At 41.5% G+C, this 65,060-nt stretch overlaps 4 protein-coding genes across 6 annotated transcripts; 3 read left to right on the top strand and 1 right to left on the bottom strand.

The window, feature by feature from the left end:
- Positions 1 to 6,316: 6,316 nt before the first annotated feature.
- On the top strand, positions 6,317 to 14,401 carry rgmb (repulsive guidance molecule BMP co-receptor b). Its single transcript, XM_061071152.1, has 3 exons — positions 6,317 to 6,434; positions 10,506 to 11,047; positions 13,640 to 14,401. Exons 1-3 carry the CDS (start codon positions 6,317 to 6,319, stop codon positions 14,399 to 14,401), a joined length of 1,422 nt encoding a protein of 473 aa, XP_060927135.1.
- Positions 14,402 to 19,127: 4,726 nt separating this feature from the next.
- On the top strand, positions 19,128 to 26,323 carry erap2 (endoplasmic reticulum aminopeptidase 2). 3 transcript variants are annotated; one of them, XM_061071493.1, is made up of 21 exons: positions 19,128 to 19,261; positions 20,246 to 20,426; positions 20,521 to 20,707; positions 20,801 to 20,970; positions 21,080 to 21,218; positions 21,485 to 21,619; positions 21,713 to 21,833; positions 21,962 to 22,116; positions 22,234 to 22,347; positions 22,439 to 22,570; positions 22,879 to 23,010; positions 23,404 to 23,472; positions 23,565 to 23,740; positions 23,855 to 23,934; positions 24,031 to 24,214; positions 24,379 to 24,535; positions 24,637 to 24,821; positions 24,945 to 25,106; positions 25,234 to 25,374; positions 25,529 to 25,610; positions 25,820 to 26,323. In XM_061071493.1, the coding sequence occupies exons 2-21, from the start codon at positions 20,257 to 20,259 to the stop codon at positions 25,964 to 25,966; spliced, it is 2,838 nt and encodes a 945-aa protein (XP_060927476.1). In that variant the 5' UTR covers positions 19,128 to 19,261; positions 20,246 to 20,256; the 3' UTR covers positions 25,967 to 26,323. The 3 variants fall into 3 exon arrangements, with proteins under 3 accessions (XP_060927476.1, XP_060927474.1, XP_060927475.1); XM_061071491.1 differs by having other exon boundaries at positions 20,246 to 20,430; positions 20,525 to 20,707; XM_061071492.1 differs by having other exon boundaries at positions 20,227 to 20,430; positions 20,525 to 20,707.
- A 1,614-nt stretch (positions 26,324 to 27,937) lies between these two features.
- lnpep (leucyl/cystinyl aminopeptidase) lies at positions 27,938 to 41,165 on the top strand. Its single transcript, XM_061071282.1, has 22 exons — positions 27,938 to 28,324; positions 30,446 to 30,540; positions 30,940 to 31,142; positions 31,959 to 32,070; positions 32,239 to 32,496; positions 32,586 to 32,776; positions 32,939 to 33,077; positions 33,624 to 33,758; positions 33,870 to 33,990; positions 34,123 to 34,274; positions 34,362 to 34,475; positions 34,914 to 35,045; positions 35,160 to 35,291; positions 36,113 to 36,273; positions 36,355 to 36,443; positions 36,534 to 36,717; positions 36,839 to 36,995; positions 37,244 to 37,422; positions 37,599 to 37,760; positions 38,282 to 38,422; positions 38,539 to 38,620; positions 38,788 to 41,165. The coding sequence occupies exons 1-22, from the start codon at positions 28,297 to 28,299 to the stop codon at positions 38,917 to 38,919; spliced, it is 3,099 nt and encodes a 1,032-aa protein (XP_060927265.1). The 5' UTR covers positions 27,938 to 28,296; the 3' UTR covers positions 38,920 to 41,165.
- An 8,691-nt stretch (positions 41,166 to 49,856) lies between these two features.
- Positions 49,857 to 52,214, bottom strand: slc14a2 (solute carrier family 14 member 2). The gene is made up of 8 exons (XM_061072246.1): positions 52,187 to 52,214; positions 51,844 to 52,033; positions 51,620 to 51,748; positions 51,169 to 51,361; positions 50,877 to 51,024; positions 50,492 to 50,626; positions 50,262 to 50,311; positions 49,857 to 50,174 (listed from the first exon to the last, which is right to left on the bottom strand). The coding sequence occupies exons 1-8, from the start codon at positions 52,212 to 52,214 to the stop codon at positions 49,857 to 49,859; spliced, it is 1,191 nt and encodes a 396-aa protein (XP_060928229.1).
- Positions 52,215 to 65,060: the final 12,846 nt, after the last annotated feature.

Genomic DNA, 65,060 nt, shown 5'->3' with positions numbered 1-65,060 from the left:
TTTCTTTAGAATGATACTTTGTCAAGCTAAAACTGGAAAGTGTCCCTGTAGAAAGTGTCCCTGCACTTAAGTATTTTTACCTAAATATGTTTGCAGAGTACTCTAGATGTCACAGTGTTAAGTAATTATTTTCAAAGCACATTAACATGCAAGAATCATCCATCAAGGAGATCAGGTTTTCTCTTGTGTTTGTTTGTCAGTCAGCAGGACTACGCAAAAACTACCTCATGGATTTTCACGAAACTTACCACGGGTGGGAAGAACCCATTGAATTAGACCTGGGGGCATCGCCAGGTATTTTTATAAAATCAATAGAAAAAAACTTCATCAAGTTGATCATAGACAAACAACATCTTTATTGCTGATAAACCAGGTAGGGTGGACAGAACATTTTCTAACATCATATCATAGCAGTCCTTCTTGAAACGATGAAACACATGTATTATTCACAACAGTTTCAGAAAGAAAGCTGCAACCAGCATCACCACAGGCCAACCAAACATTCATGTTAAGAACGTGCATTGCACTAGAAAACTAAAATGGCAATCTGTTGAGTGCAAACCTCCGCCAAGGCTCGACAGCCCCCTCATGAAACCACATATAAATTCACCCCCCACTAATTGTGCCTGATTTTTTTCATCAAGATCCTTGAAGGAAAATATTCAAAAACGTTCTATCTTACAGTTCTAAAGAAAGGGAAAACAATACCTTGATCAGTGATTCGGATCCACACCTAAATTGAATGGTGTCTTCTTTGGGTCATGTCCCACCCCTCTACAAAATTTCATGGAAATTGGTTCAGTAGTTTTTGTGTAATCCTGCTAATTAAAAAGTAAACAAATGTAATCAATTACATTACTTCCTAGGCAAAGGTAAACAACTCTGCAAAGCGAAAGGAAAGAAAAGCAGAGTTTCAGAAAGGACTGTTGAAGCAGAATAGAGAGCGTTATCATGAGTCATGATATTATTTTGGTTTTGCGTCAGCACCAGTCAATCAATGCACATCAACGGGCCGGTCTGGGAAAAACAGACTGGGAGCTGAGAGCGTAAGAAGAGAAGGATCTGTGTGATAACCTCCCACTCTGGCCTGTATTAAAGAAACCCTCTCCCACTGATCTGAGGTCTCCGGTGACGCTACATTTCTCTCGAGTGTTTTAAAAGATAAACTGACCCCAAAGATAAGGGCTTTTCGCTTTTCCCACTCTGACACTTTTTGCATGGAGGCACCTGAAACCAGCCCTGGCCTCGCTCTCTGTCTCTCTGTTACAGTGGAGTGAATGTGCAGACAAAAGATGGTCTGATAAGACCAAGTCAGGTGAAACACAACATGAGTTTGGCTGGGAAGGGACACAGCTATCAAACGCGTTATTATGGGATTGGGTTTCCACTTGCATTATGAGAGGCTACCTTGATTTTATCTCTTATGTTCTCGTCTCACATCAGGTATATAAACATACACCGCCACCCACCCGACAACCCCCACCTTTACCACCTATGTGAGTCAGAGATTGGATGTGAGGGATTTTTGTGCGTCTGCTGTGGTGACTAACTGAGAATAAGTGAACATGTAGTGTGAGTGGTGGAATGTTATTAAATACATTCACTCAATACTTCCATGGAATTTTCACGCTTTTTTTGTACCTTTAATCCTCGGCCTTTCGAAATAAAGTTAAACGTTAACTTAGTTGTTCACTTTACTAGTCAAGATTTTTTTATACAAAACACATAATCCTTTTATATTATGATGCATTTGTTTCATGTCCTTCTTATCAAGTTAGTTTATAATTGGCTTCTTTGATTTGCTTTTATTAAAATGTGAAAACAACAAATACAAATGAGTGCTATTGTCAAACCAATGCAACTTGTTTTGTTGCTTCTGTTTGGCATTTGTTTGTTTGTTTATTTGTTGTTAGCAGAATTACTCCAAAAATATAAGGACGAATTACCATGAAATTTGGGGGAGGGATGCGGTATATGTCAGAGAAGATCCTGGTATATTTTTGTAAATCAGCGGGCAGATCCAGGAAATCTTTTTTCACTTTCTTTAACATTGTGAGGTATTAGAACATTTTGGAACCTTTTCGTGAAATTGAACCAAGAATATTTCATAGTCCTTGATGAAAATCAACCCTTGTTGGATATGTTTAGTGGAGTGGCATTTATGAGTGCGTGCAATTTGGTGCACATCAAAAGTCCAGGTATAGTGAAGGGGACTGTTGGGCCTTGGTAGAGGTATGAATTCTAGTAAGTCTATTTACTATTTATAAAACAAAACATAAAATCACGATTGAATTATAATGCATTTGTTCCATGCAGAATTTCTCTTCTCATCAAGTCATCTGAGATTTGAATTGGCTCCTTGCACATTTTTTTGTAGGCCCGAAAACAACAAAACTAAATGAGTGGAAACGCACAAATGTTTTCTTATGAATATTTCCTGAAGTTAAACTTGAATTTTTAACTCTGAAGTACTGAAATGCAGTAAAACATAATAACAAGTTAATTTGAATGAAAATAACTTTTTGTTATTACGAGCCTGTAGCCTGCAGCCAGATTTATAGCTTTAGAATATTGTTCCTTGACCTGCTAAAACACTAAAATGCTGCATACACATAAATAAACCAGTTACAATAATGCAGTAATAATAACAATCAACAAATAATCCGAACATGTCTCTTTATTTTTTACTTAAGTGGGATTATGAATGCAGAACTAATTATGAACTTGCACTCTTGTTTTTGCTGGAAGGATCTGTTTACATCCCCCAATACTGTATGTGTAATCATATGTGTGTGTCTATGTGTGACACACATGTCTTATCTTCCCCTGCACAGCCTTTGACATGCTGGCAACAATGCAAACTCTCGGTATTTACACACTCTGACACATGCACTCATGCGTGCACATGCAGGTGTTCTGTGGAGTTGCGAGAGCCATTTGTTGAGTGACGGCCCGGGGTGAGGGGAAGTTGGTGAGAGGTATAAAGTGGAGGAGGGAGGCAGAGGTGTGGAGGTGAAGACAAGCTGGACGTTCAGAGACAGACTGTCTTTGTGCCTGCGTTGCTGTGTATGAATGCACGTGTAACTAGGCCGAGAAGCTCTGCTGTGTGCGTGTGGGGAGGGGGGGGATGGATTAGTTTCAGGGGTCCTCCTCTGCTGTGTCTCAGCTGTGGTGTAATTGATTAAATTAATTAGTATGAGATATGGAATTAAACTCCATTGAATAGGGTCATTATGTTATCTGGGTTTCTAGGCTCCCCCCGCTCTCTCTCTCTCTCTCTCTCTCTCTCTCTCTCTCTGTAAGTGTGTGAGTGTGTGTGCAGGCTGATGTGTGATTCAAATGAAATATGAAATTAGTCATGATCAATAGCGCCATGTGCACCCATGTAATTGAATTAACCACCCTGTGTTCGGAGTGTACAAGCATCGATGAAATGTTCACTGAGGGCCCTTCATCCTGCAGAGATGTACTTAACTAAATGTACTTAATTACTTTTAACTGCTGCTACGTCTACTCTCTAGCGTTTTTATTTAATTTGTCTCCTGTCCGTATGTTTACCTCTCCAGGCACAAACTAGTATCCAAAACTAGTATCCACAATGGTACAAATCCACAGGTTTATACAACAATGCAACATTTAGGCGAGATTTCCTCACACTCACATCTGTACGTGTCCTCATCTGTGAGATCAGAGGCCTCTGGCAGAAACAGGAAGTGGATGTAATCTAATATCAGAGCCATATGCGTTGCACACATCATCTCGGCTGGCCACACTTACTGTCAAATCCTCGTGAGCCGCATAATGACGGTGTGTGTTTATTTTCCCTACACAATCAGCAGAGAATAAGTGGCCATAACCAAACTTTTGGAGGGCAGCTCTGTGAGTGTTCATAGTGATGGTAGCTGAGTCATGTTAAGAGTGAAACTTCCAGGCTATGACACAAGGCTTATAAAATATCGGTCACAGTGAAGCTCTGTTTGCTAAACAGCAGGGAGGGTTAGACACTCATGCACACAAAGCTACACACACTGTGGCAGAATGTTGTCGACGTAAAAGGATTGTAGCAAACACTTTCTCTCATACCACTTTCTTTCTCAATAGAAAGAAGAGAAAGAAAGATACATTCACAATCTGACTATATTTACATAAACAAACACATACACACACACACACACACACACACATAACACACACACACACACAAAAACACGCACACAAACACAAGCACACAAAGTTAAAAAAAATAGCGTTTAAAGGAGATACTTCTGTGCTTTCTTTGAAACTTATACAACTCAGCAACTTTTCCAAAAGGGAGATTTTGGCTTAGGCTGAAATTTAAACAATTTTTTAAACAATCTCCAGAATCTGGGTGTGAAGGTATACAAGTCGTAAATAGCTTTAGGTGAAGGGAACAATAGCGACAGCGCAGTTCAGGCTCATTTGCATATAGCTGTGTACGTTCAGCCTCTGTCATTATTCTTGGGAGGTGTTCACATTGTCTCCTCACCTTGTACCTTCTGAAGTTTTCTGCTACTGATTGTACAGGTTTACTGTGCAGTGTGGTGTGTCTCTCTTTGTTATTGTGTCTAGTTTAGTGCGACAGAGGTGTTTCACTCACACTATAAGTTCTGATCTGTTTCTCTCCTTCCTTTTGTGTTTTTTTGCAAATGAAGTTAGCAGAGTTGCACACTTATCCAAAGAAATCCACACAAAGGAAGGCTGGTGCACAGCTCCCTCCAACTATAACATCATTATTTGGCACAAAGTTAAATTGTTTGAATAGAAGATATAAATCAAGGAACCAAACATGGAATCAGGCACTTGTTTGTGAATACCCACTAATTAATATACTTCCTCCTAAGAAATATCCGGCTGCTAGTGGCTCTTGATTCTGCAGAAAACACTGGCACTCACTCAGTAGAGTGTTTACCAAGGCCCGACAGTCCCCTTTTGAAACCACATTTTAAATTCACTCGATTTTAGTCTGATCTGCACCAAATTGCGCACTCATGAATATGACTCTATTATTTTCATCAAAAAACCATGAACTAATCTCTGAGAAATTTAAGAAATGGTTGAAAATAACATCTCGCAATGTTAGAGTCATTGTGTTTAAAGTTTCTTTATCCACCTCCTGATCTGCGTTGGCACCAAAGTTCCTTGGGTTCTTTCTTGACCTATCCTTCCACCAAGTAGTTCTTGCGTAATTTTGCATGAAACCAACCAACCAACAAACAGACGTGTGGAAAACATAATAAAGCAATAAACAAATAACAAGTACTTTACATTTACTTCTGCAACATGCAGCTGTTGTTGTTGTTGCAGTTGCTTTTGTTATTCTTGTTGTTGTCGTCTTACGAAAATAACAGAAACCAAGGATGCACATATTCTAATAAATATGGTGATTCCCTTAAAGCATTTCACTTTGCAATATAAAATCTGTTGGCAGCACAGCATAATGGAAACCCATTATTGTCTTCTTTGTACCCAGTGATTTAATGGGATCTTAGCAACGTTTTACAAGTTTTAACTGCAGCCTCTCCAATCTCTCTCTCTCTCACCCTCTCTCTCTCTCTCTCTCTCTCTCTCTCTCTCTCTCTCTCTCTCTCTCTCTCTCACTCTCTCTCTCTCTCACTCTCTCTCTCTCCCCTCTCTCTGTGCATGTGTTTGCGTGTGCGTGTGCGTGTGCGTGTGCGTACTTGAGTCTTTGTAGGCGGGTTTTCCGCCAACAGGGTATGGTTGATTCAGTATTGATTTGTCGGTGAGGCGGAGGAGGAGGAGGAGAAGAAAGTGAAGTGGGAGGAGTGGAGGAGAAAACCCCGGCCTGAGAGAGACAGAGAGAGAGGGGGGAGAGAGAGAGAGAGAAATAGAGACACAGAGAGAAAGAGAGGAGAAAGAGGGGAGAGAGAGGGAGAGAGCGAGCGAGAGAGAGAGAGAGAGAGAGAGAGAGAGAGAGAGAGAGAGAGAGAGAGAGAGAGAGAGAGAGAGAGAGAGAGAGAGAGAGAGAGATCGAGATCATCACAAGGTAAAGTCAGACCGTGGAGGGAGCGCACTGACGGGATTTACGCAGGGAGGGAAAAGTCAAAGTGACTTCTTCAGCTCGGACTTTCTGCTCCTTCCTCTCCAGCCGCTCCGCCCTGCATTCCGCGGAGCAGCTGTGCTTTAATGCGAACCCGAGGAGCAGAGGAAGGAGAGAAGAGTGACGAAGAAGAGACAGAAGAAGGGGAAGAAGTGAGCAGAAGGCCTGGACACCAGCCCTCCTCGCCCTCCTCTGGATCTGTGTGCCCTCTCCCCTCCTGGCCCTGCATGGACGGGGATGGGGAGAGCCGGATGCTGTTGCCGCGGGGCTGAGCGCCTCGCCTCCCCGTCTCTGGTGCGCCGTTTCCGGCCACTGCTGCTGCTGGTCCTCGCTCTGTGCTGCGGGGCTCAGATCGGTAACTAGACCCGCACTTTCCACACGCCTCTCGGCCATGAGCCGCAGCACATCTGGGCTTTTACGCACTCTTTCACGCTGTTACGCACTCATTTCCGTGCGCTCCTGCAGCTACAAACCTCTGCAATCTATCCTCTTAGTCTCCTGCATTATTAGCCTTTAGTCATCGGATACTTTATTAGTTATTAAGTAGTCATTGTGCTGCCGATCCTTGTGTTAGGCCCTGACAATGGCTCTCTCTCCAGCGGCAGTGCTGCAGTCTGAGCCCGGATCGAGTTTCCCCTCTCTCCTGGGCCGTCATTCTCCTGTCTGCCCCTAATGGCTCATGGAGGAGGGGGAGAGAAGGGGAGAGAGTGTGACTACCTCTCCTCATATTCATATAGAACAGATTATAGCTTCACACAGAGCGATATACAAGGAGTCAAGAAAGAAACAACTTAATGTATCCGCGGGTGTTAATGAGAAAAGTTTAGATTGGAGCTGTGCTGTGTTTTAAATCAGAGTAAATCTGTGTGAGATACAGTTTGTTTAGTTGCTTTGTGCAAATTAATTAAAACGTATCATAATATAAAAAAGATGTTGCATGATGTAATGGTAATATATATATTGTCATGTGTGCTTATTTTATAATCTGTTCACTCAACCTACTTTAATAAGCATGAATGACAATATGTAAATTCGCATAACATGCAGGCTGGAATCTTGAAAACAAAAAAGGTGAATTAATTTAAACTAAATGTCCTGGTATTCATTATTGTTTTTCTTCTGATAATCAGAAAAGGGTAGAGCTCACATATGCCAGTTTACAAGTCAAATCCTAGGTAGATAAGAAATAATGAAACAAGGGAAGAGTGTGTTGACCTAAAGCCGAAAGTGTTTGTAAGGATTATTGACATTAAAACATAATGTGACTCATATTTGTAACTAGACAAAGTCATGATTCGGGCTTTAACTGCCTTATCACATTGTTCGTTCGGTTCAAATTATTTTTGCTTCAGTTCAGACACACATGCATTTCTCATTTGGTGCGAAAAAGCAACACAATGGCCCCTCTCACCCCAGCATGTTATTGTGTGTCGGTCGAGTGTGTGTTGCTGCGTGTGTGTGCAGGGGGTCGGCTGTTGTTGGTGGCTGTCTGTTGAGCAGTCACACCTCCGGTAATTAGTTTAACACGGCTCAGGCAGTGGGACACAAAGCGCCTCTGCACACAGCCGGGTGGGAACACAGACCCACTTTACTGTAAAGACCCTCGTGGCACTTTCTCCTGCATGTAGCCTCACTTGGAAAGAATGTGCATTATTTGGTCTTTCTCAGCAAAACAGTTTTATTTGTTAAAATTTCAATGCAACACGTTTCATTGTCGGTCCAGCTGTCAGGCCCATGTGTTGGGTTAGACTGGAAAGCAGGAATGTCTGAACTGTTGACTATTGTCTGCAGTGTCCAGGCGAGAGAGAGAGTGTACGCTTTAGTGAGCTCCTGTCAAGCTTTGAACCACCAAAAGCTTGGAGGGCTGTTTGTGTGTGAGAGTGCACACAACAAGGTGATCAATAAGCACTTCACAAGCCATTCTCCCGGCCGAGAGATGATCCCAGTAGATCCCTCTCTGATCCCCGGAGATCAGAGAAGTTGCGGGCATCTGGACAGGGAGACAAAGAATCGGTTAAAACCGTGGGAGATTCAGCCGCGGGATCTTTTGACCTCTGTGTGATGTTGGCGAGGGTGCCTAAGGATGCAGGGAGGAGAGGCTGAGAAACGGCGAGGAGACTTGGGTCGAGAGGGCTTAGGGCTGAAAACCGAGTAGTGCTGATGGAGGCAAATGATTCAAACTGGAGGAAAGAATCGGATCTGAGCAGGTCCGAGCAGATGATGCTTGGGAGAGGAGGCCCATGAGACGATAGGGTCAGCTGAGAGAGGGGGATGGAGTGAAAAGGAGAGTTTGATATAGGACATGGTGTGATGGTGTGACTATATTAGATATTTACCCCTAGGGATGAAACAGGCATGTATTGAAAGGGCTTCACACGTGGAGTTCTTTATTCTCTCCTCAACAATACCGTCAAGTCAATTCAGCTCTCAACCTCGGCTCCATTTACCACATATTTTCCTCTGCTCGAGCACAGATGGGATTTTCTTTTGACAGAGCAGCTCTGTGTAGTCAGAGAGGACACTCAGGAGGACGGCTCCACAAAAGGGCGATCTTGAGGAAGCCTTGAAGTATGAAAAATTACGCTTTAATATTGATTTAGAACATCATATAACAAATCCTTGTGCATTCACAATAAGGAGAGAGTGCAGGGCGAGCTATAAAAGCAGAAGCACAATGGGAGCTGGTGTGAAACTTCAGCAGATACTTGTCGTCACAGAGTTTTTAACCTTTGTATAAGTCAGTGGTTTGAACTCCTTCAGTTACAGGGCCAACTCCCTTCTTTTTTCTTTTTTTTTTTGCTATGTCACCCTGCTGGGACAATGTGAGTGAATGAGCGCTTTTGTGTGTGTTTTCAGAGCGCCTCCAGATTCGGATATCCTCTGAGAGCGAATATAAACCCACTCTGATTAGATTGGAAGCGGCATTTAGGTTCTACAGGGGCAGATAGGAGGGAGAGAAGGAAGCTGCTGCTGCGCCAGTCCAACACACAATGTGTCCTCAGTGCTCAGACCGTCTGAGCAGCGGTGGTTGGCCTGGACGGCAGCCTGTGTGTGTCTGTGTGTGTGTGTGGTGTCAGTATTTAACAGGCTGGGGAGAGATTCTGAAGCACAGTGTGAGTGAGTGGGGGTCCGTACCTGCACCCTGATTTGTAAAACTCAGAGCACTACTGCCCCCAAATGGTGTCATCCAAGTCCTTCATGCCAGTGAAATCAAATAAATGTACAAAGAGCTGGAATGTGCTGTTTGCGTATGTTTGTGTGTGTTCATGTGTCAGTGGGAACTCGTGGTTTGTTAAGCGATGCTGTGACATTAAAGGAATCTGTTGATTTCAGTGAAAAACCGAATACTTTCTGCTTATGTGTGGCCATTACGCAAATCACAGACAGTGCGTATTTAACACAAGCACGTCCAGCATTTTTTCTATAGCTATTTCTATGTGTGTATGTGTATATGTTTGTGTGTGTGTTTGTGTGTGTGTGTGTTTGTGTATGGCAGCCCATACACTGCAGAGCTTCTCTCTCTCCCTCTCTCTCTCTGGTCTAATTTAATAGGAGCACACTGTGACTGATGCATTAGGTCTGGTCTCTAATCTATTCTCTCTCTCTCTCTCTCTCTCTCTCTCGCTCAGACTCCCTCTCTCTCTGATGATCTATGATATAAAAGGCCGGTCTGACCCTCGTTACATTCAGAAACGTAGCAATAGATAAAACGTCACGGACGATTTTCAGACCAAGAAATTTGTTCTTGATGGTTTCACAAGGGCAGAATAATCGGTCTTCTCTAGGACACACGGACGTACTCTGGCCTGGTCGGCTGATCGCCCTTATATCTGTAAACAAACACTTAAGTGGAAAAAACTTTGGCCTTCTTTTGTTTGATGAAGGGGAATTTTGACTGTGCCGGTCAAGAACGACCACAGAATCATATCAACAGGAAGGTGTCAAGACAAATAAGCTTTACAACATCATGGTAGTACGTCTGCGTGCAGGGCACACCTTGTATTGTCTTCTTATCTCTTCCTTCTGAATTTATAAATGTCTTTCTCTCACTTCTTCCTGGGCTGTATAAGCAGTGTTATCTAACTCCTTGTGGGAAACCGTTCTTTATCTTTTCTCTCCGGCTGCTCTTTGGTTTACTACACTTAAGGTTTATTATACTCACAGAGCGGCTCTGCTGATTGATCAAGACTTTGAATGAGCGGTTCGTTCTTTTTGCTATTTTATGAGTCTGGATTGTAACAGGCTGGTAGCCTTGTGTTTAAGATCAAAGCTTTCTGTCTTCACACGACGACCTCAGATCCAGCTCTCAATCTTAAATTATCAGACATATCTCCTTCCGTCTGTTTTTCAGCCAGTCACCCACTTGTATTACTGTAATAAACACTCTCTCTTGCAGTATTTCTGACTGTCTGTGTGTCCTCTCCAGGTCAGTGTCAAGTGGCCACCCCTCAGTGTCGCATCCAGAAGTGCACCACCGACTTCGTGTCCCTGACCTCCCACCTGACGCCGGCTGTGGATGGCTTTCACATTGAATTCTGCAAGGCTTTGCGAGCGTACTCAGCCTGCACCCAGAGGACCGCCAAGTCCTGCCGGGGGAACCTGGTCTTTCACTCGGCCGTGCTGGGCATCTCCGACCTCATGAGCCAGAGGAACTGCTCCAGAGACGGGCCCACTTCCTCCACGCACCCCGAGGTCCACCTGGAGCCCTGCAGCTACCACAGTCGCACCCAGCACGCCCACTCCCACTCCCACGTGCATGCACATTCGCACGCTCACAGCCACGGCCACTCTCTGCCTGTGTACCTGTTCTGCGGGCTGTTTGGGGACCCACACCTGAGGACATTTAAGGACAGTTTCCAGACGTGTAAGGTGGAGGGGGCGTGGCCTCTCATCGACAATGACTATCTGTCGGTGCAGGTCACCAATGTTCCCGTGGTTCCTGGCTCCAGCGCCACAGCAACCAATAAGGTGAGGAATAAACCTGTGCAGAGGGACGACCGAACACACACACACACACAAACACAGATAAGTGGGCTTTCGGGGGACTAATTTGGTGTCATTAAGACTGAAAGAGTTACCTAAGTGAGAGCAGCTGCTGTAATTTACTTTATCTATGTGTGTGTGTGTGTTTCTATAATGACATCTAAGTTGTCCTCCTGTGTCTCAGAGAGAGAAATCTTATCAACTTGAAGCTGGAAAACACCCTCGCTCTCGCAGCTCTACTCTTCCTTCTCTCTTTCCTCCTGTGTCGCTCTCTTTGTCTTTCACGCCCTCCTGACTCACAGATGTGAGGCAAAGAGTCCGATCTTGTGACTGTCGCTTTTGACTGAAGCAGTGTTGGAAACCTAACTTGGTTAATGGCTGCATATAGCATGACCTTTAATAACATGGAATGAAATGTGTGAAAGGACTTATTGTTTACTTACTCATGTGCGTGCGCGTGTGTGTGTGTGCGACTAGTAGGTGGCGCTTCTTACACTCAGCTTAAAGCACTTTGCATGTAAAATGTGCTTCCTTATCTGTATAAGATAGAAATGACACACAAGCACTTATAAACACAGACCCACACACACACCAAATGGATGACAAGCTATACAAGGTAATCTTTGTGGTGTTAAAGAAGCAATGTTGATGTTTCCCCCGATGGTCTACTACCCTCTCTAGTTTAGTCGATAGCTTTAATTATTAAAGCACATACACACCCATGTATACACTTAGTCATTAAAATGCAGGCACACACACCCACACACACTTGCACGTATTAAGCAAGTAGTACGGGTTGCTATACAGTGGAGCTGAAGGTCTAACCTTGTGTCAGAGGTGGGGCAAGTTATTAGTCATGATTATTAGGGACACACACACACACAGAGACACACACATACACACACATACACAAACCACACATTAACAGCCCTCTAGGCTTAATGGCCTGCCAGGCCTCATTCCTCACAGCTGTCATGTGAACAAAGCAGCCATTCTCCGGAACTATGATGTTAGTGCTAACCGTAATGCTCACACCACACCCTGTATCCACCACTGCTTCCACTCACTACTGGCACCCTATGTGTTTTATGTGCATATTTGTGTTCATGTTTGTGTGTGTGTGTGTGTGTGTGTGTGTGTGTGTGTGTGTGTGTGTGTGTGTATGTATGTGTGTGCGTGCATGTGTCAGCATGTTTGCATAGCTGTGTCAAATTACAACTTGTTAAAAAGTAATTTAGTCATTTCTCAAATGTTGTGTGATGAGAGTCAATAACCTGTGTAATTGTTGAAAGTTAATATTTGTCCGTGTGGGTGCGTGTGAGAGAGAGAAAAAGATTCCCTTTACTTAAGGTTGTAACTGGTGATAATTTTCTTTATCCATTAATCTGGTGATTTAGTGATCAATATTGGAGTCCCGCAGTAAATCCCGTTTTGAGTTTTGCTCAATGAAAAATACTAAACTAATAATGACGCAAAATGGAGAGAAGCAACAAATCTTCACCACTGAATGTCCTCTTTGTGGTTTTATATTCAAAGGATAAATAAGCCATCAAATTATTTGTAGATAAATTCAGTTGATCAGCTAAACAATTAACTACTGCTTCAAACTACCTATGACATTGATACATTTGATGAGTATTATTGAGTCCTGAAAATGTAAAAGGAAACTGTGAAAAAGGAACCACAGAATTTGTACTTTTAGTAATGCTGACGTTATTACTGGTGCCATTCACTGTTCCCACTGCTGCTATTACTGATGTTACTGTAGTTACTGGTGTTACTGGTTTTATTACTGATGTTATTATTGATATTACTGCTCTTACTGTAGTTACTACTGCTGTTACTGTAGTTACTGGTGTTATCACTGGTGTTATTACTGGTGTTACTGATTTTATTACTAATGTTACTGTAGTTACTACTGATATTTCTGTAGGTCCTGGTGTTTTAACAGCTGTTTCTGGTGTTACTGCTTTTACTGTAGTTACTGGTGTTATAACTGGTGTAGAAATACCCATAGTTAGTTAGATGTAGCCATGTATAAGGACCCTAAAATAAGTTAAAATTATTGCCATCATATTTTCACAAAAATAATAATGAGAATAGTAAGAATAATGTGTGTCTGATGAGCAAATTTGAGAAGCTGATACTCAAACATTTGGTATATTTGTTATTAAATCATTGTTTAAAATAAAATTATTGAAATATTTGACTGATTATCAAAATAGTTCCTGACAAATTTTCTTAAGAAGATGAATTGCTACAATCAATCAATTTATTGTTTCAGCTCCACTCCCCCTATTTGTGACAAAAGCTGTGTCGTCGCTCATGGACTTCAAGGTTCATTGTTATCTTTATTGTCCCACTTGGCAAAACTGGATTTTTAATCAGGGTTCGTATCTAACAAATATACACACAGACAACATCAGCTGTGGCAACAACACGATAAAAGAAAAAAAAGGCAAGCTGGTTCAGGGAATGAAAGTGTAACTGCGAACAATTTCTTGCATTTCTTTATTTTATAACTGACTTCAACTGAGCACACTTAATATTTAAAATGTCTCTATAACTTTTCTACAGATAACTGTCATCTTTAAACCCTACGACGGCTGCACAGACCAGAGGGTCTACCAGGCCATCACAGACAACCTCCCTGCTGCCTTCGATGATGGCACTGTGAGCAGTGGAGAACCCATCCACTCTTTAGCTGGTGTGGACGGCTCCAGTGGGAAGGTCCGGGCTCTGTGGATCTCTGAGCGCACCCCGGGCCACCACATAGAGCTGCACGCCGGCTACATCGGTGTGACTGTCATTGTTCGCCAGATGGGCCGCTACCTGACCCTGGCGGTGCGGATCCCGGAGGAGCTGGCTCAGGCCTACGACGCCACCCAGGACCTGCAGCTCTGTCTGAACGGCTGCCCCAGTGGAGAACGCATCGACCAGGCCGGACACCTCCCCCTGCCCATCTCCCCTACTGCGCTTGGCCTGCAGCTTCAGCACCTCCGTCGGCCCAGCTACTCCTCACAGATACAAGCGTCCCCCTACGGTCCTCTGCAGGTTTTCAGCGTGGAAGGGGCCAAAGAGCGCTGCAGGGAGAAGCTGGAGGTGCAGGACATTTACTTTCACTCCTGCGTGTTTGATCTCTTGACCACGGGGGATGCTAATTTCACAGCGGCGGCGTTCAGCGCCCAGAAGGACATGGAAAGCCTCCACCCACACCGGGACAGATGGAGGATCTACCCCCGCGGCTCGGCCACCTCAACCTTACACTCTGATTTTCAGCCTATCAAGCGGCTCGCTCTGCTCCTGCTGTGTGCTCTAAGTGTGGCGTTCACGTATTAGCGGGAGAGGAAATCTTCTGGTGTTGCCTGCAGGCGTGCAGGCTTGTGTATGTTTGTGGACTAGAAAGAGAGTTTTTTTTTTTGATGAGCACTGATTCCTCTCACGCAGACGTGACAGCTACCAGAATCCAGATGTTTTTGTAGAAGAGGTGGCAGACACTCCCAGAGGGCACAGGAGACACTGACTGCATCCTACCTCCTAGAATCAGTCCTCTGGAGGTAAACAACACAGGAGATGGGATGACGGCTTACACAATCTGTCTTCTTCTTTGGATGGGAAACCATGGACAATAACACAGACATTGATGAGTGGGTGAATTGAGTGTGTGGATATACACTACAGACTGTACATAGTTTATTTTGTCATCAGTGCACAGTGTAATGTCATAGTGTTTGGAGTTTTTTTTGTGCCATTTGATGTGATTTTTCTTTAATACCTCAGACAGAGGACGTTTGTTTTAACAAAAGCACTTTATTTTGATTTTGATTTTTTAAAACTAATCCACATCAGTGTTTCTTCCTCTCACTTGCTCTCTTCCACCAAAAAACTCTAGTGGATCAGATTTGAGTTTTTTTTATCTTTTCAAAGTAAAAGTCAGCTGATCACAAGGAGCTGCCAGTTTTGTCAAAAGTGAATCACTCTTCCAGTTGCTGATTTGACTCAGTGTCCCGTTTTTAGGTCGCTCATTGTGAGTCGTTCTGTTGAATGTATTATGACCATTGTCACAGCAAATGCCATCAGTGCTATTTTGTTGCTCTATGAATTTGTTGTGTTTCCTCAGTCCTGATTTCAAATATGGGTGTGTGTGTGTGTGCGTGTGTGTACTTGTGAGTGTGCATGGGTGCGTCATTGGTGACATGCTTGAATCTGTGACCATACTGGCTCTTGTTTTGCTTCTCAGTGTATTCTTTGTTGTTTTAATTTGAGCCAAAGACGGATGATGTATTTTTTTAATGTAGAAACCAAATCATAATTCACCTCCAAACCAGCACCCTCCTCCTCCTCCTCCATCTCCGCCTCCTCTTCCTCCTCATCCTCACAGTCCCTCTCTCCCCTGTTTTTTAAATTGCTACTGTAGACTATTTTTCTCCTACTGCCACGATTGACAAGCTGCTCCTTAATGACGTATGTGTACAATACTGGAGTGTAGACAAAACACTGCAAATCACTGAGGAAACTTAACCCACACAGTCTGCTTGGATACGTATACTCCAGCTCTATATTGTGGGTAATGAATGCCATTTGATACCTAGTAGATATGCCAATCCCTACAACTGTGAGCTTTCTTAACATGTAACATTCTGTATAGTTATGTCCCACTTGTTTGGCCATATAAGCTTAATCTCTGTTGTCTTTTTTTGGCATTGTGACCTCTTACATCACGTGTGAGTGTCAGTTCGGTGAAGAGTGACTGGTCAGTGTTGAAATACTTAACTTATTTATGAACGTAGTGTCCTGTAGAGGAAGTAAAGCTCCATATTCTTACTGTTGGATAATAATTTAAAAATAATGTCAGATGTGATTGTACTGCCACCTAGTGGTGCTCTGTTGCTATGTGTGTTATGCTAAAAAAAAATGAAAAGAAAAAAAGAGGAAACAAACTGTGTGCAAGTGTTTTATTTAAAAAACAATAAAGTCAAAATGGTCAAAAACATATTTCTTGTTTATTAATTTTACATTTACAATAATTAAAAGAGAAAAACAAGAATAATAGAGATATATACAATTATACTAATTAGTAAACCCTGATGAAATAACCTTTTGCCTCTAGTCTTACCCTAACCACAATTTACCCCTAACCTTAACCAGGACCTTAGTGACCTTTTACCTCATTAGGACCTGACTTTGATCCACATGGGAACTACAGGTCCTGACAAGATCAGCATTTATGGTGGATAAAGTCCTAAAGAGGTAATCAAAAGGAGTACACAAACACACACACACACACATACATACACACACACAAACACACACACACACACACACACACACTAACCCATCTGTCTGAGGTTAGGTTTTAAACCGGCACACAATCTGCTTTCAACTGCCAAAGTCGGCGACACCTGGGATGTTGGAGTGAAAGAGCTGAAAATGGCGCGAGATCTAAAGCATTTGAGAGCTGCTTCTCCTGTGATCGTCACACTGAATAATTTCACCATTCAATCAGAGTGTCCAAAAAGCTCTGTGTAGGACGACAGGACCAAACCTATGATGTTCCAGTGCAGAAATCCTCACTGTGTTGACTTCAGACAAGAAAAAGTTCCCTTTCCTGTGATACTTTTCTTTTCACGATCATAAAACAAGTCAGAAGATCTCCATCTAAAAAGTAAAATACAAAGCTCAAGATGTATCACAGTAGGAGACAACAGAATAATACTTTCTCAACAATTTTACAGGCAACTTGCATATGAGTGTACATGAGCATTATGTTTCTGTGGATAATACTGTTCTAATCTACATATAAAAGACTCTTACCACTTAATAACAGCATAAAAGGTCATCAGGGCGTTAAAGCCGATGCTCTTCATGAGAAGCAGCCTCATCGACAGTACAACAACTGTGTTAGTCCACACATCAATATCTGCAGATCAAACCACACACAGACCAGCGTGAGGTACAACATCTGTACTCTAACATGTGTGTTGAAACAATAAGATTTACCTTCTGTCTTTTCATCTTCATCGCAAATCTTGTCTTGATGACCTGATGATTTGAAATATTTCAAGAGCTTTAATTAAAGCACAATAAGACTTTGATATGTTCACAATGCAGCTGTACTCCTACCTGCTGATGTGACGTGGTGTCGCTCGAAGATTCTCGGGTGTCGTCTGCGACTCACGGAGCAACGGTAAGACGGCCAGTCGCTGGTCACCACTGTGATTATCGACACAGGGCTGTGGCGATGATGCTTCTTGTTCAGAGCGATGCTGCGTGGTGCGGTAGACATGTAGTCATCTGACGGTGACCTCCAGCTGACCTCCAGGTGACCACGCCTGAAGTCCTTAACCATGCAAACCAGCAGAGTCCAGCCCAGCCTTTCCCCCACAAGATGGACCGGGGGGGCCAGAGATGCCAGGATGTCACCTTTCACCCCTCCTGACCCAGAGGAGGAAGAAGGACCATGAAGAGGAATATGTAAAAATCTTAAACTAGAATGGCACTTGGTAAAGCACAATAAATTCGATCAAGCTGCACCAAATTTCACACACTCATAGATTACAGTTCACTAATTATAAGATTTTCATCAAGATTGATAGATTCTTCCCGGGGGAAAACAGTGAAAATGTGAACCACAAAAAACAATTCACTATCCCACAATGATAACGACAATGAAAAACCTTTCCTGAATCTGCTCTCTGATTCCGATCTGCACCAAAATGTATGTGTGTTCAGAGCCTAACAACATTCCTACACTAAGTTTCATGGAAATCCGTCCAGTTGTTGTTGCGTAGTCTTGTTTACAAATAAACTAACAAAGGGACAAGGAGGAAAATATAACCTTCTTTGAAAAAGTAATGATGAGTTCATTATAACTTTATATATAAATTTAATGATGTTACAACATGTGCATGCAAATTGTATTTGCAAACTGCTGCTGTGGATGTAACTAAAGTTGTCAGTCCTCGTATATATGCAGGCAGTCTCTGTCTTTCTATTAATCTTTTGAAATTTAAAATATTCTCACAAACTGATTCATAATATCCATCATCTATATGAGTCATGTTTTAGAGATTAAAAGCTCTTACCGGTCCATAAATAGATGAAAGGAAGGTAAAATAAACCTCTGGAAGACTCAGTCATGTCTGCTTTCATCAGAGTAGCTTCTCTCCCCTCTGTGTGAGTGTGTGTGTGTGTGTGTGTGTGTGTGTGTGTGTGTGTGTGTGTGTGTGTGTGTGAAATGTGGGCATGCCTTTTGGATTTGCCTGGAGCGTTGCATTATGGGGGATCAACATGTCTCATTGTTGTGACCTTTTACAATGATATATTTCCCTCACTCCCCCCCCCCCCCCAGCGCGACAGACACATACAAACTTAAACACACACACGTGCAGAAGGAGACGGAGAGGTAGAGAGGCAGTTATGAGCATGAAGATATAGGTGCATTAATAAAGAAAGGAGAAAAACTGAGGGCAGGACGTTGATGTGGACGTTGGAGCGTCAGCTAGAAGTCATTTTGAACTACAAGAAACACACCAGCCTACGCCTGTTAGACTTGAGGTGAGAAACTGATCATATCTACGCAACCAGAACATTAGACAACACTTGTGGGGTGCACCTGCACACACACACACACACACACACACACACACACACACACACACACATACATATACATAAACACATATGCATTTAATGTGTTGGTGTACTGTAACTTGCCTGAGTTGTTATACTCTGCTGACGTGGTCAGGTGGTTAATATCAAACCTAAAATAAATAAATAACACATTCTTCTGCCTCTTACCCTAACGTTAACCATCACAACTGAATTCCTAATTCCAACCCTAACCCCAAATTATCCTGACTCTTATCCAACCCAAACTTAAACCTGAAACCTGCAAGTCGTAACCCTCAAACAGCCAAAATGTCCTCAAAGGTCCAGGTATCTCACAAAAATATTAGTGCAAGTACATGTACACACACATACTCACACACACACACACACTGGCAGTTTATTTGCCTCTGTATGGGCGGGAGTTTAAAAGTGAAAGTGAAAGTCATTGTGGACAATAAGGAAGGATGATGAGGACGAAATGGCTGAGCTAAAGCTTTCTGACATTTCTATCAACATGACCTCTGAATAGATCAGAAGACGGGCTTTATTCTACTTATTATAAGCTTTGCACAAACGTCTTCCCTCACAGTAAGTTACTGTTTCTTATCTCAATGTTACAGCTTCATGTTTACAGTTTGGTTCAGTACAACAACACGTGTTGCCTGACTTGAACCTCAGTTATGCTGCTGCAGCTGCTGTCACCTCATGCTCATAGATAGATGTGTCCTCCCCGTGTTGTGTCCCCATGGAAAATCATGTGGTTCGTTTGTCACATGCTTGATTCTCACTTGGGATGAGATGTGCTGCTGCCTGACACTTGTACTTACTTAGCATCACTTACCGTTAGCATGTCAACATTTCTTCCTTGGGCTGGAATCAAGAGAAAGTGTTATAGTAGTATTAATTTCTGCTACAGTTTTGTGATTGTGATTTATTGTGACTAACAACATCAACCAAGACAAGCCTGTCTGGAGAAAGCAAAGACCTCCACAGGGCGGATCCTGGACCGGGGTCAGGGGGGCACTAACCCCAGCTAAAAATATGATTGGCCCTTGACGTGTGCCTGTCCTGTCAGTAGTATTAAACAAATTGTTGCTGACTTAACAATACTAAATATGACAGCTTGTGAATAATTACAATTTATTTTCGAAGCTTTTTTGAAGTACAAAATGTGCTTGGTTAAGAAGCAATTTTCCAAATATGTTCAGTGATGTGTGGCTTTGCTCAAGTTAAAGAGCTAGCAGTAAACATGGAATGACTTAAATGAACACTGTACTGAATCAGCAATTGTGCATGGATGTTGGACATATAATTGATGCACATATAATTCCTAATCTGTGTAAATGTTGTCCCTTAAAAAAATCCAAGATCCACCACTGGACCTTCACTAAGTCAATGAAAGAATAATGGCTTTGTCTCATGCCTTTTAAGATAACAATTATGTCCTTCAGGTCTGAGCAGAAGTTCTTGTGTGACATTTTGCTACAACAACATCAGTGACCAACACTCAAATCAGATGCCTCTTAGTTGCTCCCTCCCTGTCATTTCAGTAGCTGTCATCCTGTCCCACAGGTTGGCCTTGGATGAAGGACATTTCCTCCACAATGTTATTGGTGATGCTGTTAGCACTGTCTCTACATCACATGTCTCTGGTTGAGTGTCAGCCCACCCAGAATTCAAGTCCTCCCGGAGTACAACCTCCACTGGCTACCGATAATCTGTCCTTCCCCTGGAGCCGTCTTCGTCTGCCGAGGTACCTTCACTTATATTTTACATCCACATAAGGGAAATCCATGAGAAATTGGTGGAACTCTGTTTAAAAAGCAATTCATGTGTGTTTTTCTCAGGTACATCGTTCCTCTTCACTATGACCTCTTCCTACACCCCAACCTCACGACTCTCAGTTTCATCGGCTCAGTGCGGATCCAGATCGATGTCCAGAATAATACGAACTGGGTTGTGTTACACAGCAAAGGTCTGCAGATCTTTAAAGCCACCATACTGAACCAGAACCTCGCTCATCTCTCTGACCAGGTAGCTGGAAGCTCATCAACTTAGACTGGCCATTTCATATTCATTTCATGACTTTATGGTGTAATTAAAATGTATTTGATCATCCCGTCGCAGGTTCTTCCAGTTCTTCATAACCCGTCGCATGAGCAGATTGGCATTTTCTCTCCCAGGGTGCTCAGCAGTGGGCAAAAGTACTTCCTGCATATTGAGTTTGGGGCAGAGCTAGTAGAAGGCTTCAATGGCTTCTATAGTAGCACCTACAGAACCAGTACAGGAGAAACGAGGTAAGAGCTGAGATTATTTCACAGGTTTGGTTAAATACCCGACCCACGCAGGATTGCTAAAATTATAACACAATTCATAAATTTTAATACTGCTGATGTCTCTGTTCAGAACCTTGGCGTCAACTCACTTTGAGCCCACGAGTGCTCGCATGGCGTTCCCTTGTTTTGATGAGCCGAACTTCAAGGCCAACTTCTCTGTCCGGATTAGGAGGAGCCCAGAGCTCATTTCTCTCTCCAACATGCCTGTAGTGAGTGATTCACGTTTCTAAATCATATTGTATTATGCTTGATATCCTTAGAAATAATAAAATAATAATTTATGTATCATAGTCTCCAGATAATACCAACTAGCTAGGAGCCAAATGTAGCTATAATGTTATTGGGGTGAGGTAAGTTATTTGCTTTGATTATTGGAGGGGTTACAACCACCCGTCCCCCCCTAGCCTACAATAGCTTTTGTATACATTCAAATATGTGTGAAAATTGGTGACAGTGAAACATCTGTGTCATTTAGGTCAAGACAATGGAAATAAATGACAGCCTGCTAGAGGACTGGTTTGCTGTGAGTGTGAAGATGAGCACGTACCTTGTGGCGTTTGTCATCTGTGACTTCAGATCTATCACAGCAACCACATCCTCTGGAGTAAAGGTAAGGCCTCCAACACTATGTTTGATTTTCTCAATTCCTTGGTTAAATATATTACTTTATTTATTTTTTTCACGCATTGTTGTGGATCTTTAGGTGTCCATCTATGCCGCCCCTGGGAAGTGGCATCAGACCCACTATGCCCTGGAAGTCGCTGTGAAAATGTTGGACTTCTACGAGGAATACTTCAACATTCCCTATCCTCTACCCAAGCAAGGTAAACCTTTATTTTTAATGTCTGTAAGTAAACCACTTATCTTTGCTTTGTCTCCACAGTTCTGTCGTTTTTCTCTGTTTATCCTGTCACTTTCTACTATTACCTGTCCTGTGTTTTCTCTCTCTCAGATCTGATCGCCATCCCAGACTTTCAGGTCGGTGCGATGGAGAACTGGGGATTGACCACCTACAGAGAGACAAGCCTTCTCTATGACCCCCTCACTTCCTCTCTGTCTAATAAACTCTGGATTACTATGGTGATCGGACATGAGCTCGCCCATCAGGTGAGTGTGACGGTGTACCCAGCAACTACACAAAGTCTGTTTATCTTGCTCCAATGCTCGTAAACCTCTGTATAACACAAACAGTCAGTGCAGTAACAGCCAACATCTCTCCTGCAGTGGTTTGGTAACTTGGTGACCATGGCGTGGTGGAACGATATCTGGCTGAATGAAGGATTTGCCAGATACATGGAGTTCATTTCAGTGGAGGCCACCTACCCTGAGCTGTCTGTGGTCTGTGCATCAGTCTAATTATTGATTCATCAATGGATATTAAAGAGCCGCAGAGAAGATTGATAACAGTGTTCTGTGCCTAATTTTGCAGGAGGAATATATGCTGAACACCTGCTTTTTAGGAATTGGCCTTGATTCGTTGAATTCCTCACGTCCAATATCCAGCGCAGCAGAGAACCCCACTGAGATCGAACAGATGTTTGACACAGTCTCCTACGACAAAGTAGGATTTCAGTCTTGTAAATGTGATGTGCTTTCTGTCACAAAGAAGGTTAAACAACGGATAATGGGTATTGTTAGGGATATATATAACCTATTAAAAAACAGATATGTTATGTTTATGTTACTTTTTATTGATTTTATTTTTTTTATATATTTATTGACCTACTCATGTATGAAATAATATGAAAACTGCCACCATACTGCCGTCATACTCTTTTGACTCTGTTGATATACAGAACATCTACTCGGACTCCAACATATAACTTAACCTGCTTTTATTAAATTGAGCTTTCCTCTCTCTTCCACCAGGGCGCGTGTGTCCTGCACATGCTGCGACACTTTCTGACCGATGATGTGTTTCAGAGGGGGATTGTGCGATACCTACGCAAGTACAGCTACAAAAATGCACACAACCAGGACCTGTGGGACAGTCTGACTAATGTATGAGCATAAACTACATTCAATGTGCAACTCACTGTGTGATCCTCAGTCATTCTCTTGGAAAAGAAAAGTGAAGGAATAGCCTGACAAGAGTGTAGTTGAGTTTGTATTTGAGATGATGTTTACATGAAAGAGAGAATCATTGAGTCTGCTCTGAACTGGAGATCTTTTCTCATTTCTATTATCATTTTCAAATAAAAATAAAGTATTTTCTTACAATAAAATTAACCCACAGCTTCTATGAGGGCAGACATAAGTCATTAATAAACTAGAACACTCTTGTATGGTCAGTGGTGATGTAATGTACATGTCATTTGTGTTAAATGGACTAAACCATGGACTAAACAAGGGAATGTCACGCATTCAATGATTTAGTTTTATTTTGTTTTCCAGACATGCTCAGAAGAAGACTTCATCTCAGGAAAACACTGTTACAGTAGCAGCCAGGCCACAAAGAATGCAGTGAGTAAATATAAAAAAAATAAACTCTTTTACCTCTGTCGCTGATTATAAATGTTACCTTCAGCGTGTGCTGATCCAGCTGTCTCCTACAGTACCTGTTCGCAGGAGAACATCTGAATCTGACGGCAATGATGAACACTTGGACTCTGCAAAAAGGTATTCCTCTAGTGACTGTGATGAGGAAGGGGAATCGTCTGCTGCTGAGACAGGACAGGTTCCTGAGAACAGTGCTGCCGTCTGACCCTCTCTGGCCCGCGCTGCAGAAGGGGTGAGCATGCACATGCACTCGCAGCTGCGTAACCTGCAAAACTTTGATTTCATACAACTCTTGAGTTCCAGTTTTAGGTTTTCGCTTGTAAAAATACTTTCTGCTTTTGTATAGTTTTCTTTGGCATATCCCTCTGACATACAAGACCGATGGTTCCAGCACAATTCACAGACACCTGATGACAACGCACACAGGTAAGAGGGCAGAGAGACTGCAAAATACAATTCATATCTTAATTTTTCCTTGGTGTGATACAGTTTTTCACCCATTACTATGCATGTGCCTTTCAGACAGTGTACACATTGAAGGAGATGTCAGTTGGGTGAAGGTAAACACTGACATGACTGGTTATTATGTGGTTCATTATGAGGACAATGGTTGGGATGAGATGACCAAACTGCTGAGACAGAACCACACCGCTCTGAGCTACAAAGACAGGACTCAGCTGATTCACAATGCTGTTCAACTTGTGACGTAAGCATCAAAGTGTGACTGTGTTTGTGGGTCTGCGAGAGTCCGACTCCAGACACAGTTTCTATGAATGCCTGTTGTTACACATAAATAAATCAAAATGGATTTGAATGACCCCAGCTGAAATAGCACCCAACCATTCAAATTTTCTTGTATTTCCTTTAAAGTTCAGGACACCTGCCGATAAATAAAGCCTTAGACCTGATTGGTTACCTGCAACAGGAGACGCACACAGTGCCTCTCCTCCAAGGACTTGGATATCTGGAGGCAATTTACCATGTGATTGAGAAAAGGAAGGAGCCTGAGCTAACACACAACCTGGGGGTAAGAGACAAGTGTACACTCACTGTATGATGTTAATGTCAATGTCAGCATTAAACTGAGTGAGTGAGATGTTGAGTTCATGTGGTTGTGCTCTGGTGCAGACGTACATCCTGCGATTCTTCCGTGCCATTGTCGACCGACAGACATGGAGCGACAGCGGCTCTGTGTCAGAGCGACGGCTGAGGTCAAACGTCCTCTCTCTTGCTTGTCACCTGGAGGACCCTCGCTGTCTTCAGCAGGCACATCAGAGCTTCACAGACTGGCTAAAGTCAAATGGAACACTCAAGTCAGTCTAGATATCATATTAACACACAGCGATCAACAACCACTGATATAAATCTCATAAACACTAATCTGAGGTCTCACCTGGTCTTTAATATGCATGACGCTGCTTGTGTTTACTCTACAGTTTACCCACTGATGTGGCAGAGACTGTGTATTCAGTTGGAGCACAGGACGACCATGGCTGGGCCTCGCTCTTACACAAATACAACATCTCCCTCTCTGAAGCACTAAAACACCAAATCCTATCGGCTTTGACCTGCAGCAGAGACATCAGCAAACTGGAAAGGTACACTTTATTTTCTTCCTACTATATTTCTCCACACAGTTACTGTGATGTTGCAATCGTGTGGCTCTTATGCGGTACAGTATCACAGTACTGCTGCCATCACTGTTTGTTTATGTGTGTGTTGCAGACTGCTGGAGTTGGGACTAGAAGGTAAGGTGATTCGATCTCAGGACCTGGATTCTTTAATTCTGATGGTGGGCAGGAACCTGCAGGGACATCACCTCGCCTGGAACTTTGTCAAAAAGAACTGGGACACGCTGGTTAAGAAGTAAGTATAACATACGGGAGACACTACAAATGAAATACGAACTGTTCCAATTCAAGTGAACTGGAAATTGGTGTCAGACTTTTAGACCCTCTTGTGTGTGTTAAAGATATATTTATTTCTAACTATCGTCACTGTTGTGTTTTCTGACCTACAGGTTCCAGTTGGGCTCCTCTAGTATTAGGCACATCATCATTGGCACCACGGGCCAGTTTTCCTCTCCAGAAGAGCTAACTGAAGTTAATACACTCTAAAATCCTAAAATCATTCTTCCACAGGGCGATGTAGATATCAATCAGTATTGGCAATATCAGAAATATGTATATGTATTGATTGTGAAACAGTGAAATGTCACTTTTGTTTGTTTTCAGTAAAATCGATAAAATATTCTGACAAAGACTATAAAACCTGTATTCATATTTCTAAATTAATGTGTGTTTGCCCTCAGGTGCAGTCCTTCTTTGAGTCCATCAAAGAACAGTCATCTCAGCTGAGAGCTACTCAGAATGCCCTTGACAACGTGCAGAAAAATGTTCGCTGGTTTCAGAGGAACCGAGAGACTCTGAGGAACTGGCTCCATGAGCAAATTAAGTGAAACACAGCAGGGATGGAGGTGATGGTTATCGTCATCCACATTGAGGATGGTTTATGTGGTTTTGATTTTGTATCTGTGTTTTTATTTGTAAAACGTAATTTGCTTGACATCGCTGTACAGCGTTTTGTAAGTTTTCAGTGGACTAAATTGATAAAATAAAAATAATGTTAGTGGAACTGAAAGGAGAGCAGAGGTAGTGTGTTGGAGCATTTTTGTAACGTGACTGTCAATGTGTCTGTGTTTGAGTGTGTGAGTGTGTGTGTGTGAGAGAGAGAGAGAGAGACAGAGAGACCCATTCCAAATTAAGACAAATAGATTCTTCACCAAATGTACAATAAAATGGTTAATTGTACCACCTTGAAGTGTTAAATGACATGCTCTGTTATTGTGCACATGTATTATTGTAACCATTGTGTTTGCACTTGCGTGTATATATATCCTTGGTATTCGACATATGAACTATACATTCCTGCGTTAAGGTTTATGGTGCTTGGAGCATAAGGAGTATGTAGCTCCATAATAAACCCAGGAGTTTGAAATCAATACTAAATTTAACTGACAGCCAAAGAAGGAAGGCAAGAATTGGAGAGATATGGGCCGTAAACTCTGTGTTGGTTACATGCCAGTCAGTTAAATTAAGTATTGATTTCATTCAAATTCTGGAGCTACTAACTCCTTATGCTCCATGCCGTAATCTTAGATCCCCCACCAAACGCTTACGACTAGTTCCAAGTTAAGGCTGGTGAATAAGGGTGACTGAGGCTCTGGAGTTCTTTGCCTGAAGAGATTAAACTTTACCGGTTTACCTGGTTTAAACGGATGATGTTTATTTTAAATATGTCCTTGCCTGTTTTCTACCTTAAGATCTGTAGAAATAAAGTTTTATTATTATCATTATGATTATCATAATGATAATAAGGGGGCCGGAGCACTGACAGGCACTGACAGACAGTGAGGCTCTATTGAAATTGTATGGTTATTATTTATTTTTTTCAGGCAAATGAATTGGCTTTTTGAGGGCTTTGCAGTCCTAGAAATTTAAGAAATTGTATTTTATAGTTGATACTTTCCATTGTTGAGCAATCCTGGTTAATATTATTTTTTATTTAATTTTTTAGGGCACGAGCACTGACAGGCACTGACAGACAGTGAGGCCATATTGAAATTGTAAGGATTATTATTATTATTATTATATATTATAAATTAATCTTACCAAAATTTGCAGGAAATTAGTTGCATTTCTTTTCTATTTCCTTTTCTTTTAATGTCATTTTAATCATTATTATTATAATAATAATAATTATTATCATATGTAATATTTAGGCATACAGGAATGAGTAATTCGCCATATTACCTACTTTTCTGTGGTTTCAGTCATTAGAAGTGCAAATACGAACATATAACCTTTAGTGTTTATTTCAATGGGAGCTTGACCATGAAGTCCCCACAAGTATAATAAGAAAAGAGTGTAAATGCGTATGCGTATATTCACATATTTATACACGTGTACATATTATTATTATTATAACATTTACTATTATTATTATTATATATACTGTTGCTGCCATTATTACTATATACTGCTATTATATTGGTATAATTACTATCATATATAAATATATATTATGTTATATTATATACTATATATACTGTACTATTTTTATATACTGTCTAACAATAACATTACCATCATATCATCAGTACCATTACCATCATCTTGCCACTGCACCTTATCTACCTATTTATCTTGTGTTTCTGTTTTTATTCTTTCTACCTCAATATTTTTTTATTTTATTCTATTCTATTGTATTGTATTTTATTGTATTCAAATATACCGGCTCCTATGACGACTTAATTTCCGTCTATCTATCTATGACGTCCTGGCCCCGCCCCTCATCAATATTGTCCAATAGGGTGCGAGCATTGTAATATGATGGGCGGCTGTCAACAACTGGTCACAGAGGAAACCAAGTGACATGAACGCGTTGGTTAGTTTGCGGTGCGTCTCTGGATAAGAGTTGTTTACGTATTTCTCATACGACCTTGTGATCTGAGACCCCCGCCCCCCCGCCGTGTCGACGCGCTACAAACAACCATGGAGGATAAAGTTGAGGGAACGCGCTAACGCCAGCAGGACGAATGTCTCTTAGTCGACTCCACTCGTCGGAAGTTGTCTCGGTCGTAGCTAGCTGCCTGGGAGCTAACGTTAGTACAGTGAGGACGGGCGGCGGCTGCTGTGTGTTGCTGTGAGCCTGTGGCAGCCTGAGCTGGGTCACGTGGCCGGACACACAAACACCAGGACGAGAGGAGCCGTGTGACGCGTCTTCACCATGGATCCGTTCGACAGCCACAGTGCAGGTGAGGGAGGAGGATGTGAACAGCAGCAGGAAGCTAGCAGCAGCAGGCCGGCTAATCACTGACAGGACATTAGCTGCAGGCTGTCTGGCAGGGACATTTACCGGAGGACACATGGCTGGACTCGACCACTGGGAACCCTACTGGGAGCTGTGTGTCTTGTTGTTGTTGTTTACAGTTTAGAGATTCTCAGAAGCTAACTTCATCACCTTGTCAGTGTGTTGCCAGAGCTGCAGAGGCATGAACAAATATGTGTCTGTTTCTTCTCCTGCTAAACACAAAGCAGATTTTTACATTTAGTCGTTTTATGTGCAACAAAGATACAAACTCAGACGTCTGTCACAGTCAAGGTTCAGATCGTCTGTTCAAACACAGCTGCACTGTTTGCCCATTGGGTTTGATAGTGTTTAGTCTTGGTGTGGAGAGCTGATAAGTCCAGCTCCCTCAGCTCTGCTCCCAACCAGCAGCCAGCTCCTTTATAACCTGCTATCGCCGAGGGCGTCCAGGGCTTTATTAAAACAAACAGAAAGGCCAGAGTACACACACACACACACATACACACTGCTCTCTTTTGGATTTTTTCAGGTTTCGACCTGGAAGCAGCAAACACCAAATCACAGCAGTTTGACTTCCTCTTTTTTTCTTTTTTTTTGTCTGTGTTCTCTTTTCAAGCTCACATTTCACAATCACTTTGAGAGATAGAGAAAGGCAGAGCTCATTCTTCTTTGGCATTTTTCTCCACCATCTAACCAACAGATGACAGTCTGTTCTTACTCAGTATGAACATACACTTGTCCAACTCACACACATATTTAACTGTTGTTCTGTGACTCTTACCCTCTAAGGCCCTGCGCCTAAAAAGTGTTTTCATAAAACAGGAAGAGCACAGTCGGCAGCTAAAATGCCTTACTGCTGTATTTACATACAAACTTACAAAAGAACAAATCTTCAGGAGTTGTGGGTTATTCACATTCATTCAAGATAATAACTGCATTGCACTCATCTTGGTAATATGATATATCTATCAACATAACAGCATAACAATACCGTCAGCTGTCATTAAGGCTTGATGTGTGTTTTTGGGGAGGGCCTTATTTGTATCATACCCTTCTCTGGCTATTACACATAACCTACTACTTAGATCCAGCCTATTTTTAAACATTCCTACCACAGCGCTGAGGTCCAGACATTGACACAGTGACAACCTATAGAGTCATATCAGAAACACTGCACGGGGCAGACCAGGAGCTAAATTCACTTCTCACATTTCTGAGCACGTGTCCTCCTTTTGTGGAGTTACAGCTCACTTTTTCTTGGCGTCGTCGTGTTTCTGTGAACAAGGTCTGCGTCCCGTTCATTTCCACTTAAATTCATCACCCACCGAGACTGAAAAAATCATTGTCTTTAACTCGTAAAAGCATGAATGGAACGTGAGGCAGAATGGGTGATATGCACTGCATAGCGTTTTACCACTTTGGCTATAATCAAATTAGGAAGTTGAACATGCCTCTGATTGTTTCAAGAATTACTAAGGGGAGAATGTGGCAGCCAGGGAAATCACATGGTTTTTTCTAAGAGATAACTCTTCTTGTAATGCTGATGCTGCAGTTTAGATTGGGGAAAGAAAGCTTTAAAATGCAGTTACACATGATATGGTCAGATGAAGAATATTAGTTGTATTTGTTTAGTTCTAAAGCAAGTTTTAGTTCTTTCTCAACACTCTGGTTGAAGTAATGCACTCAGAAGGAAATTGGGGGATTTCTGTTTTCACAGACTTTGTAATATGAATACTAATGTTGCTGCTTCGTCAGCTATTTAGGTCAAAGTATCAGGAAATACTGCATGAAGTTTTCTAACAGGAACCTGAAGAACGCCCCTGCTTTGTTACATGTTGCTTAATGTTGCCTGCAGGATCAATGACAGCAACAAGCCTTTGTGTCACTTGTGTCTTGCTGCCACTGTAAAACCCTGAGCTAACTCTAAAACACAGGCCGCACAGACTGCCTTTATACTGTCTATGTATGTATCAGTGTATGTCACCATCTTGAGTATGCTCTCTTCTTCTTCACACCTTTCTCATTTCCTCTTTCTGAAATTCTTCCGTCTACTTTCTCTTCTCTCTAGAGCGAGCCAATCTGCCCAGGAACATGATTGAGAACAGCATGTTTGAAGAGGAGCCGGATGTCGTGGATTTAGCCAAAGACTCGGCTGCATTTCCGGTACGCTCACTTCATCGTATGCCATGCATGTTATGCACGCCTTCACTTCAATGACCCAGTCTGGCTCATTCATTTGCATATCTCAGAAATACATATTAGCTCCACTCTGCAAATTCCCCACAAGTGCTTTCATCTGCGAATTTGATAATTTGAATACATTGGCTATTGGCAATATAAATAAAGATCATTTAATTTGAGGGTGACTCACACATGTGCATAGCAAGTGATGTTTACTTGCACTCTTTCAGTTCAAAAAATAAATCTGTAAATTTGATCTAATCTTTGGAACGCACTCACGCCTGGTGCGAGTTTCTGTCAGTTAAATCCATCTATCTATCAACATCATACTGCACACATTGATTGGAGAATAAAGGTGTGTACTTTGCACGCTCTCGGCAGACGTTTCCTGCTCTTGACCCAGATGAGGTGGTGTTTGAGCCTCGTACCTCACGGCTGCTTGTTCGCGGCCTAGGAGAGAATGACATGGACGAGGATGAGGAGGACTGCGAGTCTTCAGCTCGTCTGTTGGGCATGTCCTTCATGAACCGTAGTTCTTCTAACAGACCCAACTCTTCCCTGTACACAAGACAGGCTCCACCCAGGTAATGCAATGTTGACATAAAGATCCTTTTCCAGTAAGGTTTGCTCCACCACATTCATATTTCAGAGCTTTCCTGTATTTCAGGCTCTGTCAGAAACGTTGCTAAGTAAAGGAGGGAATCCATGCCAAAAAGAGTTCATCATTGCTGATCAGATAAAGTCAATAAATAATACATTTGCAATGCGAGTCAGTGTCATATGACAAGTCATTGTAATCTCTCAACCAGCGTTCACAAAATTCCAGTATAAATGCATGGATATCTAACATCTGTAACAACATCTACTATTTAGGGTATGTTATGTTTTGTATTTCCTGAATAACAACAAATATCAATGTAATATAATCATATTACTAGACAAAATAATTACAAGTCATGATTGTACAGTCCTGCGTCATAGTGATGCAACTCAGCACACAAGGTGAAACTGATCTGTGTGTACATTTCTAGCTCCCTTCACAGATTCACCTCATGAATCAATCGGGACAAAGGAGAGTTTTCTCAGACTGGTTTTCAGGAAAGAACAGAACCGGTTGACCTTGTTTATGTTTGGAGACCTTTCAGAGAAGATCAAGCTTTTTTCCCACTGACATTGGAACTATTGTAATAACACTTTTTCCTGGTATAATAGTTAACTGTGTGCATATAAAATCTCTTCAGGCTTCAGTTCCACATGATGCAAACACTGAGCGACAGAGTACCAATGGGAAACTTAACTTTCACTCAGTCCTCCGGAGTGACACTGTCCATTCCTTTAAAAATACTGCTGCTTTTTTGCATCCTTTTTTAATAAGTGTTTAACACTCTCCCTTGTTTCAGGTCATGTTCACGACCCTCAGCCCGGACCATGGTTGTATGTGTGTTATTCCTTGTTATAGTGGCCTCCATGACCATGGTACTGTACTTCCTACCTGGATGCACCTTCACCAAAGTAAGAAAAACCATTCCCTATTTCTGTCTGGGTTGCTTTTGCATTACCATGAATGATTGTTTATATGCACTGAGCAAATATCTTTTTCAGACATTTTCTCCTTATTATTTCTCTGTCATGTTCAATCACACACCTATTCCCCTGGCTCAACCCTCCATCCTATTCCAGGCAGGTTGTCGCAGACCAAACAAGACCACTCCCCAGGAGACAGTCTACCCTAACGCCACCAACGGCGAACTGTTTCCATGGGCCCAGTTTCGGCTGCCTCATAGCATACGTCCTCTCAGCTATAACCTCACCCTTTTCCCTGACCTCGACAACATGAACTTCACTGGGCGCACTGTCATCAACATGTCTGTGCTGCACAACACCAAGCGCATCATCCTGCACAGTGATAATCTGCACTTTACCAAAGCTACCTTCAAGGTGGGATTGGCTCATCTATCATTGTACACAGAACTGTAAACTTTTTTATGTTATGTACTAATCGTCAACTGATAATTACTCACTTTCAGCTGGGAGATGGGGAGGCCAGTGATGTGACTATACTGGAGTACAAACCCAATCAGCAGATTGCTGTTAAATTTTCCGCAGAGCTGAAGGCAGGCCAGTACTGTGTTCTGACCCTGGATTACATTGCCAACTTCTCGCACACCTATGGTGGTTTCTACAACAGCTCCTACACGGAAAAAGATGGAAACAAAAGGTATGCTTCACTAACAGTCTCTGCTGTACTTCAGCTCGAGGATTACTACCAGTGCTGTAAAAAATAAGTAAAATACTTAAATTGTAAGTTTTTTTATTGTTTTTACCGCACTTATCTAAATTGCTATTTCAACATAACCATGCTCGTCTCTCTTGTCACCAGTGTTCTAGCCGCAACCCAGTTTGAACCACTATCAGCCAGGAAGGCCTTCCCTTGCTTTGATGAACCAGCTTTCAAAGCCACCTTTCTGATTACAATCAACAGAAAACCAAACTACATGACTCTTTCCAACATGCCTTTGGTACTGTAACATTACTGAAGATATTTTTGTCTTAACAATATGTAACCAGGTGCTGAAGCACCTTGCTTTCTAAATGAGTTCTTCAATATTATTTGGTTGACAAATTGTGTTCTACTCTCGAATTTAAACAACTTGAAGTGCATTTAGTATTTGATAAATGAATTTAAAACTAAAACAATGATACCTGCTCATTTTCATCCTTTTTCTAAAAATGGTAAAAGTAAGGGACTTTAAACAGAACCCAGGTTTGAAATACATTTGGATTCAATTGTGGGACATTTCATTTTCCAAATACAAGTGACACTGTCAAAGAAGCTTTCTGAATTTAAAATTTAAAAGCAAGAAACATGATGTATCCGTGTCTGTGTTCAGCATCACCACATTACAACAGATATTAAGTGTTTAAGTCAACAGACTACATAATGGTACTGTATGTGTTGGCAGTACTGAATTCCACAGTAGTCTCATTACAACTTCCAAATTCACTTTGGAAGATAATAGCAACCTTAGCCCTTAGTCATCTTGTCCATGTGCTGTGTGTTTCAGGCTAAATCCACAAACATCTCTGGGGGCCTCATCCAAGATGAGTTTGAAAAAACCACTGTCAACATGAGCACCTATCTGGTGGCCTTCATCATTGCTAATTTCACCCCAATCAGCAAAAATGTCTCAAACACTCAAGTAGGTCTGACACAAATTTAACTGAGTTTTGTTTCCAGTTGCGGCTTAATATGATCTACATATATCTGAGGTTGTGTAACTGCTGATAAACTACCTTGATGAATCGTTTAGGTATCTGTGTACTCTGTGCCAGAGAAGAAGGAGCACACTGACTACGCTCTGAACACAACCGCCAAACTGCTGGAGTTCTACAATAACTTCTTTGAAATAGAGTACCCCCTCAAAAAACTAGGTGAGTACACACACTTACACATTTCACACAATGTGTATAATGTGTATACACATTGTACACATTAACCTCCTGTGATTGTTCTTTTCTCCACTGTTCACACACCCAATATGCTCATTCTTTCTCTTCTGCCAGACTTGGTAGCCATCCCAGACTTCCTGGCAGGAGCCATGGAGAACTGGGGACTCATCACTTTCCGTGAGACCAGCCTGCTTGTGGGCAAACAGTCGTCCCCTCTGGAGAAACAAGTTGTTGCTTCAGTCATAGCGCATGAGCTCGCTCATCAGGTAATTTGTCTGCCTTAGTGGATGTGAAAGGAGGAGAGACGGTTAAGATGATGCAGGTCGTAATCTATTTCTGATGTTGTGTTGCAGTGGTTTGGAAACTTGGTGACTATGAGCTGGTGGAACGACCTGTGGCTCAACGAAGGCTTTGCCACTTACATGCAGTACATGTCACTGCAGGCAGTGTTGCCTCAGCTGGACATTGTAAGCTTTCACATCTGGATTATAAATTACTTCTCACATAAGATGTTTCAGACAGGAACTTTCAGAATCTCTGGAGAATTGGGTCCATATTTTATCCAGTGCTTTCCTCGTTTCCGCGTTGGCTGTTATCTTTTATCTTTTGCGTCTGTTGCATGTTAGAAGCATCATCGACCCCCCCCCCCCCCCACACACACACTAACTCGGTGAATCCTGCGGAGGATTTTCTGCTGTGTTTATTTTATGGTGCCAGGCTGAGAAAGTCTGCAGAAACTCTTGAGGCACTCACTCGGACATTTAAATTCACACATACAGCCCCTGTGGAGAAAGGTTGTTGGATCTCTGGAGTTCAGTGCATGTTTGAAAGCAGACATACTTCCAAGCAAATCATGTTGTGTGATTCACTGTTTCTTGGCAGTAAGTCTTGTGTTTGTTTTGCAGGGTAATTTGTTCCTGGCAATGCGTTTCAGAGTCATGGACAGAGATGCACTTAACTCCTCCCACGCTGTGTCGACAGAGGTTAACACGGTGGAACAGGTGGAAGAGATGTTTGACGCTGTCTCCTATGAAAAGGTAAACATTTATATGCAATATGGAACCAAATAAATAGAAAGTTTTTATTTATTAACCAAACACCATATCCAGCAGACCTTTTTTTTGACTGAGCCCCACTCTCTCTGTCTTCAGGGTGCATCCATTCTTCTGATGCTGAACGCGTCGCTGCCAGATCAACAGTTCAGAAAAGGGATCATTCAATACCTAAAACAGTTCAGTGGATCAAACACAGACACGGACGACCTCTGGAACAGCCTCACACAGGTGTGTGTTTGTGTATTGGTACAAGCCACGTTCATAGATTTTATTCGACACTAGAGCAGCAGATAATGACTTATGCGAATGTTGATAATGTTAAAATGTTACAGGAAAGCCAGAGCAAAGGACACTGTAGATGTAAACAGTAAGTTGGGTAACTGCTGTCAGAAATGCTTCCACCCAGTTTAATGGCAGAATGTCGACTCATTACTTTCCCTTGCTGCTTCTGTAGATTTCTAATTAGCACCTAGTCTTGCACAGGTCATCTGAACGTTTGACATCATACGTCTAGTCCTAAATGCCAGATTGTGTGAAAATGGCACTTAATTGACGAAACAAGAAAAATAGATTTTGCAGACATCTCTGCCGAGGAAACAGATCCTCTCTAGTTCAAAGTGAAGCATGTAATCTGAGCAGCAGTGAGTTTATGGACCAGCCTATGTAGGCACCTATTACTATTTTGATAATGCACTCTTAAAATAGTAGTGAAATACTCCAGCACTGACTTTAGACCAGGATTTTGTTTGGCAGACTACTGTCCTAAGATAACAATGTGTCAAAAATAACCTTGATCACACCTTATCTTAAGAGCAAAATGCCATGGGGCTAACCCCTTAGCCTAAGCCCTACTTGCTTTGGGGTCGTATGTTAAAGCCCAAAGGCTTTTACGAATTCACAGAGGGTTGAGGCATGGGTTGTTGATCAAAAGATTTCCAAGGTTTCGATGCAATCTGTGAGCTGTGTAAACAGTTTGAGGATATCTCACTTATTTTTGCCTCAGAAAAGAAAAGCAGCATAGACTTTGTATTTCCTCTTCCTCTCCACAGGTCGAGGTGTCGACACAGCACCAGAATGTGTCAGAGATGATGAGCTCATGGACATCACAGAAAGGCTTCCCATTGGTCACTGTAAGCCGCAAGGGAGATCAAGTGACCCTCACACAAGAGCACTTTCTCCTCACATCTGACAATGCCAACCATACTTCCAGGTGTGTAACGTTATCACACACTTACATCAACAGCTCAAAGAAAGATACCACAACCCTAAATATACTGTGTTCTCTCTGTAGCCTGTGGAATATACCGGTGACGTACATAAACAACAGCTGTAGTTTGGCCCCTGAGTGCAAACAAGTTTTTAATCTGAAGACAAAAACAGGTAAAACAAAAAGTGTTCTTCTAGATTAAGTTTCTGAATCTTTGTTCTGTCAGTCATGTCCAATATAAATTTGTCTGTTTGTGATTTTAGGCACTTTTAAGCTGCCAGAAAGTGTAAAGTGGCTGAAGTTGAACTACAGAAACACAGGGTTCTACATCGTCCACTACGGTAATGAAGGCTGGGCTGCCCTTCAAGATGCTTTGTCCAACAATGTCAGTGTTCTTACACACGAGGACCGTGCCTCGCTCATACACAACATCTTTGCTCTCTCCAGGTAAGAGGGACCATTCAGAAATTGTCAATGTAATTGCTTTCAAGAATCACAAGTGGAGGAGCATTGTTCAGTTCTTTGCTCTCCTCCTCGCTTCTCACTCACTTTCCTGTGTTTTCAACAGATTGGGACGTGTATCCTTTTATCAAGTCCTCACTCTGTTGAACTACATGTCCAAAGAAACAGAGACTACTCCTGTGATGGAAGCCTTGTTACAGCTCAATAATATCTACAGGCTGCTGGACAAAAGACAGGAGCATCGTCTCGCAACCCGCATGAAGGTTTGTATGTGTGTGATATCCCTGAATAACAAATTATGTGACATCAGTGAACAGGTGCAAACGCTACGGCAGACACCAGGATACCGACCTGGTGTAGTGAAGGAAATTACCTCCACAGAAAAACACGGGTACACTTGTGCACCACTGTTTCTCACACCTTGGGCCAACAGGAAAATAGAGCCAATTAGTTGAGGTAAGTTTCTGTGTACTTATGTTAATGTCAATATTTTTTCTCTTACACACAACAGAGTTATATTCTGCAGAACTTCGGTTCTCTGATGGACAGTCAAACATGGGGAGAGGAGGAGAGTGTGTCCAAACAGGAGTTGCGCGCAGCCCTTCTGGAGATGGCGTGTAGTCTGAATCAACCAAACTGCACTCAGCAAGCTAAAGACCTGTTCAAACAGTATTCCAATGGGACTTCACGGTACGTAAAGCACACAAAAAAAGTTGTTTTGTTTTACCTTGTCAGGGTCATGGTGGCAACAGGGTAAGTAGTGTAGGACACATATTTTTTACAGATAGAAATTATCTTTTGAGTTGTCGGAGTCTGGAGCATATATGAGTTTTGCATATTTATTCCTCCATTTTGTATTTCTGTAGGATTCCAGGTGATCTGCAGCGTGTTGTGTTCACTGTGGCTGCTCAGTCAGATGAAGATTGGGAGACTTTGCTCTACATGTATGCACATGCCACCTATGATGCAGATAAGCGAAAGATGCTACAGGGGCTAGCATCCACCCAGAATACACGAAAGTTAGTGTGGTAAGTGAGCGCATGTGTCTGTGTTTGTGAAACACATTTCAAAGTAAATTAATTGTCAAAATAGTAACAATTGACTGCACCAAAACTTCCAGCCAGTCCAATGTCCAACTAATACTGAGACTGATCATGACACAGAAGCAAACATCTATTTGCTGTTGATCTCTTGTGGATACATTATGTTGTGGACCCATTTTCTTTAAATGAACACAAACTACTTTTACATTTCTGTACTTTTAATAATACACTTATTCACTGCTATATTTACTGAAACAGATACAAATGCAATACAAAGTCTGCAATAAGCTAATATCGGCCGATACGTTAGCATAACCAAGTTATTGGTGTAATTGGAGTAAGTTAAAGAATGAGAGTCACTACATCCCCAGAGTCAGGACCAGGAAAGTCTTTGAAGAGTTTACAAATAATTGATTGAGATCCTGTGTGGAAGTGATGATCATGAAGTGAGGGTTGATGATGCACTGAGGAGGATTTGAACAGAGCATGTTTTCCGGTCTGTTTAGGATCCTAAAAGCAGGTCTAAATGGGGAAATCATCCAGACACAGGAGTTGCCGTTGGTCATCAACACCGTGGTGAAAGGCTTCGCTGGCTACTTGTTCGTCTGGGATTTTGTCCAAGAGAACTGGGACCGACTCATTGAAAAGTGAGTGGGCCCTTTTCAGCTTCATATGTCTTATTACTGTGAATACATCTAAGTATTATCTCAAATGAACATGAAAAGATTAAATGTAATCCGCATCATTGTTCTTTGGGTTGTAGGTTTCCTGTGGGCTCTTATGCCATCCAGTCAATCGTCAAATCGGCCACCTCCCAGTTCTCTACACAGGCACATCTTGACCAGGTCTGTTTTCACTGTTTTCTCTGCAGCATACATTGATAATGAATTTGAGGCTCTGTGCACTTGCTTTTAGGGAGACGTTAAGAGATCGTAGAAAGCTTCTATTGCTTTATTCATTGTGTGCTCTGATCTGGCAATCATCTGAACGTGTGTTTTTGTATGTGGTGCAGGTTCAGGGTTTCTTCTCCGGCCTGAAGGAGCGCGGCTCTCAGATGAGGAGCGTACAGGAAGCTTTGGAGACAATCAGGCTAAATCTGCGCTGGATGGACCAGAATCTACCTACACTTCGAAAACGGCTCTAGTACAGATGTTTGCACTCCTGTAGGACTGTCTCCTAACTCCCTTTATCCAGTCCAGAGAACTAAACAAAGCCTGAGGCCATCCTCGACCCGGCTGGACAAGGTTCTCTGAGATTGGTCCTGTATGTTGTATTTTTTAGCTCAGGGTGGCTCTGATTGTGTGTTTGAAAGGAGGTTATCAGATGCCAACACACTCACTCCTCATACTTAATGCTGTCGACCAAACCCCTCCACTGCAGCTCTCATGTAATCCTTAAGCCTGAGCAGACAATCACTCTTCACCCAAACGTCTTTGGCTCAGCTTTCTCTCAGGCACTTCACTCCATGAGCTGTATAAATGGGCACTTCAACAAGAGCGAGCATTAAGAATGTCACTGATTCTGTTTTATGTCTGTCAACTCAGTCAGTCCTGGACTTTCTCTCAGCTGTCGGATGTATGTAGATGTAGCAGTCAGCGATGAGGAGTTGAAGTTGCTCGAGAGATGTCAGTTTTCTTTAAATCAAACCAACCGGGTATCGCTGCCTGAAACATTTACTATATTAGTCATGGTTTGGCTGAAAGATTGATTGGTAGCTTAAAGTACCAAGCTTGTTACAGAATCAATCAAATGTACTGACAAAACCTTCCCACTGTGTACAGCAGATGGCGCACTGCAGCACAAGTTTGAATCGACAACCAATGTGTCTTAGGTGAGGGCTGGCAGCGCACACTGGAACCAAATCTTTTTTCTTTCTGTCTTTCTCTTTTTCCTCCTTTCTTTCTCTCCTTCTCTCCTTTCCTTTAGTTTCCTTACTCCCTTCTCTACTATCAGTCATGAGCACAGTTTATCTCTGATCTTCGACTTGTATGTTATTAGCTTTTCCGTGTGCAGCGCAGTCACTGTGTGGACTCCTTCTTTAACTTGTGTGCTTATAAACTTGTAATTATAATGTAAATATGCTTTACCCCTCCACAAACCCTTTCCCCTGCGATTTTTGGATGTACCATTTTAAACCCCCTGACTTTTAATGTTTTGAGATTTGCTTTCTGTCGTGTGGGTGTATATAGTGTAAAGGGGGTCACGTAAACCTATAATTGATCAAGAGTCTTGATCAGATACTTGTTACTGTACAGTATTTCCTGATTTCAACCACCAGGAGGAGGTTCTTAGCTGAAGAATGTTTGTGTTTTAAGGGCTATGCATATTGAAGATACAGTGTATGGATATAGAAGATGATCTATATTGGGCATGTGTCCAGGTCATCAGCCAAATGAAAATGCATAGGTCTAAATTTCCTCCAATGTTAACAAGAATGAAGAGAAGCCTATAGCTATTTATTAAGACTTGCTCCAAGATGTTATTTAACTACAGTTGAACACTCGTTCTGAGCTTTATTTAAGTTGGTAGTTATTCTCTGAGTCACTGTCATATTATCCAGGATATTTGATCTCAAATAGATCGGTTGATTTTCTGTTGTCAATTGTTTTTCAGATATTTTGACTCATGAGGCTTGTTACTAGTTGTCATATTACTATCAAAGCTTTGACGTGTGATTTCTGGCAGGAAGTCAAAACATAGGTAACGATACCTCCCTGACCCTTTGAATGAGTGGGAAACCAGTGTGGGACCATGTGGTTATCTCTGCCCTTTAGTGACTCTTATTGGTTTTAATGAAGCTGAAAACGAGAAGGCATACTGACAAGATACTGCAGGGGGCACCTGTCTGTCAACTGCCTCCCCTTGTTAACAGTAGGGGGCAGCAGTAGGATGAGTCATAGTACATAGAGACATGGAGATTGGATTTAGTACTATTGAGTAAATAAGACTTTACCAATAGAATCTTTCTGTGGTTTAGATCTGTTTACATACAGTTTGTTCATTGACTCACTCTTTCCAGTCAGTCAAAGTCTGTGGGATAATGTCTTTAATTGGAATCTAAAAATATGCCTTTAACCGCACATATACTTTAAAATCCAGGAATCAGTTCAGTTTTATGTTAATAGGGATGTAAAACAGATTTTAGCACCATATTTTCTGTAAGGAAACAAACTGATCGTTATAGATCCTATTCTTACTGATCAGGTACGAGGTTCAGTCGTGGATTCAGCGATGAGAGAACAGTAGTAGATTAGACGACCACAGTTACAGTAAAGCTGATCACATCCTCTTTGTTCTTGCACTGTGAAAAAAAATGCTGCGGATGCTTTTAAAAATGTGTTGCTCCTTTATGTGAAGAAAATATTAATAAAATTGTTTTATGAAAATGTGGGACTTTCTGTTATGCTTCTTTACTCAACATACATGTTTTTTTTAATTGTTAACTGAAATAAAATGTTTGAGTGCCAGTCCATTGGTCCAAGTTAGGTTGCATTCAAAATATTCTTAATGGCATTTACTCTTTTGGTTATGCTATAAAAAAAAAGTGCTAACATCATTAATGCTGAGAGGATGTTGTCTAAACACAATGCAGCTTGTGTGCAGGCATTTACTTGTGTATTGAATTGTTTCATGATACTTCTCAGTTGAACCACTAGATGCCTTTCTTGCTCTTCTAGAAACTTGCTCATTTGCTCTCATTCATGGTTTCGATAGTGTGAGATACTGCACACACATAAAAACCTTTACATGTTTGACCAATACTCTGGAGATGCTAGTGGGAATACATTTTTTCAAAAGCCTGAATCTTCAACTTTATGTCAATGTTAAAAACATTACAACCTCTTGTCCTGCTAGAAAAGAGTTTATTTTATGTTACGCAACTGCAGGGTTATGTGCATTTTAATCCAGTCACTGTGGCAAACTATAAGAAAGTCTGTTTTGTGTTCTGGCCGAGTGCCGCACAGCTGGAAAACATCATACAGGCAGTATTTTGACTCTCATTCTTTCTTTCCTGGCCAATCAACCCAAGTGCATAATGTATAAAGACAGAGAGTTTTAGGGAGAAAAAAGAAAAGACATAAACCAAACTAAGTATAATAAATGAACAAGCTGTATGAGACACAGACACAGATGCTACATGGGCCCAGAACAATTGTTTTTGTCCCACGTTTTAACAGTGTCAGTCTTTGTCTTGAATGATGATCATTAATTTTATCTTGTTTGGATTCACATCAAATTGTTGCCCCAATACAGAGCTGAATCAGCCGGTGGGAGAGGACTGTTCAGACACTTCTGAGACGCACTCGTGAGCTGATGTGATATTTCTCACATAGTTTCAAATTACGGATACTATTTTGCAAACGTTTTCTTTGACTTTCAGGATTTGTCGTTGTGGGGTTTTTCCTTTCTCATGGCTATTTTTTAACAATGTTTAAAAATACTTTTAATCAGTCCCAACACGTCATGAACATATAATAATATGTGCTTAAATTCCATCCCTCAACCATTTGCAGCAGTACAATTTAAAGTGACACTACATTGTTTCACTGCCACAGAACCATGTAAACACAGAAAAAACATTGGACTCATCTCATGCTTGTGACATGATCCAAATCTCATGGAAATCCTAACCAACCTTGAACATACATCAGTGTGATGAGAACTACCGCAAAAGAGAGAAACCATCTACGCACATGGCAGGGTTCATGTGCTACACTGCAGCCAGCCACCAGGGGGTAGTGAAAATAATTTGGCTCCGCTTATGGGGAACTGTCATATCATGCATTATTATGTACTGTCCATGGTGTTAATGTTGGTGTACATCCTTTTCAAACCAAAAACATTTGAATGACATATTTGTCTTCTGCCTGATGATGTGCGACACACCACAAAATCACTCTGACACACACAGCTCTCTTTGGATCTCTTTTACTGATACAACATGTGACAGGGACTGCATCAGTTCACATCCTCTTCTCAGACTACTGGCTCCTTCAGCTCCAAATGCAGACAAGAGTATAACTAAACACGTATACATTGTAGAGAAAACCTGTCAATTAAATAATAATTGTAAAACATATGCAAAACAAAATAAATATACCATGCCTTATGTGTCTGGCCATCACAGAGTAAGCACAGTGAATTAGTGTGGGTTCACAAACAACATTGGAAAAGTAACAATACATTTTGTTCTATACAAATCCCACAAGAAAACTACATCTCCCATAACGGGTCGCCAAGCGGCAGCACTTCTCAAGAAAACAGCCCAAAACGATGCAGCGCTAACTTTTGAAATAACTGTGACCCTCCTCACAGTAGATACCTGCGCTTCACACACCACGGCGGACTGCTCTTTCAGAAAGTAGTCCCAGTGACATGCAGTACACGTTGGAATGACTCTGAGAAGCGGAACACTCCATCAACATACCTGTGTCTCCTTCAGCTCCAGATGCAGACAGAGAGACAGGTTCCTGAGCGGGACGTACCACAGCGCGACAGGGGGGGGGGGGGAGTTCACAGACCAGAATACTCACATACAACATATTCACATGCAAATAAAAGGTACGAAAAAGATTACTTATTTTGTGAGTACTGAAAATAATCTCCCAACAATTTCAGGACCGATTTAGCCTTATCATTGGCTATAAAATAAAAATAAGAAAGTACTAAAAATCCATACCCCACCCCCCAACCCCTCCTCCTCCCATTGTCGGCCAATGGAACATCCCAAAGTTAGCTGGAATATACAAAAACCTCTATATATACAGTCTATGACAAAAACACAGCATTACAATGCACACTGGAACTCTGTAAGAGTGATATTTTGTAATGTAAATAATTACAAGTTGCATGTTAGAAATGCTTTCCTTTAAAAAAAAAAAAATCGTTTTTAGCAGGGATTTAAAAATCGGTAGTGAGGTGGCGATCCTAATCTCCGGCAGGGAGTTCCAGAGCCTCGGAGCCCTGACAGAGAAAGTCCGCTCACCTGTGTGACGTGAGTCTTCTGGAAGCTGGTGAAAGGAGAACTCAGGCTGCAGCTCTTCTCTTATGCAGAAGAGTTTAATGCAGGCTTGGTGCATCAAGGAGACCAGAAGGTAAAACAATATAAACCTCTACGTCTAGCCACTGATGTAAAGAATTGGAGTTGGTGCCTCTGTGTCCGGGGCATCTGAATTAGATGTGAAAGTCCATGATCGTAGACACTACAATGTACTGCTAGTTGCCCCTTTATCTATAACCTGACCTTGGGTACTGCTAGGACAGAAGGGGGTATCTGTGGAATGAGTCTGTAGTCTCCTTGACAAACATTTCTCTCCCAACCTTGAGTAGCCAGCTTTGACCTAGGGACAACCAACAGCGACAGGCTTGATGTATGTGGGGGCCAGCCCAGTGGAGGTGATGCATCTGACTTTGCCAGAGGCCCAAGATGTCATGACAGCGGTTGGTCCACTTTGTCAATCCAGAATGAGATGAGAAGATATGTAGCAAGAAACAAAGACTGCAAGGCCTGAGGGTTTTGCATACTGTGTTTTTCAAAGCCCATTACAGAGTTAGGCATGTCCTGTTAAGATACAGGTCCTCTTCCATTTTGCTGCATAATCAGGATTTTATTTACCAAGGGCTTAATCTGTGCTGCTTGGAAGTACGTTTTTAGATACTGACACATATTTTGTCCTAGAAATATAACCATTCTTAAATTTGGTAAGTTTCGTTAGTTGGTGAGGCATTACTCAGCTGTTTTGAGGCCATGGTAGAGGCTTGGGTCTGAGGATGGTAACGCGGGATTGTCGATCAGACAGTAAGAGAGAAATATACAATATGCACCATGCAAAACACTATTGGATGGATTTACATTACATTTTGTGAAGACATTCATGTTTTCCAGAGGATGAATTGTACAGACTTTGGTGATCAGTTGACTTTTCTCTACCCCCACCACAAGGTTAATATTTGTGATTTTGAGTCAAATGCTACTGACATTATTGTTTCCATGTCAATAATAACTTAGGTGATCTTCTGACTGTTCGTCTGGCTCCAAAATTTCCCTTTACATCAACTGCTCTTTTGTTTTGTGCTCATCGGCCAATGTTATTGCACGCTAACATATCTAAACCTAGATCGTGAACATGCTGAGCATGACACAATACTTCATTACTTCAGTAAACAGCTAGTGAGGCTATAGACTGGGCTTACTTTCTGTCTTCCAGATTTCCACGCAAATGTAGGGCAGTATCGGCAGTGGTAAAAACAAAGCAAAAAAAACGTGACTATTTAATCAAGTGATCTGTTGCGACACAAAAACAAAAGCACGTCTATTTTGTAGGTCATAAATCGTTCTGCAAGAAAGTACAGATGGGAACATTGATAAATGTTTTTCATGTCATGTATATGAAACAAGAGGTTATATAGAAGCTATGGCTTGTCCTCATTCCATATGCATTCCATGTGTAACTCTGCACCACAGCTGTACTAAACATAATAAATCTGTCACATGACTCGAACATCGACATTACTACATGTATGTGCTACACCTACAGATTCCGGTATGCTGTCTATACAGGAGTATCGGTGGATCATGCTAGCATAGATGGAAAAGGTACTAAAGTCTTTTACTTTAAGTAAAATTGTGCTGCAATGGAATTATACTTCAATGAAAAGTAAGTCATGCATTAAAAATTGTATTTGAGTAAAAGTGTGGCAGCATTCAATATGTGCTAAAGTGTCAACATAGGTGTTGTAATAATTAATTGTTGACACATTAAGCATTCCCTTTCAGAAAAAGTTTATTTGACATGGACCATGTTATTGATTAAAAAGAAAGAATAACTAAATAAGACAGAACTAACGTAGAGAATTAATGTCATCTGTTATCCCAAGCCAGATATTAAACAGGCACCTTAAGTATAACAGAAAATCTAGAATCAATATATATATCTACCAATATTGTTGATGACTCACACATAAACATATTTAGATTCTGTGGCTGATCAAAAATACTCGGTAGACTGATGGCTAGTTTAACTTTAATATGACATTTTTCCTTTTTGACCTCATCAAATGTTTAACATATAAAATTCCAAAGCAAGTAAAACATGTGGCTGTCGGCTTAATGTCGTGTATTAAAACCTAAAAGATGCAAATTAATTCCAATTAATTAAATTTTTACCAATATAACATAAATTGTCCCATCTGAAAAGTCTCACTTAGACAATCTAGTCTCATTATGTTTATTATAATAGTACTTTATTTCTTTGCTCAGCATTTTTATGTCTTTGCAGACATGAAGGAGGATTGAGGTCAAATTGTTGGAGAATGCCGTCATCAGGAGGCGAAATCACTGACCCCAACGTGAAATCATATGTTATCAGCAGCTATCTGTTTTTAAGGTGATCTGTCAAAGTATAAACTGAGGACATGAGACAGCAGAAATGGGTTGAAACATGATTAAGATGATCGTATCAGGCCACTTCACCTTACTTCAGACTTAGTGGGACACAAGGTCCTCGCACATTCTGAGCATCTGATTGAGGCTGACTGTCAGGTCACATGGCTATACACACTGTAAATAATTAGAAGGTTAACAGGTCTCAGGTCAACACCGTGATGCTATGAGGATGCAAATCGGCATGTGCTCGTGTGTCACGCGTCTCTTACCAGCTTCATCATTCTATTATCACAACCCTAGAAGCACAATAACTATTTGAAATACGCAACCTTGCTAATCGGAGAGGTCAGACTGACAGTATCAGCAGAGGAGTTCACAATCACTGGCACCAACAGTGTCACCTCAGCTGAAATCAGATTGAACTGTCCATTTGTGATTCAGTGAGATCGAAAGCGATACTCCAAAAATGTTTGGATAGTCTGAATGAGGAAATGTGAGGCTCAGGTGAGCGGTGAGAGCTGACAATGAAAGAGACTAAAAGGCCGGCTGGAATCATGCAAACATGAGCTATTTGTGGCCATCTGGTCAGCAACGTCTCATCCCCTCTGCTGCCATCCAATGGTGACTTTAGACCATTTGAGTGAATACAAACATGGCTGCTCCAGTTTCTCAGACTGTTTTGAGTGTGTGTTATCATTTTAGTCCAAGTTTGTGATTGTCGATGCTCTGACGACTGTACCTGCAGAGTTTAAAGGGATTGTTCACCAAAAAATAAGTGTCCAATATCCTCCTGTAGGCAGGTTCAAAGGCTAACAAAGGTGATACCTGACATAACTCAAGAACACACTGGAGGTTCAACCTTCAACTTTGTGTAGGTAGCTAATTCTAGAAGAAAAACAAGTTATACAACCAGAATCAACATTAGTGTTGCTTTCCACCACTGTCAGCTCAGCAACTAAAGAAATAAAGTTTTGCACTTTGATGTTACTGCTTCATTGGTAAGTAAATAATTGTAAATGTTAACATTAGCATGAGCAAAAATGCACATATTTCCCCATTGAACTACACTGAAAGAGTTCCATTTCTGGAATTCAGTGTATTCTGCTCTCTAATGTTGTGTTGTTTAAAGTACTTGATATGGTACTTAACATGTGAAGTGGTATAATTGGATCAGAATGAGTAAAGAATTTTCTGTTTAGTGCCAGTTTAAAGTTGCCATTTAGGTCACCACACAATTCAATCTAAGTTGGCAAACTCCCAGTTTTAATCATCAGTTTTCACTCCTGGTGCCTTTATATAAGTGACTCCTCCCCAGTCCGCCTGATAAGACGTCTCGGGAGGTTCTTGGATTTTGTGATAACCTGCACGCTACAGAGATGTTAGGATACGACCACATCCACATTGCATTACCAGTCCTCTGATAACACTGCTGTTGCTGTGCTGCCCTATTAGAGCTTTCCTTTCAAACTTCCCACTCACTGGACCTTGTGTGTCCTTAACTGATACATAGAGGAACTCAGAGGATTACAATGGTTATAAAACCTAACAACATAATTTTTTTTACACAAGTGAGTATGCACCTTTGTTAATTGTAAAGCACCTAACTCTGTTTCGAAAGATGCTAAATAAGTAAAGTGCATTGCAATATAATGTTTTATTACATGTTTAGCTTCATAGTGGTGCAGCTTAGCTAAAAAATTATAATAAAAAATTGGATAAAAGCATTAAAAGCGTTACACTTGCAGCCAAAGACATTCCCCAAAAAATGGATGTTGAGTGCCCATGAGAAGGAGGAAATTGGAAACAATACAACTTTCATGCAATACACCTTTCTCTCTCTCTCTGTACTCCTGTACAGAGCATAAAACAGCTGGACAACTGCGAAAGGGGAAAACTAATAACAAACACGAACAACTTCTCATCCTCACAGACAAGGGTTTGAACTTCTAGTAATGGTACTTTTACTTGAGTGCATTTTGTCTATTTATTTGTACTTCTACTTTAGTAAAATGTTTGATTTCTTCCTCCACCACTGTCAATAGTTAATCAATTCCATTTAAACAGTGCAGCAGTCACTTCAGGCTACACTGAACATGTTTACTGGCCCATTTCCAACCTACCAGAGGATGAGCTCCATATAACCTAAGTTTGGTGTAAGGTGGTACGAGGTAAAAACTGCACAGCACTATGTAAGCATGTTCACAGTGATCTTCAAACAAATGGCAGGAAAGCAGCTGATATGAGTACAGTTATCTTCTCTAAAGGCATCATTATACTCTCACATGATTGAGGAAGAAGGCCGTGTAAGCGTCTAGAAAGGTTTGTCATATAAAACTTTGTCATATTTTTATAGTTTCTGGAATTTAGAAGTTATATAGACCATCATGTGTTTTTGCATTCATTCCATAATAAAATATTCTCTAAAAGCCAAATTTTTAAATGTCCCCTTAGATCAGAGTTGAAAAAGATGTAATTTTTAGGGTAATAACAATAGGGTTTTACCTTATAACCTCATGCAGCATCTTCATTGCTAGCTGCTGTTACTAAACTGAAGTATTTTCTACTCCAATGCTGTGCCGCTGAGATGATTATTTAATTTTTTAGTACGAAACCTGTCAATACATTTAACATAATGTTATATTAAAATGCACGTCAGACAAACAGAGTCGAGTAACATTTTATTATCAATCCAACAAGAACTTGACAAACTTGACAAAGTAAAATCTTCCTTGATCACAGGAGTTCACTACAGTCTCGTGCCTGGCTATGAAAGCAGCCTCCTGAATGTTCGCGCTCCTTAAAATGTTGGCAAATTGAAACATGTCTAAAGAGCAACGCAGTCTGCATTAGGAGGGAGTTGGGTCCAATGGGTCAGAAAAACTTTTCTGAATCCGTCAAAACGGTTTATTCATGACCACTGCACAACTCATGCTCTGGTTACCATGTCAACAAAGGTCTTTACTTGCACACTTTAAGCAAAACTATTATGTGCTCCCAAAATAACCGATAAGGGTATGCACGTTATGTAACTATGTCTTCAACTAACTAGATGTTGACAGACTCTTGGATTGTCTTAGGTTACATTGTACAAATAACTTGAACCATCATCCAATCCATCATCTACACGCCTCATTAAGTGCTGGAATGTTGGAACGTCCTGATACCATTGCACTATAAACATTCTTTGAGAATTTTCCTATGATCTAGTTTGTGCTTTGTCAATGGCAACATAAGCCATTTTACAGTTACATGATAGAGAAGGAAGTATATTTCAGTATGTAATTGTTGATTGATCGTCATAATATAATCTTTTATCTATATATTAAAATCATATTTTACTATAAATAATTAAGGTGAAAACGTTGTTGATTTAATAATGTCCTGTGCATGTTTGGTAAACATCTGCGCCATCAAACATAAATCACATTTGTTTGTATTTCTCAGAAGAAGAATTGATAATGCCAACAGGTGACAGATTTCACGGAATATTTGTAATAATTAAATTTTTCTCTTCAAATACAATAAACATGGACTAGATGTATTATTCCAAAATATTTATTTGAAAAAATATACATTCAATACAGTTTCAGAACAAAACATTATTTGTATTACATAACCAGCAAGAGAGATCTAGGTTTGGTCGTTCTGACGACTTCTTCATTGTCTTGATGAGTCCTTTGTTCTTCCAAGGGTGTCTATTCATTTTTACCCTTTAATGCGTCGTGTTGTACGCTCCCTTCCTCCGCTCTTTCGAGGTCAAGCCTAAGTTGCTCTTTCTCATTTAGGATCAGTTCCTCCTCCATGGCTATCTGCAGCTTCTCCTGCTCCTCCCTCTCTGCCTCAGACTTCTTCATTTTCTCCTCCTTCTTCATCTTCCAGAACCAGATCAGGTTCTTCTCGGGATACGCGACTTTGGCCAGTGGGAGTTTGAAGATACTATTGTTCCCCGTAGTCAGGTGGAGGAAAGTCAGGGCAGAGAGACAGAAAGGCCAGGTGCAGGCTGGCAGACCAAACTATAGATGACAAATACATCAAGTTACGGTTATAAGGTTATAATGGGCTGATAAAGATAAATACACTGAGATAAAACATGTACTCACCCTGGACATTAGATTGGCAATAGCCGAGCCGAGGTATGCGCAGAAAAAAGCTACAGTGGAGAAGAAGAGAAATCGTGATGCGTCATTCGTTTGCACGTAGTGGCGAGTGTGATCATAGATTACAAATGACTCTCTGCCAATATCGGACATGATTTTATGTCACGTGGTTGTTCTGTTGGAACTTTGATGCATTTTCAGATTGTGGTTTTATCTTCCTGGTTTCTACTCACCACACGTGATGGCGAGCAGGTGCACCTGCCACGTGAGGGCATAAAACATTCCTCCAATAGCGATGCAGGCTAGCACACAGTTGTACCCCCAGAGGCCAAAGTAGATATCTCCAAAAGGAGCAGACAGAGCCAAACCTGCAAAAACAATACGCACCCATCTTGTCAGAGATTCTCTCAATTCAAATTTGATTATTACAATTAATTATAACCCCCTGGTTATTTTATCTTTGGGGTCTCTGTGGAATTGGAACACATTGAGTCTTAGATTCATTCTGTCAGCATACAGGGAGCAGGAATAGGAAGCACTGTTTATTGAGGTGGGACAGAATCACATTTAGAAGTGTCCATTGTTGAATGCTTGTCGAGGCATTGTGCGTCCTCTCACCTGAAACCATGCCCACTGCAGATCCCAGGACGGCGTGAGCACAGGTGATCGGGGAGGAGATGAACAGCGAGATTATGAAGATTCCTCCCGTCCAAGGGTTGTCACAGCCGTAAACTTGGCCTACTCCCACAGGGACTGACATGAACAGCTGAAGAGGGACAGAGAGAAAGGTTGAACATAATTATACCTAACCTGAGCTAGAATCCGTTCGTCAGAGCAACTGAAAACACCAAGCCGTAAATGTGCAATACTTCTACAGACCATATAGAATCAACCCTGGCCTTGCACTGACCTTGGGCAAATCGATTTCGGACCAGGTGATGTTGGGCAGCTCTGAGCGAGGCTCGATGAGGACCTGGGGAAAGTGGTTGTTGTAGTGACCGGTGGCGACCATGTGGAGACACACCAGGATGTTGAAGGGCAGTGTGAACACAGGCAGATCCCAGCGACTGTGAATAGACGCAATGGCGCTGGACACAACCGGGCTGAAACACAATCGCACAACATCATCAGCATTTCTTCCTCTTATTATTTTTGTAATACAATATAATGTACGGCCATTGTGGGGTATGTTGTCGAATCTGGTTCAAGTCTTCCTCTAAGAGAACATGAAGTATGTTTCTTTCGATTGCTTAGACCTTAAAGTCATGCTACAGTCAATCATTTTAGACATATTTTTTTAAGGTGGCATACTTCAGTGTTTGCACTTTATTCTCATTATTACTCAGTCTGTATATGCTTACCACATCATAGACATGAAGATGTTGGGCAGCAGAAGCCACCAGTACCAGTCTCCTGCTTTGGAGAACACAGCCATCAGCAGACCCACCAGGATACCGTTGTACCCATAAAGCCCAGCAGCTATTGCACCCCTAAAAGGAAGTGGTTTGAATACATTAATTCAAGTTTTTCCTGTTGCACAACACGGTCCATCTAAAAGAGGCTGGAAATTATTCAGTGTTCAAACCTGTTCTGTTTCAGGATAAGGGCAGAAATGGTTGCAAAAAGTGTGCCCACAAAGCCATTGAGGGCCCACCAGTAGTTCTGCAGTATGAGGCCGGCAAAAATGATGAGGCCACTCAGAGGGTTGTTAACGAACATAACTTGGGCAGCTCCGCGAAGAACCCAGTCCAGCAGCTGCACCAGGATGAACTGTTCTGAAAGAGAAAGCAGAGAGAACAGGGATGAAGTTTTTAACGAGCTGCAAAGAAGGTGGTTTCTCAAGTGCCGACACATTTACTTGACGATGAGCAACAGTTGTACATTGTTAAGGACAATTTTTTTTAAACCTGCCTTTAGTGATAACTTACTTTCCATCCATTTCCCGAACTGCTCCATGTCTCCAGCGAAGTAGGAGACTCCCTTGAAGAGTGGGGCCCAAGCCTTCTGCAGCTCTGTGAGTCTTCCAGGCAGCTCTGGCTCCTTCTCCTTCATGCCCACCTGGGTGTTGTCCTGCATCATCAGTGGCTGGTCTTCCTGGAGTCATGGATACAATAAAAGGAATAAAGACAAATATAATAAGAATTGAAAAAAGTAATTTAAAATTAAAACCAGCTAACTGCTAAAAACACTGCAACTTGGGGCACATCATAAACTATACAGCTGTTCGGCTGCATCATTCCCCATTACCAGTTGCAGTAGCAACATTACGATAGTGTTGTCAATGCCCACATGTATGGTGGTGATGATGTGATCTGATGAAGAATAGGTTGATTATTATTGGTATATTTGCTAATTTGTTAGTGTGTGAGAAAACCCATCCCTCATACTGTGTGTCTGCGGTGTGAGCAGTGACTTACAGTGAGGCTAATGACCGGAGAGCTGGTGGACAAGTTGATATTCTCCTGAATATCCTGAAAGTAGAGAAAGAAAGATGTCGCATGTCACTTTGCAGCAAATGGAGTTTGCGAGTTAGTTGAATTGTCTATGTGGTTTTATACCTTTTATTTTATCAACTTGTGAGAGAAAAAAAACTAAAATATAATCATACGGCTCTGGAGAAGATTAAACCATAATAACCTTTGATATTAATTATTATTGATGCAAAACTGAATTACATTACTACAATTTCACATCATTTACTTCACTATAATTTCACTTCATTTCTTTTTAATATATCATCCATCAATATCAAATAAAGACCATGCAAATATAAACCAAACTTGTCATATAATCTTTAAATATTTTCTCAGATAGACACATATTTTCTCAGGTTTAAAAGTGGTTAACCCTCCTGTTGGATTTTGACAAACAGTTAAAAAATACTCCTACCTTTGAGCAGTTTGATCTAGGCATCAATGGGTCGTCAGCCTTTCTCAAGCTGTACAACAGAGGCTTCCACCGAAGGCTTATATAGCAACAGGCCATTGTTCTAACCCCTCCTCCTGCAGGAATCACTGGCATTCAGCAAATTGTCCCTTAACTGCATATCTCTCTAAACACACCATCACACACCCACAAACTGTTTTCATTCTTTCCTATATGCTCCTATGTTTAGAAGCACACATGAAATGAAGATGCTGTCAGACAAACACAAGCTGCAGGTGTTTGTTGAATGACATGATGCAGTATCTAAAGTAGCTGTGTCAAAGTCAAGACTGGATGACCTGATCTGCAGCAGTCAACATTTAAGACACCGTGCACTCCACATATCTGTGTTGAGACTGACCCTGGGTGAATGTCTCCTTGGACTTGTTGATGTTACTGATATACCAAGTACATGTAAAGAGGAACACCTCTGATTGCAAACATGAAAGTCTGTTAATGGGTTCTGGGGAGAACGACTGCACATGTAAGAAAGTTGTAAAAAAAAAACCTCAGGCTCCAGAGGTGGACGGATGAGGGATCAAATGCTGCAAGGTAGAGATTAAGACTGCAATAGCTGAGCCAGTACTGAGACTTGAGTCTTCTGCAGTGGCCAGAGGTTTGGTTTCAACTTCACTGCCCTTTGTTGTGTTTCATCCCTGCTTTCTCTCCCCCTTTCAAGCCTGTCCGATCAGGAATGGCTAAACTGGCCAAAAGAATGTAAAGATACTCTCTGTTTGAGACTAGGTGAGTCTGACTCTTCAAACAAGCCTGGATTGTGGGGCATTTAAAATGAAGGAAGCAGAACTTCCAACCTGTCTCAGAGCCGTGGCAGCTGCTGAGAAGGCTGTGATGCATCGCGTGATGTTGTGACTTATGATGACCTGACTTTACTGGTGTCACATGCTGTTTCAAATACCTACCATCTTTCAACAGCCAGGTGGCTCAGATGCAATACAGTGTTGCTTGAAAGGCCAAACATCAGTATTAAAAGATGCACTTTTCTTAACCCTGCTACTCACCTCACTACACCAAGTGCTCGAGAGCCACATGAGTGTGATGCAGTGTTGCAAGTTTATTCTCCCAGACCAGATTTAAAGGATAAACCGCTGATAAATGCAGAAATGGAGCTGTTTGTGGACAGCTCAGCATCAAAAGATGCAGTAACAACTTTGTATGATACAATTATGGCTAGACCCATCCCATCCCATTATTCTGCACAGGCTGCAGAGTGGATTGCACTAACTGAATAGTGCAAATATGCTAGTGACAAGTTTTGACTCAGTTTCGAGGAGGCATGCAAGCAGAGAGAGATACAGATATATTGGTTTACAAAAGGTTTCTCAGATTACTCAATCAAATTATTCTTTTTGTCAGAGTTGTAACATAGGTAGAGTAATCCAGATTCCACAAAGTGCACATCCCCCGCCAAACTCACAGTTTCAGCTTTCACAGAGGGCTTTGATTGAAGTGATAAAGTGAGGGAAATAAATACTGTCTTATTGTTGTTGACATGTTTTCTAAGTGAGTAGAAGCTTTCCCCAAATCTAAACAGGACTCATCAGCAGTGGCGATTTTACAGCAGGATTTTACAGTTGTTGGCTGAGAGACAAGCGGTTTTAACTTTGATATAGGTTTTTTCCACATGTCTAACTTGTGTCAACTTACTTAGATTTATAGATATTGTTTATAGCGCTGCCCCAAATTATCATCATCACATGAGATCCAGGTCACGATATTATAAACAGCAGACACACTATGATGGATAATGCCAGTGCAGAAGGGTGTGCTGGTTCCCTCAGTGTTTATATGAACATTACACACAATTACTGTACTCTGCTGTAGTCACAGAGCTGATGATCTGAATTGATTGCTGCAGCAGACATCTAGTCATCACTGATGGGGGAGGCCACGTGCATCACACCACATCTTTGAGACTTGTTGTTCCTCATAAGCAATTGTTTAACTGGTTAGGATTCATCAGATAATACTCTATTGCATATATACATTTCCCTGCAATAATGAAACAGGTCTTCTCATACCAAGAAGGATCCCGGTTCAAATCCCAGCTTGGCCGGGGTCTTTCTGTGTGAAGTATTATCTTTCCTCATGTTTGAGTTGTCTCAAGATACTTTAGTTTCCTCCCACCGTCCAAAGAGAATTGCATATTGGGGTTAAAACAAATTATAAATCAAGGTCACATGATGGTCTACTTAGATATAAATGTAAAACTATTTGATTTGATCTTTACCAGCAAGCAGGAATAAGTGTGGCATGGTTGCATATTCTTGTAGTTATTAACATGTGAAACTAGACATGGTTTCATGGATATTAAAAATAACTTAAAATGTGTGATTTATAATTATACCTGCTAATATTTTCTAAATAAATTAGGTAAAATGTGAAACTGGAATTTGGAAATTAGATAACTAAGTAAGTACATTTTATTTATAAAGCACTTTTCAAAACCAAAGTTCCGAGGTGCTGTACAAAATAAACATTAAAATAAAAACAGGAAATAACATTAAAACACAAACAATAGAAGAATATGCCCGGTCACCTTTAGTTTTTGATCTGGATTTTGGGATAGACTGAAGAACTTGCTCAGATCTCATCGTGTGCAGGGGACACAATAATTCAGAAATATAATTGAGGGCCAGACTGTGTAGTTATTATTATGTAATAAGAATAATTTTAAAATCAATTTTACATTGTATGGGTAACCAATGAAGATTGGCCAATACCGGTGTGATGTGTGACCTGCGTCATGTGTTAGTTAAAAGTCTGGCGGCTGCATTTTGAGGCAGAGACACAGAAGAGTGATTCAAAAATTGTGACTAACGAGTTACACTAATCAAGACGAGAAGAAAAAAAACAGGAAGGATTTCATCCAGATCTTGGACGGATAAGACACTTTTTATTAAAGCAATGTTTCTTCATTGGAAGAAACAGGACTGGACCATTTTGTTTATGTGACCCTCAAAATGCACATGTTGGTCAAATCAATCACCTACTGTAGGTTTTCAGTGGCAGGATTAACATTTCCAGCTGAAGGACCAAGACACTCTTTAATTGTTGCACACGCACTCAGGGCCTTTGATGAGGGCTTCTGTTTTATCCTGATGCTGGAGGAAATTGTCAGACATCCAGTCCTTCATAGCTATCGGGCAATCTACAATGGTGGAGCGCTTACATAGTTGTTTGGGTTTGAAGGAAAAGTGATAAGAACTAGGGCTACGTTGTAGCACTGACGGGCCCGAGCACACGCATTTTAAAGCCTGTTGTGGTCGGTGGAGAGAGCGATCAATGACCAAGCGCACGTCTCTGCATTGCATGCGTTTTGCTCACTGCGGCAAGGACAAACGCTTCACTTCCTGTGTCTGTCATGCACCGCTGGACCACACTCACTAATCAAGCATTACGGTCCACCACATCAAGTTAGACCCCATAGTGAACACTTTATCTAAATTGAATTTAGTTTTAAAACGAGGCTTACCTCCTTTTGGCAGTAAGTGGTGCTATCTCTATCACTATAATAGAGCAATTGATCTGTTCAGGTCAAAAATACTCTTTTCTGACAACAAAGAATTATTTGCTTAATTAATCCTTTGAAGTGTGCTTTTATATATACAGTTCATTTGAGCTGTATATTGTAAAGCAGCCAAGAGCAATTCATCAAAGTTTAAAACATGTCACTTCCTGTAGCCAGCAGGTGGCGCTTGTAATGATGAATCAATATAGACACATGGATCTGATAAGGGCGGGACTGTGAATGTGTGAAAGAGGTTTGGGGCTGAAAGAACAAAGGACAGAGGAATTAAATCCCTCTTTTTTGGAAATCATCAAAATGTTACACCACGCCACGTTCACACCGTGCGATGAAATCATACCAAGGTAGTTTATATCTCCATCTTGTTGAGATGACATTCACAGAAGTTGAAATTTATCTAATGAGAGCCCAAGGCCAAGTTCATACTTCCCAGTGTAAGATGTTCCAAAAACAAGACATTTCCTGTTGCCACCAGGGGGCGCTTTGATTTTAATTCATAATTTCTGTGTAGATGTCATCAGGCCAGGACTCTTGTCTTACATGTCTAGCTTAGAGTCGATTGCACCATGAATGTCTGAGATACAGAACATCGTGTTTTGATGGCGTGTAATCAAACTTTTACGCTATGCCACGATCACACCGTGTGATGAAAACTTGAAATTCCAGGTAGTTTATATCTCCATCTTGTTGTGATGACACTCATGTCCATATGAAGTTGATCTGATGAAAACCCTGGGACAAGTACGTTACAGAAAAATTTTAGAAAACGGCCGACATGGCCACTAAATCCAAAATGGCGGGCTTCCTGTTGCGACTTTCCCATTACACCTTTAGACTAACTGAGGGGCTTTTCCTTAGATGGCGCTGTTGAGCCATTTTTCCACGCCCATTCCAAATTATTCCCAAATACAATTACTTTTTGGGGTTTTGAATTTCCTGCAAACTTTGGTAAGAACTTGAGCACGTCTAGGCCCTGAAAAAGCCCAAAAGGGAAATACAAATCCTTCGAAATACAATAGGGCCTCCCACCGTAGGTGCTTGGGCCCTAAATATACTTAAATTGACTGATTAAGTGACCGAGGGGAGCATGTACAGGGGAGGAAAGAGAGGCGTTGATCCCCGGAGCAGCCGCTTGCAGCCTCAGCTGCCTCAAGAAGGGAAGGTTGATGCTGACATCTTGTGGAATGATCCAAAATTGCACATCAGCTGCGTCCCTTCCTCACCCCCCTCTTCTCCATGATCACTTGACCTGAGGGCCTCACACTGGATCGAAGTTTCTTAGGCTTCAGCAGCTTCTCCACCACAGACTGTGGAGGTTATCTCGTAGATACGCTGGCAAAATAAAGCAAATCAGAACAAACTGCGTTCAACATCAGACACTTCTGCTCACACACATCTCCAGAGGCAGATCGGACTAAATTAGAAGAGGCAGCTTCAGTGACTTCATGCAGCCAACCCACCCTGATGCACAAACAAGGAGAAGGAGGCATCAGTGCTCTCTCTCTCTCTCTCTCTCTCTCTCTCTCTCTCTCTCTCTCTCTCTCTCTCTCTCTCTCTCTCTCTCTCTCTCTCTCTCTCTCTCTCTCTCTCAGTCTCTCTGTGTGTGTGCGATGGGTGGTGAGGGGGGCTCTGCCAGAGTCTATGGAACCTGATACTTGATGACTCCCCGTCACAAGAATGTGAGTTTCCTTCTCTCTGAGCATTTGGCCTGACGCCCGGCCACATCTCCAGCCATGTGTGTGTTAGTTATGAGTGTGTTACTTGTTACTATTTTCCCCTTTTTTCAGAATGAGCGGCCTCTCTTAACACAGTGAGACGTTCTTTGTATGATATTTGTCCGATTTGTTTTCTTAGTCTTAAGCTATAAAGTGCTGTCACTTTCATTTGCGATTGTCTGTCTGAAGAAAAAGCGAGCGCTGCCAGGATTTTAGCATTTAAAACAGAGTAGAAACAAAAGTTAAAACTATTTGTTTTTAGCACAATTTGTAATATATAAACATTTAATGAGGATTAAAATAGCCTGGCAATAAGCACCGTTAACAACCCACCCATGTGTGGTGTTCAGAAGTGTCACATTTCTTTAAATCTGTCACAGGGAACGCTTTGGCTAACACACAAACTGCAGAGATTATAACTTCTCACCTTTCATAACAACAACAACATTGCCGCTGGGTGTGAAGCTTTTCATTCTGGTTACTCTTCATAGAATCTGAGAAAAACAGCACAATACTTAAGGAACAATGCTAAGTACTAGTTTTAAAGCAAGATAAAAAGCTTCTTACTTCTTGCTCTTGGCTGAATATTCAACGTCATACAATTGTCATACATGTAACATCCCATGTGAAATAATGGGTATTGCAGTTATTCTACTCTGAAATCAGTGGTATCGAGGAGGAGGTCAAGGTAACATTGGAGCTGTTAATGTGATCTCAAAGCATTAAATTGCAGATGAGGCTTTTGCCAAAGTACCCACACCATTGGAAAGACAGGAAACCATGGTGATTACAACTGTTTTCTCCGTGTGCGTGTGTGTATACGTGTGTGCGTGTGCAGTCACAACAACTATTTCTCAGTGCTTTCTATACTAATTTTACGTTCTGCATTTTTGCTCTTTGCAGACATAAATGGCGAAAAAATTTCAAATATCTGACTCTTTTGCTTCCTCAATAGCTTCAACATAAAGTGATGAGACCCAGAAGTGTCTGCACGCCAGTTGATGATCCCACACATGTTTTGATAACCTCCCATATCTTAAGTAAACCATAATCACATATTTAAAAAAAATCTAATCCTTCATATTATATTATTTGTATTGTTGATACTAATAAAAGGATTCAAACAGTTCCTGACGTTACCTATATTGAATTTAAAGAACCAAACCAATACCAATGTGCATTAGCTACCAAACCAAAATATAATCTTCCCATTTATAGCTGCAGCTATTTCTGAATGAATTTGCGGATGGCATGATAAAATAACTGTTTTCTTATTGTGTAGAAGGAATGGAATCTATATGATACCTAGAATAGAGAGACTCACTTTTCTACCCACCACAATAACAATAATTCTAATGTCATCAATTTTTGTTCACATCTCTGTTCCTCTTTTCACAAGGGGTCGTTAAAATTGAGACATTCGGCACAGCCACTTGAAAAACATCATTAAGTGTCTCCCATCGCTCTCTCTGAATTAGGCACTGGATTCTGTTTCTCCTCTTTAACATTCAATAAACTGCACTTCCCAGAAACCCAAACATGATACAGTCACTTGTGTGTGTGTGTGTGTTTGTGTGTCTGAGAGAGAGAGAGAGAGAGAAAGAGAGACACACAGACACACACAGCAAGAGGGTGAGAGCAGGTACAAGTGAAGACAAAGGCTCACTTGTTCACTGTGGTGCTTTATCCTCATTACAGTCCTCATTTGTTTATACTGTTAACTCTCACTTCCTCCATCCTTCACTGCCTCTCTCTCTCTCTCCCTCTCTCTCTCTCTCTCTCTCTCTCTCTCTCTCTCTCTCTCTCTCTCCCTCGCTCTCTGCCTGGTGACACATTCAGTCGGTACACGATCTGTGATCAGTGTTTACACTCTTGCCGCCCTTCACGCATGGCATGAGTCGCAGCTCAAACATGTTACTGTAAATTGGTCTGTTAGTGGTGTTGGCAGGACGTCCAGCCTTACAAACATTTCACATCTGAATCAATAGGTTTGTGGTGCTCAGAAAAATGAGAAGAAACACACATGCACAGATATACACACACATTAGGTTATTTAAGAGGATGATGAGGAGGGGTGGAGTAGGTCTGGATGAAAGAGGGGATTGGAGATGACCAGGAAAGGTTGACGGAGGTACGTATGGTGGTGATGTGCGAGGGGGATGTGAGTGAAGGGGTTAACACTGTGAAGCTCTGCAAGTCTTAGTTCACAAAGAGAGACAGGCCGGCCAGAATTAAAATCAGACAGACATGGAAAATGGGAGCAGAAGGGAACGATGAAGGGAACGACAGAGAGGGCGAAGGGAAGAAAGAGGGAGAGCGAGGGAGAGCAAAAGACAGAAAGTAATTGGTTCTATGATGGCTTCCAGCTGCATGGCCCTCTGCCAAACCAACTCTTCATGACACGCACACACACACGCACACACACTTCAAGTTAGCGGTGCACTGTAAACATGGGATCGGAGCAGTTTCTGACAATATGTTGGCGGGTGTGACAAGCTCGGTTTCTCAACATAAAAAATCCATTTTGTTATTGAAATAATGACCTGTTACGTTCAATAACACGCACATTTCTTCCTGTTCTGGTGGCTGTAAATGTATAACATATATATTAATGTGTTTGTCCATGTAGCTCTGTCCATGAAGGGCAATTTTTTAAGGGGCAGCAGAGCATTGTGGGGCTTTACAGCAGCTACCACTAGGGTGCAGAAGACTGGGGACCCCAATGATGTGCTGTGTTATAACGAAAAATTATGTTACACATTTATTCAAAGGCTCCCTCTGTAACGTCTCAGTTCAGTTATACGTGTATAAATAAAGCTGGAGAAGTGCAACATGTTCCTGCAGATAAACAACGTAAGGCCCATTAAATGCCATTATAACGACTCTCCTGTGATTGGTGGAATTGGAGACGTCATCTCTTCTTGATTAAGATTCATTGACGACTGATTCAGTCACATATGGGCAGATGTGTGTGAATGTTTCGAGGCTTAATGTGACATCTGTTTGAAGGATGATAAATAAGCAACTTTCCCTGCGAGCGAAGAGACCAAGTGTCACTGACAGCAAATTGCTCACGCACACGCACACACACACACACACACACATATGCATGTACTGACAAAAAAGCACAACATTAACCACACAGTCAACATACAAGCTATCATAAACATTAAATTATGGAAACGTGATAAATAACTGGAGGGGGGGAAAGGCGACAGATTCATCTCTATGTTTGTTTACAATGTTTACAACTTAGAAACACTGTCAACAAATAAATGATATGGTGAAAAAATATAGAGGCACTTGTAAGTGATGTTTAACATCATAATAAACTGAAAATCAGACATATTTATTTAATATGCTACCAAAAAGGTATCATTATTCTTATTCTTATTGATAGAAGTAGTTTTAGTGGTAGTAATAGTAGTAATATAGTAGTACTGGGATTATAATTTTTAATCAATGGTGTTAAATTAAATAAATGACCAGGTAAAATAGATAATAATATTAGGTTGCTTCATATTGTACAACAATGCGGCTATAAAAGTTGGGACGCAGTGTAAAATGTAAAGAGAAACAGCATGTGATGATTTCTAAAACTTGAATTTATATTTTCATTTTACACAACAGTTTTTGGGAACCAGGTTGTAGGAATCTGATCATTATAGATGTGAGCTGCTCCCTTTGCACACCAAACCGATTTATTGGCATTTCCAAATAAAGGACTTGTTTTCAAAATGTCAATTTACTGTCACAGATGTCCCTACAAATGACTTGACAAATGGAACAGTACTCATGAATGATGACTTCTCTGTCTGACTTTTTCATGAGACGGAGAAGTGAAGATGTCGACGAGGCTTTCAGCTCATTTTCAGCTCTTCACTCCATCTCTGAAGGGAATCTCTCATTGATGCACAGCAAACACATTGTTTTACATTGTAAGGACAGTCCTGGGCTGTTATTCCTCAAGCAAAGCTTCAGATGGTTAATCCATGTCTTGAGTCAGTAAAGCCATCTGCTGTTTGACATTCTCACAGCTTCTTGCAGCCTCTCCCTCCAACCCTAGTTGCCTGGAGGCTTTATCCTCTAAGTCAAAACATTGGCAGCTCCAATATTTTAATTCCTTTTTTGAAAACTGACTTTCCCCCTTCATGGCTCACGCTCATCTGTTTTTCATGTGGCCGTGACCAAGAGAATAATGTTGTTAGGGTCCAAGTAAAGACAAGAGGGCTGCTTGGATCAGATAGCCTGATGGAGAATGGAAAGAGAAAGTGTATCTCGCCAAAACTCTCTCTCTCTCTCTCTCTCTCTCTCTCTTCTTCCTCTGTCTTCGCTCTCTTTTTCCTTTCTTGCGTTGATGGACGTCCACTGCTCTCAAATGAGATGGCAGAGGCGTTAGGAGGTGGATCTTCCCGAAATAAGGGTAGTGAAACTATTATCTCTGACATTTCAATGCAGCGTTTAGTCCAAGCTTCCATGAGGGCTTCCAAATCCATTCCAGCTAATCTAGACCTCCTCTACACACAGCTTATCCTCCTCAAGCCTCTTCCTCTTTAAGCCTCTTGGATCACTGCTCGTCAAAATCATCTCAAACAATTTACAGTGTGTAGCGCGCGCCCACAACATAAAGACACCATCGTGTAATGACATTTAAGCCCTCAGTCACTGACTGGAGGGGACTTTATCCATTTCTCATGGTGTTTATGCTCTCAGCAGGAGACAGGCCAAATCCCAGGCTGTAGCATGGTAAATTAACAATTCACCCGTGCTGCTGTGGTCTTCACTTTAGCAGCAATATGAGCAGTTATCAGAATCACACAAGAGAGTTTAATATGCATGGTAGTAAACGACTAATCTATAATGAGACCCACATTTAACCTTCTAATGTCTCTTTATTAGACTAACGAGCTATGCCCCAGTGTGTATGCTTGTGTGTGAGGAGAGGAAATGTGTGTGCGTGTGTGCAGACTGTATGTGGGTGCAGCAGTGAACCACTAATTAAGCTGTCGGATGGTGCAGCAGATTAGGCAGGCCCCCCTGCAGAGTCTTCGGCCCGGTAGGCAAACAGGCTTCATCCCCCAGAAAGCCAACCCAAATACATCTCGATCCAGCTCTGCCCAGAGCTCAGCAATAACACGAGCGCTCGCTACACCCAAATATCTTTAGCCCAGTGAAGCCGCATCAGATGGGCTGCCAGAGCCAACAGTCCCAACGGCTGGGGGACTCAGAGAGAGAGAGAGAGAGAGAGAGAGAGAGAGAGAGAAGGCTGAACAGAGATCCCATAGCCTCAGCTGAAGGGGGATTATTGGCTGCTCTCACAGCAATGTCTGTATTCCTGCACATTTACACATATGCATTTAGCAGGCATGCACACACTCACACAAATGCACATGCACAAAAGCTTAAAACAAACACACAGAAACTGGTGTCAGAGAATAAAGTTCAGGACAGAGAATGGGGGATTGAATGCTGTGCAGAAAGCACCGCATTTACTCAGGGTTTGAAAAACCACAAGATTATAAACTTCTTGTATGATGTGTGCGTATGTGTGTGTATGCGTGTGTTTAAGATGTAGTTACTCCACCACAAAAGGAAGGAAACTCAAGCCCTGGCTTTGCACAAATAACACATGACATAACTGTAAGAGGCATTGTGGGGCAAATGTTAAAATACCTTGTCTATAGTTAATATGATTTCTTCACTCTATGTCTTTGCAGCTATTGCTCCCACTCTCTCACAACACACACACACACACACACACACACACACACAACCCTGCAGTGGTTTTGATCTATCTCTTTCAACGTTCACATCATCGCTCTGTGTGTATACCGCAATAACTCCAGTGCATCTGCTCTCAGTTTACATAAATTAATGAGGTCAGTTCTGTTCTTTTCCTTCTCTTTCAGTCCCCCTCACCGCTGAAATGCTATGTGTGTGTTTGTGTGTGTGTGTGTGTGTGTGTGTGTGTGTGTGTGTGTGGGTGTGTGTGTGTGTGTGTTATGTGTCTCTGCAGGTTTGCTGAGTTCTGCATCTGAGGTGGCTGCACGTCCTGACCTGGGTTTAAATAAATTAATGATGGAGGCTGCTGCACATTTTTCATCATATGAATAACATATTTTATGCGTCTCTGCTGGATTTGTGGGTTTTTCCTCCAGGGTGGCCGCAGTTTGTACAGTATCATATCCAGCGTCCTGTCCAAAGAGAACAATGCAGCGTTACTTGAGTGTGTGAACCGATGCATGACCGCAAACAAGTGAGAGGTCATTTTCACCTTTTAAATGTTTACGTTAACTGTCGGATTGTAACTATTTCAGCTTAAAGCCCATTCCAGGCTGTGTGCGTGGACCTGCGCATGACTGCAGCTCATCCTGGAGGATGCAAGGCTGCTCTCCCAGGCTCTTAAAATGGCCGCCTGGAGGCATGGATGAATAGGGCTCCCTTTTATTAATGCTACACCTTTGATTAATCTGAGCAAATCTGTTCCCCATCCAATGGGTGACAGCTCCGGCTGAGGCAGGGATCTCAATGTGCACACACACACACACACACACACACACACACACACACACACACACACACACTCACACACACACACACACACTCAAACACTGT

Source organism: Limanda limanda, chromosome 5, assembly GCF_963576545.1.
Source record: "Limanda limanda chromosome 5, fLimLim1.1, whole genome shotgun sequence".
Classification (NCBI taxonomy): domain Eukaryota; kingdom Metazoa; phylum Chordata; class Actinopteri; order Pleuronectiformes; family Pleuronectidae; genus Limanda; species Limanda limanda.
This window is presented reverse-complemented; position numbering and strand designations above follow the sequence as displayed.

Coding starts and splice junctions, on each gene's coding strand:
- lnpep (XM_061071282.1), top strand. CDS start 28,297: ATGGATCCGTTCGACAGCCACAGTGCAG. Junction 36,718..36,838: donor AACATCTTTGCTCTCTCCAG/GTAAGAGGGACC, acceptor TGTTTTCAACAG/ATTGGGACGTGTATCCTTTT. Junction 38,621..38,787: donor CACAGGCACATCTTGACCAG/GTCTGTTTTCAC, acceptor TATGTGGTGCAG/GTTCAGGGTTTCTTCTCCGG.
- slc14a2 (XM_061072246.1), bottom strand. CDS start 52,214: ATGGAGCAGTTCGGGAAATGGATGGAAA. Junction 51,749..51,843: donor CTTATCCTGAAACAGAACAG/GTTTGAACACTG, acceptor ACTTCCTTTTAG/GGGTGCAATAGCTGCTGGGC. Junction 50,175..50,261: donor TTGCCAATCTAATGTCCAGG/GTGAGTACATGT, acceptor TGTCATCTATAG/TTTGGTCTGCCAGCCTGCAC.
- rgmb (XM_061071152.1), top strand. CDS start 6,317: ATGGGGAGAGCCGGATGCTGTTGCCGCGGGGCTGAGCGCCTCGCCTCC. Junction 6,435..10,505: donor GTGCTGCGGGGCTCAGATCG/GTAACTAGACCC, acceptor TGTCCTCTCCAG/GTCAGTGTCAAGTGGCCACC. Junction 11,048..13,639: donor GCGCCACAGCAACCAATAAG/GTGAGGAATAAA, acceptor ACTTTTCTACAG/ATAACTGTCATCTTTAAACC.
- erap2 (XM_061071493.1), top strand. CDS start 20,257: ATGAAGGACATTTCCTCCACAATGTTATTGGTGATGCTGTTAGCACTG. Junction 21,620..21,712: donor CCACATCCTCTGGAGTAAAG/GTAAGGCCTCCA, acceptor GTGGATCTTTAG/GTGTCCATCTATGCCGCCCC. Junction 22,571..22,878: donor ACACAGTCTCCTACGACAAA/GTAGGATTTCAG, acceptor CTCTTCCACCAG/GGCGCGTGTGTCCTGCACAT.